The following is a 72,089-nucleotide window of genomic DNA, read 5'->3' as shown; positions in this document are numbered from 1 at the left end:
TTTTGAGGAATTTCATTTACTCAGGGCCTTATCTTGGTTAGGAGGTAAAGCACAAAGCAGTTTTTCATATTGCACACATAGTACCGTTATTATGGGTGCTTAGGGTTTGTGAAAGGTCATGAAAGGCAGATTGGGCATCCTTTTCTGGTCCAAGGTGGCAACACATAGCTACTGGTTCCATATATTTAAGTTTCAACATGGTTACCCGGCATCTTCTGGTGTTACTGAATAAAAATCCCATCACAATCACAGGTCTCCGGTTCTTGCATCAATTGCTAGGGTGTGGGACAGAGAGTGGGGTCACAACCACCGGGGGAGAGAGGGAGCTTCAGGGCTGAGCCTGCACTCTCACCTGTCTCCACCCAGTGGAATGAGGTGGGAGCCAGCGGGCATTGGGCACAGGACAGGGAGGGGCTGCTCTGAGTGTGGACCAGCGAGGAGCTAGTTGCTCAGGCTGGGTGGAAAAGTCACCAGTGCTGGGTCCACATGATAAACATTAAGACCATTAAAACCAAGACCAGGTGTCTGGAGCGTGATATTTGCAGACACTGAACTTTAGCATATCATCTTTTACTTTCCAAAATTTGGAAGGTGTCTGCAATTATTTGTTCTATTTTACTGAGGAGAAAATTGAGGCATCACTTCCCAGCCGTGATTACACATACTCAGCTCGTGCCCTCATGCGTCTCACAGTCTAAAGTGCCAGACAAATCTATCACAATCAACCTATATTTGTGCAAAGTGTTAGTCTTTTTATTTGAATGTGCAGAGATAGAAAATTACAGCTGGATGTAGGTAGCTACCTATTCAGGAATGTCCCCCTGGAGAAGAGAATATTGGTGCCAGGACCTTGAGAAGCATCCTTGGTGTGACCCACGGGGAGAGAATTTCAGGTAAGTGGAATAGCAGGAGCAAAGGCCCTGGGGCAGAGAGCAGCTGATCATGGCGTGGGACAGAGAGAGACACTGAGACTGGGGTGAGATGAGGAGAGGTGGGAAATTAGAGAGTTACATCCCTCGAGGCTGAGAACCTGGAAGGACGATAAGAGTATCTCTGAGCACTTATTGGTATCTGGCCCTGTTCTCAGCACTTTATGTACATTAATCCATTTAATCTTTTCTAAATCCAGTGAGTGACAAAATCAGGACCCCTTCATTTACAACTAGGGGAATTGAGACACACACGGTAAAAGAAGTGGCATGAATTCACCCAGATCACCCTGCCGTTATTAGCCATCAGAGCTGGGATTTGAACCCAGGTGCGTTGAGGACCAGAGTCAGAGCTTGACTACTGCACTCTTCGGTTATCAGTACCTGTCACCATGACAATGGTAAAGCTTGTCTTTGGCATGGACAGCTCTGTGGTACCAACATTTATAACCATTCCATTTCCTCTGGTTCCTCTGGACCCAGTATACCCCTTTGAGAATACTGGCATTCTCAAAGTATTGTTTTTGCCCAGGGAAGAAATTTCTAGCACTCAGTCCCTTTAAACAAACAGCCTCTGAATACAGAATCACCAACCTTTTTCTCATTTTACCTTAAATGCTGCAATTTTCTTCTAAAAGTCATGTAAGAATAATCTCCCCTCCTGCTTCCTGTTACCACAAGACCTGCCATAAATCCTAGGTGAATGAAAATCAATCTTCCCATGACAAATTAAAATAGAAATTTCTAACCCTGCATGTATCAAATAGAAAGAATCCCAAAAAATCAAATACCATTTGTGATTTTAAAATGAAACTATATAAAATATTTTTAAAAATGGAAACATGAAACACAGAGCATTCACAATACCGTAGGAAGAATCAATGAAGAAATGAATGAATGAAAGGCAACTTCCTGGGTTAAAAATGAAGTGAGGAGGTAGAGGATCGTATTTTACCCAGGAAAAGCTACACGCGGTCTGAGTGAATCCCTTGTGAACATGAGGCTGTGAAAGACTCTTTGTACAATGGCTCTGGCAGTGTGTACTGACAAGCACCATTGTCGTCCAAACACTGAACACCTAAAAGGGCAGCCAATAGCGGACACTCCTGACCGGGGAGTGGCATGTCACACTTTGCCTGTCTCCTGACGTCCACGGTCTCTTGAGCTTGCATGACATCTCGTCTGCTTCTCTGCACAGGGAGGGAGGCACGCAGTCAGCACCACGGACAGAGCCCATTTGTCTCGGTGCCTGTGGCATCTCCTTGTGTGAGGATGCAGACAACTAAGAAGTTTCCCATTCTGGGGTACAGAGCACCCCAGAAAATGTCTCAAGAATATGTCCTGGGATGTCAGAGTAGGATATGGGTAAAAGTGTAAATGAATCCTGAAGGAGCTGAAATCAGGGATGTCTGGAGGGACCCACGGCCCGGAAGCCATCACTACACACACCCTGGGTCAGATTTCTGGCGCTGCAGAACCAACTTCCTCTCTCTACATTCAGTGACACGAAACAACCACTCTGTGAACGCTCTTGAGTCCACAGGTCATCTTGGTGATTCTACTGCTCTGAGCCAGACTCGGTTGAAGTTGACCTCGGTGGGGGTTATGCACACGTCTGTGCTCAGCTGCTGAACAGACTCGGTTTTGGATCAACTACGAAGAACCTGTTCGTGAGTCCTCAGTTTCTTGTGTCAATGTAAGAATGTCCAAAACTGAAGAATTTTTATAAGAATTTATTTGAACCAAACTGATAACAATTGCCAGGAAGCAAGATCTCAAATGCTCTGGATAATGACAGTGTGAAGTTCCTTTTAGGCATTTGAAATAAAGGGGGCAACATAAGGAAAATTACATGAAGGTGAGAGAAAACAAAGTGGAGATTGGATTACAGGGTAGTTAAGATGATGTGTTCTCTTGAGGGTGGTTATGCGTCCATCTGAAAAACAGACATTTCAAAGGTGTGTTAACTTGGGTGCACAGAAACAATGGACAGAAACAATTGCTTAAGGCAAAGATAAATGTTTTACTAATAAAGTTATAGGCTTGGGGCATGACTACATACCATGACCTGCCCATTTAGTAATTTTTGGTCAGATCACCTGGTGAATTTTTGGTCAGATCTACTTTCAGTTAGAAAGTAACTAAAAGTCACTTCATCCCCACTGGTGACAGGCTTTTTTGGGGTGTCCTTAGCTGGGACAGCAGGGTTCTCCTCCACATGGTCTCTCACTAGCCAACAGGCTTGTCAGAGAGTATTCACATTATTTTAGTTTCCTGAGGTACAAAGCAGGATCATCAAGCTCTCTTGAGCAAAGTCTACACTTTAGACTGGCCCATGACACTCCACTGTGTTCTCTGGACCACAGGTTAGGAGGACAGCTGAGATTCAAGGGGGTGGAGAAATGGACACCGAATCTTAATGGTAGGAGATGCAAAGTCCACACAAGTGGTGTGAATAAGGAAGGAAATGATCAGTACCACACCTGTAGTCTACCTATCACAGCCCTCTAGTGCCAAGGCTGAGGATATTTATATAACGCTCCCTGCTAATTCCACACACCCTCTCCAACAATCCAAGCAGCCTTACGTTATGCCTCTCTCCGTGCCTACAACACCTGATCCCAAACACGCCAGATCTCCCAAGCCCACTTGGCCCCACTACCCAATAAGTAGTGGCATTGGCGGGACTCTCATGATGCATGACCATTTTTACCTCCAGAGACGGTTTAACTTTGAGGAGACCAGAGAGGCACAAGGCTTACGGAATTCTGGAAAATCATGGATCTGGATTTAAAGACATAAAGAGAATGAAACAAGTCAGAGAGAAAAATCCATAAGTCTGATCTCCTCTGACAAGGGGTGACTATCCAGGAGTCAGCTCTGGTGCCAGGAAAGGTCTGAGAACATTGGGGATGAGTCAGCCTTCAATCCATACCCCAGCTCAGCTCAGGCGCCCAGTATTGCCTCATCCATAACACTGTTTCCCAAATGGGCTGGAATGGAAAGCGGGGGTGAGAGACGTGTTTTTCTAAGGTGTGTCCAGAATGATTCCATTCTAGTCATGTCAGCGACACCTCACTTTTCTTTCCAAGTTTAAAATAAAATTGGTTGAAAAAACAAAACAAAACAACAAGACACCTCACCAAAAAAGATATACAGATGGCGAATAAGCATATGAAAAGATACTCAATAACACATGTCACCAGGGAAATGCAAATTAAAACAACAACGAGATACCACTACACACCATTAGAATGGCCAAAACTCAGAACACGGACAACACCAAATGCTGGCGAGGATGTGGAGCAAGAGGCTCTTTCATTCATTCCTGGTGGGAATGCAAAACAGGGCAGCCACTTTGGAAGAGTTTGGTGGCTTTTGTTTTCTTTAGTTTCAGGCGTACAAAGCAACGTAATAGTTAGACATTTACACTCCTCACAAAGTGATAACCCGTCCACCCCAAGCTACTACCCCTCTGACATCTTATATAGCTGTTACAATACCATTGACTATCTTCCTTATACTATACTCCACATCCTGTGACTATATATATATATTATATATATATGTATATTTACTTAAGTTGACATACAATATTATTCTACTTCAGCTTCAGGTGTACAGCACATTGGTCAGGCGTCTACACAGTCTATGACGTGATCCCCCTGATAAGTCCAGTGCCATCTGGCACCTTACATGATCTTTACAACGTTGTTGATTATATTCCTCACACTGTATTTCATATCCCCATGACTATATTGTGTCTACTAATTTGCACTTTCTAATCCTTCCCCCCTCTTCCCCAACCCTTCCCCCTCCAATCTAGCAACGGACAACTTGTTTTTTCTATATCTCTGAGTCTATTTCTGTTTTGTTTGCTCATTTATTCTGTTCTTTAAATTCCACACATAAGTGAGATCATATGGTATTTGTCTTTCTCAGTCTGACTTATTTCACTTAGCATAATATTCTCAAGGTCCATCCATGTTGTTGCAAATGGTAAGATTTCATTCTTTTTTTGTGGCCCGAGTAATACTCCACTGTATAAATGTACCATAGTTTCTTTATCCAATCGTCTATCGATGGGCATTTCAATTGTTTTTATATCTTGGCTATTGTGAATAGCACTGCAATAAACATAGAGGTGCATATGTTTTTTCAAATTAGTGTTTTGGATTTCTTTGGATAGATACCCAGGAGTGGAATGGCAGCTTCTTAACAAAACCAAACATACTCTTACCATAAAATGCAGCAATCACATGCCTTGCTATTTACCCAAAGGAATTGAAAAGTTGTGTCCACACAAAAACCTGCACACGGAGGTTTATAGCAACTTTATTCATACTTGCCAAAACTTGGCAGCAACCAAAATGTCTTTCTGTAGGTGAACGGATAAAAAACTGTGGTATATCCAGACAATGGAATATTATTCAGCATTGAAAAGAACTATCAAGCCATAAAAAGACAAGAAGGAAACTGAACTTCGTATTACTATTTTTTTAGGGCAGTGAAAATACTCTGTATGGTATAATAATGATGGCTATACGTCATTATACATTTGTACAAATACATTGAATACACAACACCAACAGTGAACCTTAAACTCTGTACTTTGGGTGATTATGATGTGTTAATGAAGGTTCACCTTTGGTAAAAAAAAAAAAAGTACATTCTGGTGAGCAGTGTCCGTCATGAGGTAGGTTATGCGTGTGTGGGGGCAGGCACGGATGGAAAGTCTCCATTCTTCCCTCTCAGGTATGTTGTAAACCTAAAACTTCTCTTTTAAAAACTCTTTAAAAATAAAATTAATAAAGAGAAAGTTATATTCGTTTCTATCGCAATTTTTAAGTGTATAATAAACAGCTGCTCGTTGAAATGTAGTTAAAATATGTTCATGTGAAGCTTTGGGTGAACCAATTACTAATAAAGAAGATAATTTTAAAATTCATTTTTTTCTTGAAATTGAAAATACGGTGGTGAAATACGTAAGATGTTGAGTTACATATAAATTAGGAAGCCACATTTGGTTTCTTGGACAACTCCCTAAGTTATAAGCAATGTCAGATGAAACATTAAAATACCATTGTATGTGTTTCCATTTAATAAATCCAAACTTACGCCAAAATGATTTGTAAAATTAAGTCTTCTTAGAAAAACTGTCCTGAGAGAATCATCAGCTCTAGAACTACTAAAATTTACATTTAGGCGAATTTATCAGGAAGTTACTACCATGTTGTCACAGACTATAAACTGCTCGTAAGAGCCCCCATAACCATTGCATTATCAGAAAGCTAATTCTAAAAATTAAATATTATCACAATTGTTCATGATTTTGCATTTTTATATACATTGAAAATGAAGTTGCTAAAGTATACATTTAATGATGTAATCTTTGCAGAGAAGCAAGCTAGAAAAATCTTATAATCAATCAAGATGTCACATAAATACAAGTGTTTGGTTCTTTAGATAAAATTCTGACTCCATAGTGGAGCAGAGGGGCCTTCTCCTTGGTCTTCTCTAACAGTATACCTGAGGGGGTGTCAGGGTTCCTCACAGGTAGGTGAGGGTGGAAGTCTGGGTTCCCCACTTGACCTCTGCTGGAGGAGTTGGGGTGGGCGTGAGGCCACGGGTTGTGTGTGTGTGTGTGTTTTTGCGTGTGTGCACATGTATGTGTGTTATTTGCCTGGAGGAGAGCAGTTATTGTCTAAAAGTGTATCTCTTTCTAATCTGCCCCTTTCCTGCTTCTTCGTCTAGAGAGAGAAGACTTTTGATGGGAGACTCTCTTGCTCTTCTCTCACTGGTATTTCTGGTTTGGTTGCTCCCTCAGTTGCATCTCTTGGATACATGATGGGAAAAGAAAGCCCAGGGATGTCACCATTGTGCTGTGCCTTCTCGCCTCCACTTTTCAGTCCTTTCATGTTTGTTTTTCATATATAATATTCAGTGTTTTTTAGCTTTACCTAGCAAGAAGAAAAGGGAAAAGTATGTCTACATTTTTCCTGAAGCAAAAGTTCCCCTTATGATGTTTTATAAGTAATAAAATAATTTAAAAGAAAAACACTTTATTTTAGTACTTTTAATAGAACTTTTTCTTGCATTTTAAACTGGGGGCAGCACAGTTTCATTTCACACTGGTCCCTGAAAATTATGCAAATGGCCCTGCACTCTGACCTCCATCCCCACACATTTTGGCAAAATGGTTCTTAGAATAGTTCTTAGTCACTTGATCATGGAGGGAATTTTATTTTCCTGGACCCAAGAGCTTGAGGTCCTTATCACTTCAGAGTGAGAGCCTTGAAAAGCGGTGCATGTCATGTGAGCCCTGTAGCCCAGTGAGGGTGTGGGGAGGGCTGGATCTCTGCCCATCCTGGTCTTCGGCAACATCCGACCCCTAAAAGGGAGCAGCATTTACAACATGCTGTGCCATTTGCTTAGTGGGGCAGAAATTCACTGATGTGGAAAAATTGGGAGCCCACATTTCCCTAAGTATCAGTCGATTGAGGCGGCCGTGCTGGTTGTGTGTGGTTGACCTGCCAGCCGTTAGGTGGGAAGCAGAAGTAAGTGGGAAAGCTCCAGGTGACTTACCTTTTCCAGGCAGATATAGGATAGGTTTTCTAGTGGAACCTGAATCGAAGATTCAGGAATCGAAGATGTAGGCAATTTTCTGCATCTCTCCCCATCGAAATTCCACCCAAGAACCCAGTATCTAGTTACCAATAATCAGACAAGGGACATTTATATGGTAACAACAAAGTAGAGGTACCAGAAAATAAAATAAAAGAATAATTTCGTGTCAATAAAATTATCGAGAACTCTGTGGCTTTAAAATAACCTAGAAATAAGCCAGTACAATTTCAGCAAACATGTGTTTACAGGGAAAAGTATGTTTACTGTATTTTCAGAGGAATTTCAAGGGCATAAAAAGTAATATTTATAGTTAAAAAATGTTTAATACAGGACTGCTGACCAGCAAATATTAGAATCTAGGGTGACCTGTGACTCTGGTCCTCAGATGGTTCAGATGAAGTGAGTTCTGCTTGGGGAGAGAGAGAGATAGAGACAGAGACAGAAAGAGAAAGAGAGAGAGATAGAGACACAGAGAGAGAGAGAATGCATTTGAGTGGGAGAGAATGAGAAGGACCAAGAAGAGCAAGAGACAGAGACCTGGAGAAAGGCAGACACATGTTCACTCGGAGATGGCGTGACGGGGACCTCAGCAGAGACTGCACATCAGGCTGCAACACAAACAACCCAAGTCCATTCCTTGCTCCCCCCTCTCCCAGCCTGGACTAGAACCGCACACTTACCTGGGCACAGATCCTGGTGAGGGGGGCGGACCTGCAGTTGGACTTCGTGCCTGGGACCTTGAACCTCACAACAGTCCGATTCTGAGCGCCCGAGGACTCAAGGCAGCAGTGCTGGAAGCAGGGCCAGAAGGTGCAGTAGGGGCCACAGAGGCGGGTCTGGTTCAGGGGCAGGATGGTCCCCTCATCACAGCACTGTGCCAAGGGGTTGTAGATCTGGTCCCCACACCTGGGCACGGGCTGGTGCAAAATTTAACTCAAATTGGATCCAAATGTAGAATGTACAACTGTAAGTCTTCTAGAAGAAAACAATGTAGAAAATATTTGTGTCCTGAGACATGACATAAAAAATACTTCCATATAAGAAAATATTGATAAATTGCACTGTGTCAAAATTTAAAACATTTTGGGGAAAACATTTGCACATCACCTATCTGACATAGGACTTGCATCCCGAAGATGCAAAACTATGAAAAGTAGATATCAGGATACACAAGAACATGAAAAGCTGTCAAAAGTAGACAATAAGAAAACAACTGAGTAAGGACAGGCAAAAGATGCAAAGAGGATTCCAGATGGCAGATGAGCACACGAAAAGATGCTCAAGTTCATTAGCCATCAGGGAACTGCAAATTAAGACCACAATGAAACGCCTCCTCCCATCTATCAGAATGGTTAAAATTAACAAAACATTGACAATACTAAGCGCTGACAAGGATGCCGAGAAACCGGACCTCTCACACGTTACCGCTGGAAATGCAAAATGGTCCAGCACTCGGGAAAACAGTTTGGCAGTTTCTTATCAAATTAAAGATTCACTTACCGTATGACTCAGCACTCACACTCCTGGGCTTTTATCCCAAGGAAACAAAACCTGATGTTCCCACAAAAAACGTACATAAATGGTCATCACAGTTTTATTTCTAATAGCCTCAAACTGGAAACAACCCAAATGTCCATCAATAGATGAATTGCTAGAGAAATTGTGAAATAGCCGTACGATGGAACACTCCTCAGCAATTCAAGGAGGAAAGTATTGATACATCCAACAACTTGGATCATAAAGGCATTTTCCCTGGTGAAAGAAGCTAGTCTCAAAAAATTATGTGTGGAGTAATTCCATTTATGTAACATTCTGGGAAAGGCAAAATTATAATGATGGAGAATAGACTGGTTGCCAGGGGTTAGGTGTTGGGAGAAGCTGTGACCACAAAGGGACTTCATGAGGGGCTTTCTTGGGGGGCATGAAGGAACTGCTCTGAGGAGAAACGATATCTATAGAGTCTGACAAACCAGAAGGGCTTTGTACACGTGGACTATTGTTATTGCCCGTAGTCGTCACTTTTACCTTCCACCTAGAAACCTCAAATAACCAGTCCATTTATGAAGTTAATGAAATTCTCTCTGACTTTGCAGGGTATTGGTATTCCTCATTATGTAAAGTTATACTGTGAATATATTTGATAGACACACTTGACATTGTAGAGCCGAAAGAAATAACGTGACTGAAACTGTTGTTATGTACAAACGTGTGAGAGTTTTGAGTTGGGCAGGAGTCCACGTAGGAGGGTGATGAGTCCTGTCAGCTGTTCCTCTGACTGGATTCTGTCTTGGGCTTGTCTATACATGTGGCGTATTCTGTCTCACCTTCCCTGCACTTCCCTGAGTGGTTAACCCTGCAAGGATCCCAAGGGTGCATCTGTCCGTACCTGGTGGCACCAACTGCACACTCTAATTTAGATCCAATTTAGAAAATATCTGTAGTAACTTTAATGTGTTTAATTGTATATATTTTATATTACTGCATATGTTTGTTTCTTTGTGAAAGGAAAAAGTAATGTGTTCCCACTATCACACACTGTTGTTCTTACTTTAGGAGCCCATGGCCCATATAGAGCTAAATGTTAACTTCTAAGTACAGTAGTTGTTTTCAATGCTTCATATCATGTGGCAACTCTTGATGGACTGTTACACTTTTAACTTTTTATTTTTTTCATTTTTAATTTTTTATTCTTTTATTTTTATTTATTTATTTATTTTAATTTATTGGGGTGGCCTTTTAAAGAGTAATTTTGGTATCAGATAACTTCAGATTAGAAGAATGTATTAGAGAGTAGCAGGCATATAAAGAACAAATGGTTAGCAAACATATGAAAGTACTCATGTCCATTTATCTATTCAGGTTAAATTGCTAACATAACTCACCATGTATATAGTTATTGCAATTATAGAAAATAAAACACTTTACCTTGAAGAAAAAAAAAAGAGTAATTTTGGTGATATTTGGGATGATTACTTGGGGTTGTTACCGAGTTAATAAAAATAAATCATTATACTTGCCAATTAAAACAATAGAATCCCAGTTCCTGTGTTCTGAAATATTTCAATCCAACAGTTTCCAGAAATGGACTCAATTTGGATCATAAGGAATATGTGTGGAGCCCCCAGTTTCCTTTATGTGTTTACTTTATTGGATACTTATAATCCCAACATGGGAAAATGTTATTTCACTGTGTTTGAAGAGGACACTGAAGGTCTGAGAGGTTAAGTCATTTGACGAAATCCCACAGCTTGTAAAGGGTGGAGTCGGACTCCTAAAATCCTGGAAGAGGATTCTGAGCATATATACTATTTAACAACTATGAAGGTGCTAGAGCCAGAAACTGGTAACAGCATTGGACTCTGAGGAGCGTAAATGGATATGAAGGTCAAAGAAACGGACAGAGACTTTTATTTTTAATTAAAAAAAACGTGCTGGAAGTTTTACCCTATATATGCATTCTTTTGAAAATGTGAAAAGAATCCAGGTTGGGCCAATAACCAGGATAATAAGCACCGACATAATAAGCACAGTGACAGAGGTAAGCAGGAGTGCTCTGGGGACAGATGGAATGGGCCCTTATTCTTTACTTTATTTTTTTAGTTTCAGGTGTACAACGTAATGATTAGATGTTTACACCCCTCACAAAGTGAGAACCCCACCAAGTCTACTACCCACCTGACACCGTACGAAGCTGTTACAATACCATTGACTCTATTCCCTCTGCTGTGCTCTACATCCCGTGGGCTCCTTATTCTTTATCACTGGGTGAAACAGGACCAAGGATGGGAAGGTGGGGAGGAGGAGCTGCCTGAGCTGAGCCCTGAAGAAGAAGTAAGAGTTTTTCAGATGAAGGGCTGGAGGATGCCTGGAAGCAGAGGCCTGCAGGAGCCGCGGCTTGGAAGCCTGTTTGGGGAATGGCAGGGGGGACTCTGCTGGGGTGGATGACGGAGGCCGGTGGTGCTGCAGGAGGAGGTGGGGCGGGGAAGCCGGGCAGATCATGACGGACCTTGCTGGACATGCTGGGGAGTTTGGGTTTCATCCTGGAGGCAGTGGGGTGTCACCCAACGATTTTAAGCCCTGAAAATCCACATTCCTGTGACACTGAGGTGTCGCCCTCACACTCAGGACTGTCACAGTCATCACTGCAGCCAGGCAGTAACGTCCCTGGATCACACAGCCACTCCCTTGTATTATCTGTTATTTACTTGTTTCTTTATTGTAACATTGTTTGTTGGTATTGGTGACGGTTTCCATGGGTCTCTTGCATTTTTGCATGTCTTGCAGTTAGGCATTGAGTGTTTTTTCTTCCGGATTCTTTTCAAGGATGTTAGTGCAGCATAAGGCCTTGGAAGACCGAGGGAGTGTCTCCCTCCAGAGCACAGGATAGATTTGTTTAACGTCCTGTGTAATAGTGACAAGATCTTCCTTCAGGACAAAGGCCAGGCGGCTTATGGCTCATTAGGAAAAATTCAGATTTCCTAACTTTGGGGTTTGTCTTCTGTAATGCAACCCACTGTTTGCAGGCATCACCTGACCCTTCCCTCGCCCTGTGGGAATTGGGGTTCAGGGGACAGGTGCAAATGCTGATACTCTGGTTACTCTCTATTGCTGTGAGGAGGAAACTGTCCTTCGTCTCTGACCCAGAAGACTTGTGTCTTCTGAGAGAAACCATGAAACTGGTAGGATCCAGTTTCTTCCCAGTTCTTGACGGTTTATTTATGTATATTTTTATTTATGCCTTGTCATGTTTGCAAAAGGACTTCTGCATGCACTGTACTGCTATTTGTTGTCACCGGTAAAGAAAGACAAACTTATATAAAAGCAATTTTGCTTTATTAATAAGATTTATACTGACGGCCTTTAAACAACTTTATTGAGATATCACGTTCACGCCATAGGTTTTACTGGTTTAAAGTGCATAATTCACTTTTTTGCAATGGGTTTGCCTTCAGAACAGAGTTATAGTGAAAACCACCTCTAAATCTAACCCAAAACGGGAAAGGAAAAGACACACATCAACATTGTTGTCATTGGACACTTAGATTCCGGCGCGTCTACCACTACTGGGCATCTGAGCTACAAATGTGGTGGGATCGACAAAGAACCATGGAAACATTCGAGAAGGAGGCTGCTGAGATGGGAAAGGACTCCTTCAAGTCTGCCTGGGCCTTGGAGAAACTGAAAGCTGAACGTGAGCGTGGGATCACCACTGATATCTCCATGTGGAAATTCGAGACCAGCAAGTACCATGTGACCATCATGGATGCCCCAGGACACAGAGACTTTCTTAAAAACATGACTGTGCTGTCCTGATTGTTGCTGCCGGTGCTGGTGAATGTGAAGCAGGTGTCTCCAGGAACGGGCAGACCTGTGAGCATGCCCTTCTCGCTTACACACGGGGTGTGAAACAACTGATCGTGGGTGTTAACAGAATGCATTCCACTGAGCCGCCTTACAGCCAGAAGAGATACGAGGAAATCGTTAAAGAAGTCAGCACCTACATTAAGAAAATTGGCTACAACCCTGACACAGTAGCATTTGTGTCAATTTCCGGTTGGAATGGTGACAAGTGCTAACACGCTTTGGCTCAAGGGATGGAAGTTCACCCATAAAGATGGCAGTGCTAGTAGAACCACGCTATTTGAAGCTCTGGATTGCATCCTCCCACCAACTCGTCCAAGTGACAAGCGTTTGCGTCTGCCCCTCCAGGATGTCTACAAAATTGGTGGTATTTGTACTGTCCCTGTGGGCCAAGTGGAGACTGGTGTTCTCAAACCCGGCCTGGACCTTTGCTCCAGTCAGTGTTACAACTGAAGTAAAGTCTGTTGAAATGCACCATGAAGCTTTAGTGAAGCTCTTCCTGGGGACAATGTGGGCTTCAATGTCAAGAATGTGTCTGTCCAATAGTTTAGTGGTTACCAGAGGGTAAGGGGCGTGGGGGGTGGTAGATGAGGGTAAGGGGGATCAAATATATGGTGATGGAAGGAGAACTGACTCCCGGTGGTGAACACACAATGGGATTTATAGCTGATGTAATACAGAATTGTACACCTGAAATCTATGTAATTTTACTAACAATTGTCACTCCACTAAATCAAAAAAAAAGAATGTGTTTGTCAAAGATGTTCGTCGTTGCAATGTGGCTGGTGACAGCAAAAATGATTCACCAATGGATGCAGCTGGCTTCAGGGCTCAGGTGATTATCCTGAACCATCCAGGCCAAATCAGTACCGGATGCGCACCTCTGTTCGGTTGTCACACAGCTCACATTGCTTGCAAATTTGCTGAGCTGCAGGAGAAGAATGATCATCGTTCAGGGAAAAAGCTAGAAGATGGCCCCCAGTTTTTGACAGTTGGTGATGGTGCCATCATTGACACAGTTCTGGCAAAGTCATGTGCGTTGACAGCTTCTCAACTACGCTCCTCTGGGCCGTTTTGCTGTTCGTGACATGACACAGACAGTTGCTGTGGGTGTCATCAAAGCAGTGGACAAGAAGGCAGCTGGGGGGCAGCCGGTTGGCTCAGTGGTTAGAGCGCAGTGCTCATAACACCAAGGTTACCAATTCGAGTCCCACACGGGCCAGTGAGCTGTGCCCCCCACAACTACATTGAAAAATGACTTGAGGTCCTGGAAAAACATGCTGTTCCCTAATAATTCCCCAATTAAAAAAAATTATAAAAAAAAGAGAGAGAAAAAGAATAGACACTTCAAATAAGAGGATATCCACATAGTTAATGGACAGATGAAACCATGCACAACTTCAGAAGTCATCAGAGAAATGCGATCAGATACAACCATTCACCCGTCAGAATGGCACAAAAGTAAAAGCCGGCAGCACCACATGTCAGCAAAGAAGTTTAGCAACTGGGACTCCCTGGGAGTGTAAATTAGAACAATCACTTTGGAAACGTGTTTTACCTATGAAAGTAAACCTGTGGCTGCCCTGGGACCTGGTAAATCCACTCTGACAAGATGTACACGTGGGTTCACCAAAAGACACGTACAAGAATGTTCAGAGAAGCCTTATTTATTCCAGCCCCAAACTGCAAACATCTCAAATATCCATTAGCGGTAGACGGACAAATAAATAGTGGTACATTCAAATAGTGGATTATTACAGAGCAATAAACACGACCTGCTGCTTTACACAGAAACAGCTGAATCTAAGAGACATACTGCAAAGATGAAGGCAGACACTGAAGAGAACATACTGAGCGGTTCCATTTTTCTAAGTTCAAAACAGGCAAAACCAACATGTGACGATCACACTGAGAATATTGTTGAATCTGGATGGAGTCTGACTGGGAATGAGGGAGCATTCCTGAGAGAGGCACATGTTCTCTCCCCTGATCTGAGCAGTGACTATGCACACACATCCACACGTATGTGTAAAAATTCTTCAAGTCGTACATTTAAGATTTGTGCACTTCACCTAAAAAATTAAGAAACAAAAAATTATTTTGTACTTAAAATGTCTTTTATAGAAACTAATGCTCGCATTGCCTGGAAAAAGTTTCCCTCTGTAATCGCAATATTTTTGAGAAACAACATGTTACTTACTCGTAGATGTTATTTACCTTCTTATTGGAAAATTCATGCTTCTAATCTTATGTTATAATTAAATAATAAAAGAACATCTATAGCATTAACATTTTCTTTGGATATATTTTCTACACACCCTTATTTGTGCAATTGAAAAAAACTCATCTGTGTCATAGTACATTTACTTAATTATACAGTTTCTCTATTTCTTAATTGATGATTTTTTTCATATAGTAACACCATTCATGTTTACTTAATTACAGAACCTTAAGGAATTTAAGGCTTTCTTTGCTCTTAATTATTTCTTGCCAAATCATCTCTTGAATATCACGACTTAGATGTTGTTTTGAAGAGAATGTGTCACAGAAAGGACTGGCCAAACTCAAACTGCCTCTGGGACGTGGGGAGGAGCCCAGAAGAGGACAGAGATAAAGCCACGATTTGGAAGGGCAGGAATGGGAGAGGCTGTGCCTGGGGAACGCCCGTGTTCTGCCGCCTCATGTGCGTTGGTGTGGTTTCGGGCACCAGAGAAAACGGCCCTGAGTGGGGCTACCCACACTGGAACCCTGGAAAGAGCCCTATGTATTTTCATTAATGTTCTACTAGTATTTTTTGTATACTGCTCTCCAAGGAAGCCTCTTCCTCCTCCAGCTCCTCCTGGTTTCTCCTCTGCCATGGGAGACCCTTGAAGGAAGTTTCAGTGATTTTCAGACCCTCAGGGTAAAACCTCTGTGCAAGGAACTAGCTTAGGACAGACCCAAGGCCCCCAGTGACTGCAGCCAGTGGCATTAAGTTCAGTCACATTCGTTCATTTGCTCCCATTTATTTCAGCAGAAAATTATTGCAGGTCTCCTCTGTGCTGGGTACTGTCCCTGCTGCTGAAGACACAGCCATGAACCAAACAAAGTCCCTGTCTTTATGGAACATTAGCTCTTGGGCGTAAGCAGAGCTTAAACAAGCCTATACATATACAGTATGACACGGACACAAATACAACAACAAACACGTATCAGGGTGGCAGGAGGGCTGAGGATGGGTGTGGAATGGGGCTATTGCAGACACAGTGGTCAGCACAGACCTCTGCGGAGGTGACATCAGAGCAGAGGTTGGAGTCAAATGGGCAGAGAGGTGAGGAAATCTCTGGAAGAAGGACAGGGTAGAAAGAGTGACAGGGTAGGTAGAAAGGTAGAAATGAGCGGGAGACGGAGGGAACCAGGCCCAGATAGGAGGTCCCTTGAAGCTGCTCCTACTTATCAAGAAGATATGTCATTAAAAGAAGGGTAAAAAAAGTGTGTGTGTGTGTGTGTGTGTGTGTGTGTGTGTGTGTGTGTGTGTGTTGGGGGGGCATCCAGTTATCAGAATGTACATCCTGCTTCTCAGGACCATGCAACTGTCGTCTGCCCCTTTTTAATGAGCTTCTCAAATAAATCACAGGAAATTGAGGGGTTCACACTCGTGCCCTAGGAAACAACCTTGGAAACAAAAAGGGAGGATGGGACACACCAGCAGAGAGAAAGATACTGGAGAGGGTGAGGGGGAGACAACTCTACCCATAGAAATAAAAACCCAGAGCTCCGGTGGCGCAATCGGTTAGCGCGCGGTACTTATACAGAAATAAAAACTCTCACACAATGTAAAGAGGCTGCTTCCCTCTCTTGGGTCAGCCCATCCATGTCTCGGAATGTACCTGCTTTACTAATAAACGTCTTGCTGTCGTGCTTGCACAAACTCTGACTGTTGACTGAATTCTTTCCTTCAAGAACTGAGGTAAAACATTTCTGGTAACAAGAGAAGGTGAGTGAGAAATCCTGAAGAAGGAGGACACGAAGAGGACACAGAGAGGACAGCGAGGTGGAGAGGAGAGGGCTGTAAAGAATGGCAGAGCCGGTGATGAAAAGCTTCCGGGGTTAAGTCACGTGGGGTCATGTAAGCCATGATGAGGATTTGGGATTGACGGGAAGACACCTGGGGTGGGAGATATTTGAAGAGGACAGTGACATACTCGTAAGTGAGTGACACCTCTTTGTTCTGCGGAGCACGAGACCCCATAGGAAACATCGGAACATACTCCTATGTCTGTGGGTACCTGAGCTTATGAGATGTGGGGCCAAAGATGTCACCAGTATTGTAACGGAAATGCCAGAATTCTCTCTCCCAGACCCCTTGCAGCTCAGGTGACCCAAGCTCAGCCAACCAGATGCACCCATTCTGCCGGCTGGGACGGGAGGGCCCTCGCTCTCCTGCTGCAGGCACTGACCTGAAGGTGGCTTCAGGATGGCACCCCAAGGCCAGAAAACGCAGTGCTGCTGGTGGTGGCACCTGCAGTAAGGACCCATGTCACACAGACACCTTGGTGACAGCAGTATCTTCTTTAGTTTCTGATCAATAACTTGGTTTCCAAAAGAGTTAGGACTGCTAACCTGTGTGCCATCTCTCCATCCTCCTAATGGATAGTTGGGCTCCCTAGTATCCCTTCAATAAATCTCTTTTCTGACCAAATCATTCAGAGTGCATTTATCCTGGTTGCAATTTAGACTCCTCACTGATGTAGGGCATATCGGGATGGAATTTAAAATGTTGGGAAGTTATAGCTATGAAAAATTAGTTTTTATTATTTATCAAGCATTCATTGTTCTAAGTGTCTCACAAATTAGACATACCTGTCGTGCTATGTGCTTGTGGACAGAAACAGCAGTAGCACCACGTGTTGTAAGCATAGATAACAGGGTTTACTGAGGTGTGTGAACATACAGGCAAAGCAGTAGCTGAGCAGACAATCCCCTGAACACTCAGTGTCCCTGAAAGTTGTGCCGGGGCCAGCCTGGGATGTGATTGCGTGCACCTCCCAGCCCCTTCCGTCCAGTGAGGAGCTCACGTGAGGTTTCCTCGTGTCCAGCCCGGCTCTCATCAGAGAGACTTGGGAGCTGGGAATTCTCTGCTCTGACCGAGGCCAACCAGAGACCCCCCAGAATCACCTGAGGGTCTTCGAGCTGCAATAAAAGAGCCCTCGTTCCCTGACACTTTTCTACCTGCTCCCCTTGGGGCTGCTGCAAAGCATGGTGACCAGAAGCTGAGTCTTGGTGAGGAGGACCCCAGCCCCAAATCTAGCCCCCGCCCAGTGAACCCCACCCGCCCCTGGCACTCTCCAGACCTCCTCCTCCACCCCAGCCCCTCCCTCCCGTCCTCACAGCCCCGGCAGCACTTCTGTCCCAGCACCACCTTCCACCAACCAGGACGCTCAGTTCCTTCCCTGGACTCCAATGTTGGCTCATCTATGAGTGTCCCTGCATCCTTCACCTTCCTGGGACCCAGAGAGCCCAAGACCAGCTCTGAAACACTGACCCTGACGGACGAGATCCCCAAAGAATCAGCCCCACTCCAACACCGAGCGTTAGCCAGAACCCAAACTAGCCGCAGAGCACGTCCCGGGCAGGAAACATGACTACATGTTGGCCCCAAAGCCACGCCCACAGCTTTCCCACAGGGCTGGGCTGCATCCTCGTCCACCTGGGCTGGACTCAGAGGGCGTTTCAGGTGGGGATACAGAGCGGGGAGGAGGCAATTCGCGGGGTGGTGGTGGTACAGGAAAAGAGGGTCCCTGGCTTCGTGCAGGAAAGAATTCAGGCATGAGCTGGTAAAGAGTTTAAAGTAAAAGTAAGTTTATTTAGCAGAGTAAGTGAGAAAAGAAAGGAAAGACCTCCCCACAGATGGAGTGGGGGTCTCTAATCGCTAGTGGAAGAGAGACGCCCTCCATAGGCCAGGCTAGGGTTTGTATGTGTTTCTTATTTATGGAAAACTTCTCGGCATGGGGAACGTCTGCGAGGTGAAAGAAGAAAAGGGGCAGATTTACCATTAACTTTTGTAAGGTACAGCACGTGGCTATTTTGTCACAGGTTTAATGATGGGAATGGCCATTACAATGGAATCTCTTTGTTCAATAAGCAGTGGATGGTCTGTTCTGTGTGACTAACGTCTGCCTGAGTTCTGTGTCTGGGGGCACACAGGCAACACGCTTGGAATCCAACCTCCTAGTTCCTTCTGTAAAACGAGTCCTCTTCCCCTTCCCTATGTTAGTGGGATGGGTTCATCCATCACCCCAGACTGGGAACCGACCCTATTGCTCCCTGGGACCCACACCTGCTCCACCTCCCAGGATCCCCCTCGGTCTCTGGGCCCTGGCTGTGCCTGCCAGCCAGCTCCCAGGTGCGGGCACTGGTAAACAGAAGCCGTTCACAGCTGACAGCTTTCCTAAAAGAAAGGGCTTATTGAGCCATGTGCTAACCAGAAAAGGACCAGGTCCTGGGGACATGAAGTCTAAACCACCACCAGCAGGGGAAGGGAGAAAATACAAACGTGTCCACTGTCCTGGGGTTGACAGGTGCTTTTAGGTGCTTTTAGGTATGTTTTTGGGGAGGAAGATGTAAGTTGTTTTGAAAGAATTTACACTGGCTAGATAAGGGGGGCAGGGAAAATGTGAAGAGGGGGCAGTCCTATGATAGATACAGTGTGTAAGGAGTGGCTAACAGACATCTGCAGGTGGATTCAAAGCCCCAGCGTACGTTCGGGAATGTGAGCTGTGTTTTGGTAGTCGGCCCACAGCTGTTAACTGGGTAACCGCTCTTGTCTCTTTCTGTCACTCTCCTGCCTGCAGTAATTTAGTTTAGAACATCTCAGAATTATTCCCATACCTACGAGCCCCGGAGAGCTGCTGTGCAAAGAGGCTGTTGGCCCTTTGTCCAGTCGCCCCTGTGGATGCAACTGCATCTGCTGAGCCTGCTTCCAGTGGCGCTGCCTGGAATCTGCCGGTTTCCTGCAGAAAACAGACGACTTAGACGCAAAAGGTGCTGGGCATGTCCCCTGACTGCTCACCTGCTCCTCTTGGAACCACAGAACCAGCTCGAAAAGGTCCTGTCCTGTTTCACAAGATGCTGAGCTGCTTTTCAGAGACAACTGACCAAAACCGCATGTCATGCAGCTGAAGTTTGTGCAGAGGAGAGAACTTTACCTCCAGCTGCACCTGGAACCAAAGGACCAGGATATAACCGGAAGTCGAATGGTGGAACCCTTTCAGAAGCAAAGGGCCTACTGTCCAGAAAGATCCAGTGTTGATGCCCCTTTACCATAAATGGCCAAGTTGCATGGTCCTATTAAAACTTGCCCCATCAGCATGTCTGCATACCTGTTCCCCTAACTGCTTGAAAACCCTTAATCTAGGCCAGGGGTGTCCAAACTGCGGCCGGCAGGCCAACTGCGGCCCACAATCCATTTTTAATTGGCCCGCAGCAAATTCCAAAAATATATTTAATTTACTTAAATAAACCAAGTGAGACAATACATACTTCACCTCGAGTGAGTGGCCCGGCTGTTTGTGTAGTTTACCACATATGCCCCTTGGTGACAAACGTTGAAAAAAGTTTGGACACCCCTGGTCTAGGCCAGCAAGCAGGATGGATTTGAGACTCACTAGGTCTCCCATCTCCTCACTTTGCGCCTTCTCGATCAATAAACCTTTCCTTACTCCAAACTCTGATGTTTGTTACCTTCGGTTCAGTAACACTGTCCTGAAGGAACACCCCAGGGGGCAGCCCCTGCTGTGCTCCAGCTGGAGGAGGGAGTGTGGACGCAGCAGGGGAGGGAGTTGCCATGTCTGCGTCCTCCCAGTAGGGCTGCTGCTCTGTCGGCCTTCTCTCCACCTCATCCCAGATTCTCGTCACCTGCTCTGGGTCTAGGTTTCCCTCAACCCCAGTCTCTCAAAGTCCTTCTCTCGGTCTTTCCAGTTGAAGAGAGACTGCAGACTGACTAGAGCTGATGATTCCTGCAGCAGCTCAGAGAGGATCCTTGGGTGGCCTGGCCCTGGGATTCAGGGTGGGGTGGGGTGCAGGGTGCCCTGATGGCTTTGGAGACCACAGCTCTGCGTGTCCTATCTCATCATGATACAATTCAACAGAAAGCATTACTGAATACAAGCTGAATTTAAAAAATGGTTCTTTCTTGACTTTTTGCTTGTAAATTGTGGGCTAATGTTGCCAGACCTGAACTGCTTCCTTATTTGAACTCCTGCAAGGCCATGATGTGCATTTTGGGGCTGAGGGCTTGAAGCCTGGTAGAGGGGGGATGTGCCCACAGATAGAATCATCTATCTCTGAGTGGCCTCATCTGCTCTTCCTGGCCAGGGAGTCTTGCCCACTGCCTTCCCTCTGAGAAATTGTTGGGAAAGACTCCAGTCAGTCTAGTCTATAGATTGCAGCCTGAGCTACTGTGTGTTGTAAGAATTTCAAATGGCTCCAGCATGTATCACTCCTCAGCCTCAGGGCCCATCCCTGCAGAATTTTGCAAGTCACATTCCCACGGAGGACTGCAACCTACATCTCTTTGTCTAATTGACTTACGTTCCCACTCAAGTCACGTGGGTCTTTATGCCAGGGACAGTTTCACCAGTGCGTAGGATGGAAGAAGATATTTTGCCTCTGTTTTCGGAGTCTGGCTGGAGGGACGGTGTGGAGTCCCAGCTCCAGGTTGTAGGTAGGAAGTGGGAAAGCTGTCCAGTCAGCTCTGCACAGCTCAGCTGGTCAGGGCAAAAGCCTCCCGGAGTGACAAATCCTGTTGCCAGTATGGACTGTCCCCAGACAAGAGGGCGATTGGAGACCTTCTTTCCAGGGCCCATTTAGAGGCAGGCCAGCCACTGCCAATGCCAAACACAAGATCTCTGCCCTTCCCCCAACCTCTCTCCATCTGCATTTCCTGTTGCTGAAGTCCTTTGCTCAGTCTCTTCCCACCCTCTGACTCTTCTCTCCTGTCACTCTCTTTCTATGTCTTTCTCTCAGAGGTAGTGTTTGTTAGGTTTCTTCAGTGTGGTTACTTCTTTTCCCCCATTTCTACACTGTACTCTTTGGAACCAAATCATTACGTGCAGCCCAAAGTTAAGGGGCTTGCATGGTTGTAGTTACATAAACTATTTCGAAACCTTGCATATGGAGATTTGTCTATTCTCCCTCACTTGTTTCTGTAATTATTTATTTATACCAGTATGGACTATGGGTATTTACTGTAAGCTTTGCATTATAATCTAATAGTGAAACCGGAGGCCAACCGAGTCCAGGGCTTGTGCTGCCTTCGCCACTCAGCCAATAGATGGACACAGGAATTGGGTCATAGGATAAGCGTTTATAGTCAGAGCACAGGTGGTCTGAGAAGGCAGCGGGTAGGCACCTCCAAAACCTGTGTTAACGATCTCAGACCAGCCTGGCATATTTAAGGGAAAATCTAAACATTCCTCCAGAGGCTACCATGGTTCCGGGGGTCTTTTTGTTATTGTTTTTGTTTTGTTTTCCTTTGTTTTGCCTCAGTCAGCAGTGCCAAAAGGTAGAAAAGGGGAAACTGGTTATTGCATTTGCCTGATTTCATCTGTGGCAGTTTCTAGGGGTAAACACTCACAGGAAGCTAATCGGGAAAACCCCAGCTGGTGGTGGGGAATGCTTAAGGTTTGAAAATAGCCAGATATTGAACAGGCCAAATTCAAAGGCGAATGAAACACGGAGAGAAAAAAAATGAATGACCTACTTTTATGTAACAAAAGTTATGTAAAACCTGGAGCTCTCAATTGATAGCAGTCCTAAAGCATCAGCTCCGAAAGCTCCGTGGAGCCAGCCTAGCCAGCCCTGTCTTCCGTTGGGGGAACCAGTGCATTTGTGGGTCCCTAGCGTCCCTCTCCTCCCCACACAGCTCCAGGCTCCAGCTTCGTTCCCACCCTCCGCACCGACCCTCTGGCCAGGCCTAGCCACCTGCTGCCCTGTGTTTTCCGATTCCCTCCCTCCGACATGGTTCTTCATATCTCCGAGTGCTTACTGGCCCCTCCTAAACAGGCAGAGCGTGCAGGGTTCACTCCAAGCCAGGCCTATATCTGCATTTCTAAACTTACTTCCTGGACATTTCCATTGAGTCAGAGGATGGAAACATTCATTCGGATAGATCCAACTGTTGTGGCAGATGTTAAAGTCCCAGTTCATCTTCATCAGGCGCCTGGGGGCAGTTCCTGGAGATGGGGGAGGAGAAACACCGAGATTTCACTCCCAGAACCTTCAGCTTCACAACAAACTTCTTGTGGGGTCCAAAGGACTCAGGACAGCAGAGCTCCAGGCAGGGCCAGAAGATACAGTCGGGGCCACAGTGGCGGGTCCGGTTCAGGAGCAGGATGGTATGATGATCACAGCAATACTCCAAGGGGTTGTAGATATGGTCCCCACACCTGGGTGCCGGCTGGCACAGCAAGAGTCCTGAGCCAACGGGAGTGTCTGGGGAGACATAGATGGTGTGGGTCCAAGGAGGAACAGACACACGACTCCCAAGGGCAGACTCCTCCCTCCCATTCTTCCCTATCCTTCTCCTTACCTGTGACTACCTTTGAACACTGGAGAAAGATTATTATGCAGACAGGAGCTATGGGAGAAAGAAAGAGGGGCTGAACACGGGGCTGAGAAAGTGGCCATTGGGTGCTCAGGGAGGGCGGATGAGTGTGCAAGTAGCCCAGATAAGGATGGTTTAAAGGTGTGGATTTTGGCTTGGGGTCATCTCTGCGTGGGAGCTAGTTCAGGCAGACCCTGGGAGGTCCACTGCCTTCCAGGGGAGAGGGATTCCGGGGAGACTCAGAAGTTCTCAGCCTAGGCTCCCAGGCTGACAGAGGGTTTATAGTTTGTTTAAAAAACTGGAGCAGTGTGTCAGAGAAGGTTAGGAGTGAGGAGAAGGCTGGAGAGATAGTGAGGCTTGGTTGCTGCACTGGGGATAGGATGAGTGGATGCTTGGATTTGGGGTCCAAATCTAAGTGCATGGGTAAGTTGGGTAGTTGATACTTACCCCAGATGTAGCTTTGTGGCATCGTCATAGCTGAAGAGGCTGTAGGAGAACTGAAGGAGAGTGATTAAGCTCAAAATATTTGGTGACAAGAAATGCATATATTAGCTCATGGACATCCAATTCCTTGGACAACTTCTGATCACCCCACTCCATTCTACCAATCAAGAATCACCTGAGCAGTTTCTTTAGGAGGGGCCTCTGGTCTCAGTATGAGGAGTAACTGAAAAAACAAGTGTTTCAGGCTACTCCAGTCTTTGGGATGACTACAGCTTGGCCGTACCTCCAAGTCGAGCTTCTGAGAACTTCCCATGGTGGGCACTGATGAGGGGAGAGGGGTCACTTAGGTAAGTTCTAACAACAACAACAACAACAAAATTAAGTTCTAACCAGAGAGAATGCTCTGGCTCCTTCCATGTTGTGTCAAGTGCCCACTTCTCAATATTTACTTCTATGGTTCCCAAGCACTGTGCCTCTGGAAATGTCAAGGAAGACCCTCTATCAAATCACTTTTTTTCTTTCTGGATTCAACAGAATTGTCATGTAGTCTAAGAGATGAGCAAGGGGGCTCTGGAAACTCCACGAAGGTTGGTGGAGGGGAAGGCAGAAAATAGTGATGGTCCAAATGTAGACATGAGCTTGGTTTGAGGGTCCGGAGACTGCCCACATCTCAGTGCCAGGATCAGGGCAAGTTCTAAACACATGCTTATCATAAGAATATTATGCTAGTGGCCAATTATATGTGATGCAGTACTTACCAGTGCAGCCCAGACAGAGGGAAGGACAAGCCAAACTGATGCCTAACAAGAAAGTGCAGACTATGGAAGAACCTGGACAAGCTCAAATAAACCAGAGCTTCGGAAAGGACATCAGCCCTTGGGGATGTGTGACCACCCTATCAGAAAAGGACTGAGACTTGGCCTGGCTCTCCAACCCCACTTGCTGACAGAGCTCAGGGAAGAGCTGCCGATTTGTGCTTACCCAGTCTGTCCAACAGTCCTTGAGATGTCTCTCCTTGTCCCAGCTTCCTTCTCAGCTTCCCAGACATGGGGGAGGAGTCGGGGCGGTGAAGAGTGTGGAGTGGAGTTTGGGTGGATAGGGCCACTTTTTCCTGCCCCAGAGCCTGAGACGACCAACAATGTGGAGAGTTCCAGTGAGCCCAGCCTGTCAGCTTGCTTATCGCCAAATGTTAAGAAAATTTTCAGTATAACTAGGCAATATGCAAAGGAAAAATAATAAGTCCTTTAAGATATAATTGCCATTTTTTCCCAAATAAAACTATGTATGCTTGTAGGAGTTGGGCCGTTAATGTGTATTTCATTTTTCATCTAAGGAGATGGTGTGGGGCAGCTTGCTGGGATAACTATTGATGTATTTTGTGATAGACAATTAGATAGGCAATAGTATAGCCTTATAGTCTTTTTTCATTAACTCCAAGATGCCACTGGAAAGTACATGATTGTTTTATAACTCTAAACTCAGAAGCAATGATCTCATCACTTAGAACTTTTACATTTCTTTTTTTTTAAACTCTTATTTATTTTAAGTGTGTTTTCCCGGTATTCCTTAGCTCCAAGTCAAGTAGTTGTTTCAGTCTGGTTGTAGAGGGCGCAGCTCACAGTGGCCCATGCGGGGATCGAACCAGCAACCTTGTTGTTAAGAGCACTGCGCTCTAACCAACTGAGATGACCAGCACCTCAGAACTTTTATATTTCTTAACAGAGCTTCTTTAAACATTTTAGACATAGACTTTTGGAAGGCAAATATAAAAATGAAAATATATGTGAAATAAGTGGATTAAGGTTTACCTAAAACTTCTCCACTTTCAGAGGATGCTGCCTATGGATCATTTTCACCCCCAAATTGGTGCCTGCGCTTTCTTATACATTTGTTTCACAGAAATATTGTTTTCTGTATCACTAACAGTACTGGTCATGCAACATTTGGTTTTATTCTAAGCTGCTGTCACCCATTCTGCAAGTTATGATCAAACTGTCGCCATCAGTCCTTTATTTGAATTTTCTTTCAGTCCTTCCTAGAGATTTGGGTACACCTTCTGCCTTCCAGTATGTTGTTGGTTTGTACTAGGCACAGCTTTTGCACCTATTTCAGAAACAAAATGTGATATTCTTCATCTACTAAGGGCGTCTTGCTTTCTTATACCTCATGAAGCAGTTGGTTGTTGATTTGCAAGAAAATATACACTTGAATCTATGCCTAAAACAATGACTGTATGTTTCATTACCAATAAATTTACATCACACTTCTCTGTTAATGTGCCATTCTTCACACACAACATACAAGCCAAATCACATTGTAGTGCTTTCTTTTCCACCCTCCCTTCTTCGGCCCCCCTCCTCCCCCACCCCCACTTTGGTTCAAGCCGTTGCTTCTCAGTCTAGTTGTGTCGGACACAGCTCCCTGGCCCATGCTGGTATTATGAGCCTTGCGCTCCCCACAGCTGAGGCAGTCTGTCGCTGGTCCTTGGTCCGCCCACAGCAGCTCATAGGAGCTCACGATGACCTCCGACTGCTCACTGCAGCCCAGTTCCAGGGAGAGCTGTTGTTCACAATTTTAGCTGTATGGGGCGCAGCTCACTGGCCCATGTCGGAATCGAACCGGCTTCCTCAGTGTTAGGAGCACCTGAGCCACTGGGCCGTCCCTGTAGTACTTTCTTATATTTCAAAGGACAATGCACTCAACACATGAGGCACCAGCAGTGCACATGAAGTGACAATAATATGAACCCATGATAACCAAGTTTGTGCATGTACAGGCAATCACAACTATATTATTCTGTCTAGGTGACAGTCATTGTAAAATGCCACTGATGATAGTATGTGTCACAATTTCAAGGCTATGGAAATGTAGTAATAAATGAATCTTAGAGCATAGGAGATTCCAGCCAATTTGCAACTTAGCATATTTCTGAGAGTCAAATGAGGTTACACTTGAAAACCTCTTAGCAGAATACCTGGCACATGGCAAGTGCTTAGTGTTTTCCTCCTCTCAACTGTACTCTCTTAAGAAAGCCACACACACACACACACACACACGATAATAATAATTTAATAATAATTTAAAAAGAAAGCCACCAAACAAATATACACTTTTCTTTCTATAAACAATTAATAATTTAGATTGTAGGAAATTAATCTTAGTCTAAATTTTCCTGAAGGAGCAAATCATTGTCTGTTTGACACTGATTTTCAACATATTTTAGGTCCTGGACAATTTTTGCTGATTTATTAAAAATTATGAGTTGTTTTCCCAGAAACTTGCATGTATTTAGGTATATGGATAGGTAGATAGGTAATAAGATAGATAGGTAGATAGATAAATAGAGACGGGTGGACAGATGGACAGCATGCATGAAATTTCTCAAAAAAATAATGTTTTTTTGAGCCCATTTAAACCAAACACTACAGGGCATAAGCTCTTGCACTAAAAGGAATATAGCTGGTGAAGAAGTACACATTCCTTCAGCAAAGATAACCCTTTTTCGTGATCTCAGGGCAATTACTTCTTGAGAGCTTCAATAAATCTTTCAGTTCTCTCAAGCAAGCATCAGACGATGGGTTAAAAATATATTACATTATTTAAAAACCTCAGTATATTTGCCTGCGTCTCTTGTACTGAGGTTCATGGAAGACACCCTTTTATTACATTTATAAACTGGTTACTTGCAAGTAGTTACTTCCAGGTTAAACTAACTTATACTCTGTCAAAAAGAGGAATTTATTATCTTTGAGTATGTTCCCAACTAAAAAATAAAATAAGAATGAACTAAGGTTAGAAGAAATGTACAAGCATAGATGAAGGTCCCCATTATTTTTTTTAATGTTTGTTGATATTGTGTATTTCCTCCTCTGTAAATTATCATATACTATTCAGAACACTTGTTTTGGGTTGTTTTCTCCTTTCTTTTTAATTTATAAAAGCTCTTTGTATGTCAGGGATACTAATCTTTTGTCTGTTACGTATTTTCCTCACATTTTTTTTCAAGCCTTGTGTCTTTCTTTCAGTAGTGTTGGTAACGTTTTCTGTCTTAGAAATATTTCAAATTTTTGTGCTGCAATCTTTCATGCCCCCCTTCCATTTCTTTCCACTTTTTGGCTTCTACTTATTTAAGGAGGCCACCTCTAATTTAAAGTTATATGAGTAGTTTCTATATTTTTCCTTTTATTTTAATCATTTATTTTGGTTGGCATATTAACGTTATTCTTGCATAAAGTGTGATGCTGGGTCTAGGTTGATTTTCTTGCTAATAAATGGCCCAGTGAATCAATATCATTTGTTGACTAGTTTCATCCTTTTTGTGCTAACACATGATACTATCTTTTTTACATATCAATTTCTCAATAGTAATTTTATCTGTTTCTGGACTCTGCTCTGTTCTACTGACTTATATGTAATTTTCTGGGTAGTGTTATGTTCTTTCATAATGGCTTTATTTAAAAATTTTAGTATCTGGAAAAAAAATCTTGTCTCCCTAAAAATCTTTTCACCCTATTATACTATATCAAGCTCTATCTGACAATATCTGTGCATTTAACTTTCAAGAAGATCTCCAAAATAATTATATACTTTTTGCTCCTAAAAAAGCAGCAAAATTTAGATGAATTTTTTGGGTAAATGTTAATTGACTTTGGAAAGGATGAACATTTTAATGTTTTAATACTTCCTGTCCCATAAGAAAACAAGACCCATACATGTGCTGTTTACAAGAGACCCACTTCAGATCAAAAGACACATAGAGACTGAAAATCAAGGTATGGAAAAAGATATTTCATGCAAATGGAAATGAAAAAAGCAAAAAGCTGGTGGTAGTACTTACATCAGACAAAATAGACTTTAAAACAGACTATGACAAGAAGGACATCACAGGGCTGGCCTGGTGGCTCAGGTAGTTGGAGCGCCATGCTCCTAATGCCGAGGTCGCCTGTTTGATTCCCACATGGGCCAGTGAGCTGCGCCTTCTATAAGATTGTGAACAACAGCTCTCCCTGGAGCTGGGCTGCCGTGAGCAGCCGGAGATTGGCCTGAGCTGCTGTGGGCTACTGTGTGCTGCCGTAGGCTACCATGTGCTGCCATGAGTGGCTGGTGGCCAGTGTTAGCGGCTGGCAGCTGGTGTGAGCTGCCGTGAACGGCTGACCAATGACCGGTGACCGACTGCCTCAGCCGGGGGGAGCGCAAGGCTCATAACACCAGCATGGGCCAGGGAGCTGTGTCCTACACAACTAGGCTGAGAAACAACGGCTTGAACTGGAGTGGGGGGAAGTGGAAAAGGGGAGGAAAAAAAAAGGACGTTACATAATGATAAAGTGATCGATCCAACAAGAGGATATGTAACCCTAGTAAACATCTATGCATTTAACATAGGAGCACCTAAATATAAAGCAAACATTGACTGACATAAAGGGTGAGGTCAACAGTAATACAGTCATAGTAGGGGACTTTAACACCCAATAACGCCAATGAACAGATATTCCACACAGAAAATCAGCAAGGAAGCAGTGGCCTTAAATGATAAGTTAGACCAGATGGATTTAATGGATATTTTCAGAACATTTCACCCTAAACAGCAGAATATACATTCTTTTCAAGTGCACAGGGAACATTTTCCAAGATAAAGAACATGTTAGGCCACAAAACAAGTCTCAATAAATTTAAGAAGATTGAAATCATATCAAGCGTCTTCTCTGACCACAATGGTATGAAACTAGAAATCAATTATAAGAAAAAAACTGAAAACCACACAAACACATGGAGGCTAAATAACATGTTACCAAACAATGAAAGGGTTAGCAATGAGGTCAAGGAAGAAATCAAAAGACACCTTAAGACAAATGAAAATGAAAATACAATGACCCAAAATCTATAGGACATAATAAAAGCAGTCCTAAGAGGGAAATTCATAGCAACACAGGCCTAACTCAAAAAGCAAGAAAAATCTCAGGGAGGGAGGGGTGGCTCAGTTGGTTAGAGCACTAGCTCTAGGCAACGGGGCTGCCGGGATTCCCACATGGGCCTGTGAGCTGCGCCCTCCACAACTAGAATGAAGTCAATGAGCTGCCGCTCAGCTCCTGGATGGCCAGATGGCTCAGTTGGTTTGAGTGCGGACTTTCAACCACAAGGTTGTCAGTTCAACTCCCGCAAGGGATGGTGGGCTCTGCCCCCTGCAACTAACAATGGCAACTGAACCTGGAGCTGAGCTGCACCCTCCACAACTAAGATTGAAAGGACAACAACATGACTTGGAAAAGTCCCAGAAGTACACACTGTTCCCCAATAAAGTCCTTCCTGTTTCCCTTCCCCAATAAAATCTTAAAAAAAAAGAGAAGAAAAATCTCAAATAAACAATCTAACCTTACACTTAAAGGAGCTAGAAAAAGAAGAGCAAACAAAACCCAAAGTGAGTAAAATGGAAGGAAATAATAAAGATCAGAGAGGAAATAAATGCAAGAATCTACAAAAATACAAAAAGATCAATGAAACCAAGAGCTTGTTCTTTGAAAAGATAAACAAAATTGTAAACCTTTAGCCAGAGTCATCAAGAAAAAAAGAGAGAAGGAGGGAAGGCTTTGGGTGCCACAGATCAGAAAGTGAACCCACCTTAGGGAAATATCTGCCGTCCAACCCCAGGCCTGGACGAGAGGAAGTGGAATATCACCAGCCAGAGGCTGAAGGACTCCTGGAATGCCACAAAAGAAGATATTTATATACTAGGAAAGGTGTGGTACAGATAGTGGAGGTGAATGGGATAGTTATCATGTATATTATGGCTTCCTACTTGTCTTGCTGGATTCAGTGTCAGCTTTATCAGCAGCAGAAGCTTTGAGAACCACTATTATTCACCATTTGAGGGCACTGAGCTAGAGCAGGTTCAGAAGCTGGACCAGCAGTACACTGTCCTCCGAGCACATGGCTGTCTCACTGGGGCTGGGAGTCCTCACCATGGTTGTTTTACTCCAAGGAGCCAAGAGTCTAACCAAACTGCCCAGGAAGTGGCTTCTGCTGGAGGCTGCCTTCAGCCTCCTGGCAGCAGTGGGCTACTACATAGGCATTGGCATTTACTTCCACGTAGCCTCACGGATCAATGCCACGGACTCTTGCAAAACACACAAAAGATTAGCAGAGGCTCTATGCCCGCAAATGTCTCACCTGGATGAACTGCCAGCTGGCAGGCACTGATGGAGCAGCAGCCACCTTTGCTGGTCTTCTGGTGATAATGTATAGTGCCAGCATGGTGTTGCCCCTATGGAGCTACCATGAACAGAAAAACCAGAAAGACAGCCAAGAACAGCACAGAAATTACGGTGAGGCACCAGAATCTGTGGAACACTCTGAGACTTTCTTCTGGAAGCTAAGTGTCAACCCACCTGTCTTGTTTCTCTTTAAAAAAAAAAAAAATGGGTCCTTTAAAGTTGCACATTTGCCAACTGGGGTTTTCACATACTTGATATTATAAATGCTCTTCTTTGTTACAGTGCACAGCTAGATGGTCATCTCATTTTTCTATCAATTATTCTTTGTTGGCTGAGAGTTTGAAAAAAATATCTCCACCTTTGCTGCAAATAACATCAGAAGTTTGACTATGAGCTTGTGGTATGACTCTCTTACCAAATGGTAAGGTGATGGTTATGGCTAAGTAGCCACAGAAATTCTAAAAGTTGAGAACTACACTTCAGGGGTAGCAGGTCCAGTGTTATAGTAGAAATCTCTTACCTGTCTTAACTACTTAAAGTCACTAAAAGAAACATGCCATTGCCCCTCATATTTGGCCCCTGGGAACGATGTTAAAGCAGTTATGTGATTGAATTCTAAACAATTACATTTTGACCCTCCTAGAGGGAAACTATTCTGTACTATGACTGCCTGGATCCCAAGGAACTTTCTTCCATTAGAAATGGTGAGGCTAGATTTCTCATACATGAAGAGAGATGCTTTTAGCATGCATGTTCCTCCTCAGGCTGTCTGCATTAGGGCTGAGAGGAAAAAAAAAATTTTGCCAGCATTCCAAGTTAGTTTCTTTGTTGTTGCAAGTCATTCAATTGGAATTCGCTTTCCTAAAATATTTTATGTTTCTTAAATATAAAGCTCCCAAGTACCGAGAAATAAAATTCAGAAACTTCTTAAACATATTATTCAGCTATTTTAAAGATAAAGCATTTTATTTTATTTTACTAGACAATAAAGGCTTATAGGAGGCTTCTGCATTGCTGCATTCTGTGACAGTGCCATATAGAGAAAGCCTTCAAAGGTAGATTGTAATCTCTCATGACCCTGAATGTTTTCATAATGTACCAGATCATTAACACTGAATCTTAGAAACCAAGTTCTTTCAATTAACAAAAAGAGAGAGGGCCGGCCCAGTGGCTCAGGCGGTTAGAGCTCCATGCTCCTAACTCCGAAGGCTGCCGGTTCGATTCCCACATGGGCCAGTGGGCTCTCAACCACAAGGTTGTCAGTTCAATTCCTCGAGTCTGGCAAGGGATGGTGGGCTCCACCCCCTGCAACTAAGATTGAACACGGCACCTTGAGCTGAGCTGCCGCTGAGCTGCCGCTGAGCTGCCGCTGAGCTCCCGGATGGCTCAGTTGGTTGGAGCGCGGCGCTCAACCACAAAGTTGCTGGGTTCGATTCCCACAAGGGATGGTGGGCTGTGCCCCCTGCAACTAGCAACGGCAACTGGACCTGGAGCTGAGCTGCTCCCTCCACAACTAAGACTGAAAGGACAACAACTTGAAGCTGAACGGCACCCTCCACAACTAAGATCGAAAGGATAACAACTTGACTTGGAGAAAAGTCCTGGAAGTACACACTGTTCCCCAATAAAGTCCTGTCCCCCCCCCAAAAAAGAAGTCTTTCCTAGAGAGAGAGAGACAGAGAGAGAGAGAGAGAGAGAGAGAGAGAGAAAGAAAAAAGAAAGAGGACCCAAATAAATAAAATCAGAAATGAAAGAGGAGAAGTGACAATTGACAGGCCAGTTAGCTCAGTTGGTTAGAGTGTGGTGCTAATAACAGCAAGGTTGCCGGTTTGATCCCAACATGGGCCACTGTGAGCTGTGCCCTCCTAAAAAAACAAGGTAGGAAGGAAGGAAGGAAGAAAAACAGAAAGAAAGAAAAAAATACAAAGGATTGTAAGAAAACATTATATTATTGTTGGCATATATATTATATGTCAACAAATTGGACAATCTGGAAAATGGATAAATTCCTAGAAACATACAATCTTCCAAGACTGAGTAAAGAAGAAACAGAAAATCTGAACCAACCAATTACTACTAATGAAATAAAATCAGTAATCAAAAACCTTCCAACAAACAAAAGTCCTGGACCAGATGACTTCACAGGTGAATTTTACCAAACTTTCAAAGAAGAATTAACACCTATCCTTCTCAAACAATTCCAAAAAGTTCAAAAGGAAAGAAGGCTTCCAAGCTCATTGTATGAGGCCACCATTACCCTGATTCCAAAACCAAAGACATTTTTAAAAAATGAAATTATAGGACCAATAAGCCTGATAAACATAGATGCAAAAATTCTCAACAAGATATTAGCAAACTAAACTCAGCAATACGTTAAAAAGATCATACACCGTGATCAAGTGGGATTCATTCCTGGGATGCAAACTTGGTTCAATATTCACAAATCAATTTACATGATATGCCACTTAAAAAACATGAAAAATAAAAATCATATGATCATATCAGTAGATGCAGAAAAAGCATTTGACAAAATCCAGCATCCATTTATGATAAAAACTCTCAGCAGAGTAGGAATAGAGGGAACACATCTCAACATAATAAAGGCCATATATGATAAATCCACAGCTAACATCATACTCAATGGGGAAAAGCTAAAGGCACACCCCTTAAGATCAGGAACAAGACAAGGATGTCCACTTTCACCACTTTTATTCAACATAGTATTGGAAGTCCTAGCCACAGCAATCAGATAAGAAAAATAAATAAAAAGCCTTCAAATTGGAAAGGAAGAAGTAAAACTGTCATTATTTGAAGATAACGTGATACTATACATAGAGAACACCAAAAATTCCACCAGAAAACTATTAGAAATGATAAATGAATTCAGTAAAGTAGCAGTATACAAAAATAATATTCAGAAATTGATTGCATTTTTATACACCAATAATGAACCATCAGAAAGAGAAATTAAGAAAACAATCCCATTTACAATTGCATCAGATAAATAAATAAAATACTTTGGAATAAATTTAACCAAGGAAGTAAAAGACTTGTACTCAGAAAAATATAAGACATTGAAGAGAAAAATTAAAGGAGACACAAATAAATGGAAACATATACCATGCTCATGGGTAGGAAAAATTAATATAGTTAAAATGTCCATAATACCCAAAGCAATATATAGATTCAATGCAATCTCTATCAAAACGCCAATGGCATTTTTCACAGACCTAGAACAAGTAATCCTAAAATTTATATGGAACCATAAAAGACCACAAGAAGCCACAGCAATCCTGAGAAACAAAGCTGGAGGTATCATATTACCTGATATCAAATTATACTACAAGGTCATAGTAATCAAAACAGCATAGTACATAAAAACAGACAGACACATAGATCAATGGAACAGAATAGAGAGCCCAGAAATAAATCCATGCCTATATGGTCCTATAATCTATGACAAAGGAAGCAAGGATTTTTACATTGGGGTAAAGACAGTCTATTCAATAAATGGTGCTGGGAAACTGGACAGATACATGCAAAAAAAATGAAACTGGACCACCTTCTTATGCCATATACAAGAATAAACTCAAAATGGATTAAAGACTTAAATGTAAGACCTGAAACTATAAAACTTTAAGAAGTAAACTCTCAGACATTACCCTTAGCAATAGTTTTACTGATATATCTCCTTGGGCAAGTGAAACAAAAGAAAAAAAATGTGAGACTACATCAAACTAAAAAGTTTTTTCACAGCAAAGGAAATCATCAACAAAACGAAAAGACAGCCTACTGAATGGGATATTCGCCAGTGATACATCTGATAAGGGGTTAATATCTAAAATTTATTTTTAAAAAACCTCATAGAACTCAACACCAAAAAACAAACAAACAAACAAAAAGGGACAGATGACCTGAACAGACATTTTTCCAAAGAGGACATACATGGCCAATAGAAATAAGAAAAGATGCTCAATGTCACTAATCATCAGAGAAATGCAACTAAAGATACTACCTAACTCCTGTCAGAATGGCTATCATCAATAAATCATCAAACAAGTGTTGGCTAGGATATGGAGAAAAGGGAACCCTTGTGAACTGTTGGTGAGATTGCAAACTGGTGCAGCCACTATGGAAAACAGTATGGAGGTTCCTCAAAAAATTAAAACTAGAACTACCTTATGAACCAGCAATTCCACTCCTGAGTATTTATCCAAAGAAATCCAAAACACTAAGTCAAAAAAATCTATGCACCCCTATGTTTACTGCAGCACTATTCACAATAGCCAAGATATGGAAACAACCGAAATGCCCACCAATAAATGATTGGATAAAGAAATTGTGGTACATTTATACAATGGAGTATTACTCTGCCTTAAAAAAAAAAAAAGAAATCGTACCCTTTGCAACAACATGGATGCACCTAAAGAATATTATACTAATTACGGAGTCAGATGGGTAGTAGACTTGTTGGGATTATCACTTTGTGAGGTTTGTAAACATCTAATCATTATGCTGTTTTGTACACCTGAAACAAATAAAAAAACTTTTAAAAGATTATTAATCCCCTTACGTAAGGGGGTTGGGGGTGGGGGATGAGGGTGAGGGGGATCGGATGTATGGTGATGGAAGGGGAGCTGGCTCTGGGTGGTGAACACACGGTGTGATTTATGGATGATGTGATACAGAATTGCACAACTGAAATCTATGTAATTCTGCTGACACTTTTCACCCCAATAAATTAAAAATAAATTTTAAAAAAAATTATTAATCATTTTACCTTAAAATTGGGAGATTATCCAGGTAGGCCTAATCTAATTACACAAGCCCTTTAAAAGCAAAGGAAGAAGACAGAAGAGTCAGAGAGACGGAGAAGAATTGTTGGTCAGAGAGAAACCTATGAAGAGTGAGAAGGAATCGACCTATCATTGCTGGTTTGGAGGCAGAGAAAGGGGCCACGGAAAATCCCCAGTGCCTGTACTAAGGCACACCTTAATAAATCATACTGATACAAAAAACAAAACAAAACAAAAACCAAACAAACAAATCCTAAAATATCTATCACTGGTGTGTAGGAGGCCTGGGGATGCATGAATTTATTCCTAGTGGAATGTTTATTAAAAAAACAGTATAATAGTGGTTGACATTTTTCCTGACCTACAATACAAGTGCTGTGAAAGCCATCTTGAATCAGAAGTCACATATGAAGAAATAAAAATTCACAACACCATTGAATTCTAATTCCAAACAGTTTAAATGAAACTGAAATATTAGGAAAGAGGACTGAACACTAATAAAATATACTAATGGTCTCACGAGTGCAGAAATAACAGGGTGGATAGCAAAGCAGTCTAATTCAACATACACCAATTGCCTGAATAGCCAGATCACCTACAAAATAAAACCTCGTAAAACAAAACTTAGCAGAAATCTTCAAAACTTTAAAAATCACCCAGGGGTGGCCAGATGGCTAAGTTGGTTAGAGCTCGAGTTCTGAACAACAGGGTTGCTGGTTCAATTCCCACATGGGATGGTGGACTGTGCCCCCTGCAACTAAAGATTGAAAATGGCAAGTAGACTTGGAGCTGAGCTGCACCCTCCACAACTAGATTGAAGGACAACGACTTTGAGCTGATAGGCCCTGGAGAAACACACTGTTCCCCAACATTCCCCAATAAAATTAAAAACATTTTTTTTCAATGTCATAAGGAAAAAAAGAAAAAGGTTATTTCCATGAAGAGTATTAATTCCCAATGAGGACAGGGAAAAAGAAAGAGAAAGAAAAAAAAATAACAGAAAACCTAAAATAGCACGGGGTTTTCAGATCTGACTCTAGTAGGAGGTTTGGTAGTAACAGCATTCAGGGCATTCAGGAGCGGGGGGGTTGGCGCACCGGGAGAGTGAGAGCAAATCTGAGCCATGGATCTGGGGCAGGGAGGGGCAGAAACCTGAGGAAACGCTGACTTTCCTCTTCCAGGCTGCATTCTTCAGGCCCACACACTGGGAGGTGCTGTCCCTCCCTGTACAATAATAACTGAGTACGATGTTTAAAAAGACATTGCTACTGGAGTAACATATTTTCCTGGGTTGGAAGAGGGAACTTTGTAAAGAGCATGGGCTTCAAGACAAACAGAATCCAGTACTTCGATAACTTTATTAGGGAGGTTTCTTTCTGTCACTTCTGTTCTCTTCCGTGTAGACTAGAAGTGTAGACTTGCAGTGTAGACTGTATTCAAAAGTGGCTTCCAGGAGTTTTCAAGGTGTCGTGAGCGGGATGTGATTATCAAAGTAGCACTGTCACACACATTTGTGTCCTTCCACAATGTCAGACTTTATTGGAATAAAGCCATGGATCTAGCCCCACTGACTCGGTTTACCACGGGCATTAGCCAAGGCTCCATCCAGCCAGAAGATAGGCTCCCATAGTCTAGGTAGAGCAGTCTCACAAGAGGTTCACACAGGTTTGCAAGCAATAGGGTTAGGCAAGGTCAAAGCGAGTCTTAAGAAGGATGACAGAGAGTCCGGTTCGGCGAGAATCCCTACGGCACTGAGAGTGTAGCAAGGGATGTTAAGGCAGGGCTGGTGAGCGGGATGAGTTGCGGGCGTGGCAGTCAACTTGTCAGTTGAGGCCTGAGCGATAAGCTGTCAGAGAGCTTCTGATTTTATGCTCTGAGACTGGGTGCAGTGCACCTATCTGCCGCCTGTTAAAGCTCATCTATCGATGGACAAAGCCATCCAGATGGTCACACTCCACTGAATCTGGAGTTACCTGGTTAGGGTACGTCTTTCACGTGAGGCTCTGGCATGACTGTCACTGACGTACTATAAGAATTATTGGAGTCCATTTTGTGTTCCTAATTAATGCTCTAGACACAAGGCTACAATCTTTCTCTTCCACATTTATCAGCAAAGAGTGAGACAAACACTACACTGATATCTTACAATAGACTTTCCCCATTTGTCACCTCAGTTTTTATAAATGTGGTGTGGGGATTGCTTGAGCGTAAGCCCTTTAAATACTTTTTTTTTTTTTTTTAAGGAGGGCGCATCTCACAGTGGCCCATGCGGGGATCAGACCAGCAACCTTGGTGCTACCAGCACCATGCTCTAATCAACTGAACTAACTGGCCACCCCAAAACTTTTTAAATCTTGAAATAAATTTAGATTTGGAGGAGAGTTTTCATACATATTTTGCCGAAGTTTCCCTAATATTATGATCTCACATAACCATAGTATAATGATCACAATTAGGAAATTAACATTGCCGTAATACTATTAAGTAAACTACAAACCTTATTCAAATTTCACTAGTTTTCCACTGATATCCTTTTTACATCGCAGGATCCCATCCATTTGTACTTATGCGTTATGTCTCCTTGGTCTCCTTCAACCCGTCATCACCTCAGGCGTCATCTTAGGTGACCTGGACATTTTAAAGAGTACTCTTCAATTCGTTTTGTAGAATGGCTCCCAATTTGGAAGACATAATCGGACTCTGAGGTTCTGAATTTGGGGCAAGGAGATCATAAAAATAGTGTATGTCCTCAGCGCATCATATCAAAGGTTTTATGATGTTGGTATGTCTTATTATTGATGGTGTTAACCTGATCGCCTTTAAAGTGTTACGGTATCGTTCCAGGTTTCTTTCTTTTTTTATTTTTCAATTACAGTTGATGTTCAATATTTTTTTCATTCAAAATGTGTTTTTATTCTTTTTTTTTTATAATACTCACTTTTGGAATTTTTTTTTTTTTATTAGAGAAGGGGAACAGGACTTTATTGGGGAACAGTGTGTACTTCCAGGACTTTTTTCCAAGTCAAGTTGTTGTTCTTTCAGTCTTAGTTGTGGAGGGCGCAGCTCAGCTCCAGGTCCAGTTGCCAGTTACTAGTTGCAGGGAGCACTGCCCACTGTCACTTGCAGGACTCGAGAAATCAAACTGGCAACCTTGTGGTTGAGAACCTACTGGCCCAGGTGGGAATCGAACTGGCAGCCTTCGGAGTTAGGAGCACGGAGCTCCAACCGCATGAGCCACCGGGCCGGCTCCCTGTATTTTTATTATGGGTGTGACATTCAATATTATTTTGTATTAGTTTCAGGTGTACAGCATAGTGGTTAGACATTTATATAATTTACAAAGTGATCCCCCCAATTAGTCTAGTACCCACCTGGCACTATACATAGTTATTACCATATTATTGACTATATTCCCTATGCTGTACTTTACATCCCCATGACTATGTTGTAACTACCCATTTGTACTTCTTAATCCCTTCACCTTCCTTACCCAGCCCCCCACCCCCTCCCATCTGGCAGCCATCAGTTTGTTCTCTGTATCTAGGAATCTGTTTCTGTTTTGTTTGTTTGTTTATTTTGTTCTTTAGATTCCGCATGTAAGTGAGATCATATGATATTTATCTTTCTCGGTCTGACTTATTTCACTTAGCATAATCTAGGTCCATCCATGTTGTCGCATATGGTAAGATTTCATTTTTTATGGCTGAGTAATATTCCATTGCATGTATGTATTACATCTTTCTTACCTTTGTACTTCCCTCTTCTTCCTGTCTGTAATATATACATGATGCCAGGATGTACTGTAACCTCTGTGTCCTTGGGGAAACAAACATGAACATGAAAGCCGATATGCTGAGGGTGACGGAGTAGAAACACAGAAGGAGCCAGAATCCCTGAAGTTATCAATGAACAGCTGGGCCAACTCCAACTGTCTACCTCTGGGCTTCTCATCATAAGGGAACCATGAACATCTACTTTTAAGGTCATTGTTTTTCAGACATTACTGTTTAGATTCAGAATCTTTACCTATACTGAGAATACTTTTAAATCTATGCATATTAGCACATGTCCTAGAATACCAGCTAAGCAGACCAGTAGAGATCAGGTGTCAAACTCGGGGCCAGTCATCATGGCTGGGGAAGTAATGCCCTGAGAGACCTAGGCCAGTGAACTTGGATCTAGGTATGGAATCAGCACTTCCATAACCACATGGACATCCAAATACAAATCAGGGACTTTGGGAAAAGCATTAATGGGAATGTGTTATATCTCACACTGAAACTCTCAGGGTTTGGTGGGGTATTTCTGGACCCACAGAACTACAGAATCATAGATAATAGCATCTCCAGAGTTTCAGTCTCTTAAAATGGGCAATCTGGCATGCAGATTTAGAGTTGGTAAAATTTGTATTGAAATCCAGCTAAGAATAGGTGTTCTCCGGGCCTTATGATAAAGAATTAGTTAATGCCATAGATTAAGGAATTCCCTGGCAGCGGCCAAATGACCTCAGTAGATTCCCTCAGGAAGCAGATCCTGCCACCTTGCAGAAAAAGAAACTGACTCTTCCAGCTGACAGCTATAATATAAGAGCTGAGCTACACTTTGGGGTTTAGGACAACTCCTTCATTTCCGGTGGCATCTGAGAACAAAGACAAAACTCCATCCCTTGTGAAATAGACTATAGAATATGGAACAATTTCAACACAGGAGTTGTATTCCACTGGAACCAGTCAACAGAGATGCAAATCCTAACGGCCCCCTGAGTAAATACTTTGAAATGGGATGCATGGCATGGGACACTTGATCCATGAACTGAAGTGGTGTCGGGTGGGGTGGATGGGAGGAACAGGGGCTCAGCTGTCCTCTCCCCTCTGTCTGAGTCCTGCAAGTTGTGCTCCCTCCCTTCCTCCCTTCCTCTCTTCCTTTTTCCCTTCTTTCCTTCCCTTCCTTCTCTTCCTTTCATCCTTCTTCTTGTAACATCTGAGTCCTGTGGTGCTACTGTTGCAAGCCCTGCTTATTGTTCATCACTTGATGTAAGTTGCTTTCCATGGACCTTGGTTCTCCAGCAGCAAAGCAGGAGAAAAGCTGCTTCCATGACTTTGAAGACAGTCTTGGAAGCTTGTCTCTTTCTGAGTTTTCCTCAAATGTGTCTTTCATCCTTTCCATGTAGACATCGGGTCGCTCTTTATTTTATTTACAATGATCAGTTTGGGTCCATTCAATTTTTCTAGAACAGATTTTTAAAATAATTTTTGCTAAGGAGTCCCAAACTTTAATTCAGCTCAAAGGCTGTCTAGCTATTCAGCTACTTCTATATACCACTCTCTATTCTAAGAAGGCAAACTCACATGTAATATTTTATTAATATCTGCCCAAATAGTACCATAGCTGGTTATGTAGTTTGTATGTAAGGAAATACAGAAAAAAGTTTGTATGGGAAATTTTAACTCTACTGAATGTTCCTGTTTAAATTTTATAGATTTTGCTTATGTCAGGAACTCTTTTGCTAATTTTATGAGGTTCTTAGAAATCCAAAGCTGTGAATGTTTGCTATATACTCTAGGTCCTTCTTCTAGTTAGGAAGCTGTTTTAAAGGAATCAGTACAGTTTAAATTCCCCAGGTGCTAATGGGCAATTGAAGCTGTCGTAGGCTGGCTACACTTGAATTTAAGAATTTATCATTTGACACCTGGCCAAATTAAGATAAAGATAATTTCCCATACAGTAAAGCAGTCGTGTGCCCCAGGAAAGCTATTTCCACTTCAGCAGAGAACAATGAGGAACTACTGACATTTGATAATATTTAGGTAGCATTAGAAGGTGATGGCTGGCAGCCAATGAAATCAAGGACACCTTTGATTTTTTTTAAAAAGATTTTTATTAAAAATATAGCTAACGTACACTATTATATTAGTTTCAGGGGGTACACCACAGTTATTCAACATTTATGTACCTAAAGAAGTGATCACCATAAGTCCAGCAACCATCTGACACTGTACCACGCTATCAAAATATTATTGATCTTTTCCCCCCTTTTTAACTTTTTCAATTAGAGTTGACATTCGATATTATTTTATATTAGTTTCGGGTGTACAGCATGGTGGTTAGACATTTATATAATTTAGGAAGTGACCCCCCTGACTAGTACCCACCTGGCACTATACATAGTCATTAACATATTATTGATTATATCCCCTGTACTTTACACCCCCATGACTATTTTGTAACTACTAATTTGTATTTCTTAATCCCCTTACCTTTTTCACCCTGTCCCCAACCCCCCTCCCATCTATCACCCTGACAGATCTAGTACCCATCTGACACCATACATAGTTATTACAATATTATTGACTATTCCTTATGCTTTACCCTACATCCCCATAACTACTACGTAACAACCAATTTGTACTTCTTAATCCCTTCCCCTTTTCATACAACCATCTGGCAATCATCAAAATGTTCTTTGTATTTATGAGATTGTTTCTGCTTCATTTGTTTGTTTATTTTGTTCTTTAGATTCCATTTGTAAGTGAAATCATACAACACCTGTCTTTCGCTGTCTGACATATTACACTCAGCACAGTACCCTCTATGTCCATCCATGTTGTTGCAAATGGCAACATTTCCTTCTTTTTTACGGCTGAGTAATAGTCCACTCTATGTATGTACCACCTCTTTGTTATTGATTCATCCATTCAGGGACACCCAGGTTGCCTTCATATCTTGCCTTATATAAATAATGCTGCAATGAATATATGGATGAGCATGTCCCCTCAAAGTAACATTTTGAGTTTGTTCAAATAAATACCCAGAAGTGGGATCACTAGGTCCTTCTTTCTTTCTTGTTATAGTCTTTGTTTTAAAGTCTATTTTGTCTGGTATAAGTATTGCTACTCCAGCTTTTTGTTTGCTTATTTGTTTGTTTCCATTTTCATGAAATATCTTTTTCCATCCCTTTATTTTCATTCTGTGTGTGTCTTTCAATCTGAAGTGCATCTCTTGTAGGCAGCATATGTAGGGGTCTTGTTTTCTTATCCATTCAGCCCCCCCCATCTTTTGATTGGAGCATTTAATCCATTTATATTGAAAGTAACTGCTGATAGGTGTGTAGTTATTACCATTTTATTATTCATATATATATATATATTTTTTCATCTTAAAGCAGTTCCTTTAAGTTGCCTTGCAAAACTTGTTTGGTGGTGACGAACTCTTTTAGCTTTATTGTAGAGGGTCTTAGCCAGAGCACCCAGTTGGACTACTCCAGAAAGCTTGCATCTGGGTTAGGGGTTCTAGAATCTTATCCTCCGTGCCCCATTTTTCTTTTCTTTCTTTTTCTTTTTTTTATATTGGGGAAGGGAAACAGGAGTTTATTGGGGAACAGTGTGTACTTCCAGGATTTTTTTCCAAGTCAACTTGCTGTCATTTCAATCTTAGTTGTGGAGGGCGCAGCTCAGCTCCAGGTAAAGTTCCCGTTGTTAGTTACAGGGGGCGCAGCCCACCATCCCGAGCAGGAGTCAAACCGACAACCTTGTGGTTGAGAGCCCACTGGCCCATGTGGGAATTGAACCAGCAGCCTTCTGCGTTAGGAGCACAGAGCTCAAACCACCTGAGCTACCGGGCCGGAGCTCCATTTTTCAATTTACTCAACTTATAACACTTGAGAAAAGAGAGAAAATCTAATCAAACAATGGAAGAATCTTACCGCATTCACAGGCAAGCTGGTGACTTTTAAGGAGGCCCTCCTCTGGGGCATACTTCCCTTCTCCTGAGTCTTAGTCCTTAGTTTGGCTTAGTCTGGATATAGATTTTAAAAGTTAGACAACTCCTATGTGAGGCGTACAGACCAAGGCTGTTTCTCCCTGTATCTCTATTTTGTTATATACTCACTTTGTAGTACTTGGTCTTATAAAAATGTGGGAAGGTAGGTCTCAGCACTCAAATCTTCCTGCTGGCACTGAAAGCTTTCTTTCCATCTTGATGTAGCTTATTTGTATATTTCTGTAGGATTTCTCTATTTCTTTTAAGGGAAAGTAAGAAATAGACACTCAGAACCAACGTCAGGTTGCTCAGAGGCCAATAGGACCCCACCTTGTCCTTCCTGGTGTTCTTTCACCTTCTCACCAAGGGAGGCATTGTGTCCCTAAGGAAAGTCACTTCCTCCACCTTCCCTGAGTTGAGCCTTTCCAGGTTCTCTCTTAGTTCACTCCAGTGTGTGAAACACCCTGTAGCCATTTGGGCCTCATTTCCATGAAGGGAAAGAAACACTCTAACTGAAAAATGAACCTAGACAGACCTGTTTCTGGAGAAGAGAGCTTATAGTTCTCCTCCACCCCTGATGATGGTGTTAATGATAGATTTAATTGACATATAATTGACATAACATTGTGTGAGTTTAAGATGTTCAGTGTGTTGATTGGATATATTTATACATGGCAATACGATTGCCACTGTCACATTAGCTAACACCTCTATTATGTCACATAGTTAGTTCCTTTTGTGGTGGGAATAATTAATATCTAGTCTTTTAGCAACTTTGATGTTTATAATACTACAAATACAGTATTATAAATACAAGGATTACAAATCAATAACATAAATTACAAATTAATAATACAAATTACAAATAAATAACACCACAGTGGCAATCATATTGTAATACATAAGTATCAAATAAACACAATGTACATCTTAAACTTACAAAACGTTATGTCAATTATATCTCAGTTTAAAAAAGAGAATTCCATGTTACGCTATTTTAACCTTCATGTTAATAAAACATAGACTCAGATTCCTGGGCTGCAAGACAATAGGAAAAACACCAGTCTATATAACATTTTCTTTCACAGTTTCTCTCAGATTTGTTCAGCAAAATGCCTCCTCAAGTAGTGGTATTTCAAGCGGAATTAAGACAGATCCAAAAGACAGCCCTCTGCTGGGCCTCCCGGTAACTTGCCCCTTCTCCAGATGTCTTTCAGGGGCTATCCCAGGAACAGACTTCTGTCCTCACGCCTGTCAAGGAAAAGAACCTGAATCCCTGAAAATATTGGTAAGACATTTATTTGGGGGGGGGGGTCTTTGCATCTTGGTTAGGGGTTCTAGAATCATATCCCCTCACAGACATTTATTTGTGAGAGAGCAGAGTCAAGAAGCCTTGAAACAGTGCTGTAACTAAGGAAAAGTGGGAGGTGCTTATACAGGCAGAGGAGTAAATAAAACAGTACTTATGGTGCATTTGAAATGTCAATTAGGGTACATACGGGTCAATGATGAACATTTTTACATCAAATGGAAGAAATGTATAGAAACGCAAAGTTGAGTCGCAGTGCCCCCTGGTGTCAGGAAGTTTTAATTAGCGTCCAGAAACAAATTCCTTCAAAACTCTGAGGTGGTTTTTAATCAATACGTAGAAAGAACGGGCCCTGTAGAAAGAACAATTACTGATCTTTAGTGTTGAAATATAGCACTAAATAGCATATATATGTGACTACCCCCTAGATTTGTGCTTTCGTAAGAAAATTTAGGAAAGCTCATTATTCTCTCTTGGTTACTGACTAAGTCAGAGAAGCTGAAGCACCATTTCCTTCGTCATTTCCCTCTTTTGGTCATAAATCAATCCAGAGGATGCATTGATGATTGTTTTGATCATCATCTGGTTAACAAAGCTGGAAAGGCTCATTCCTAGGAAGTCCATTGCAATTATGTTAAATGTTACTGGGCATTTTTCTTTTGACCAATGAGGAGGAAGAGGATTTTATTAGATAACTTGGAATGTGAGCATGGGCCAAACTGTTGTTCTTTTAAGACTGGCTTCCCCGTGGTGTTTAGTCAGGTATAGATCTGAAAGCTAATGAGGAAAAATGCTCTGAATCATTTCTAATCTGTGGGCTATCACGATCTGAGTTCTATTATTTCTGTTGTGGGTCCTTCTGCATCTATTATAACATTTATATAATAAAAAGAGAGACAATAACAATAATCCAATAGCAAATATTTGGCTTACAGTATGTGACTAAAAGTTATGCTAATAGTGGGAAAAGCCAGTGGGTAGCGAGTAAAGAATCAGTGTTATCATAATAATGAATGATTAGAATGTTGTTTGTTAATAAATAAGAAAGACTAGCCAGCTCCTAAACTAACTTGTCTATCTTTATTCAGGGGGTCGGGGGGCGGTGTCTAGGAAGGCATATGAGGTGTGATCACAAAATACAGTGAATGTTTAAGTGAAAAAAATTATTACAGTAAAAGACATATTGCCATTAATCCCCCTAAAAATACTCCCCCTCGCTTCAAACACACTTATCCCATCGTTCTTGCCACTTTCTGAAGCAGTTCTGGAAGTCCTCTTTCATGAGTGTCTTTAGTTGTGCTGTCGTGACTGCCTCATGTCCTGAATCATATTGACTTTGGAGAAGAGCCAGAAGTCTCACGGTGCCAGATTGGTGAATAAGGTGGATGAGCACACAACATAATGTTTTATTTGACAGAAATTGACATATACGAAGCGATGTGTGACACGGAGAATTAACATGATGAAGAATGATTTATGGCACACTTTAAAACACAACTTCTCTCAACAGTAGCTCACTCCCCATTGACTGCACCAAACAAGTTGAAACTTGTCACAAACTGTTACTCAAGTTTGACGCGCCACTTCCCATACAGTAGCATTCATTGCATTTTGTGGTCACAACGGAAAGGCTCCGTGTCACACATCACTTCTGGTATACGGCAATTTCTGTCAAATAAAATCATTACGGAATGTCCTCATCCATCTTATTCACTGGATTTGGCAAGTGCAACTTCTGGCTCTTCCCCAAAGTCAAAATGACCACAAAAGGTAAATGTTTTGAATCAATTCAGGACATCGAGGCAGCCACAACAGCCCAAATAAAAACACTCATGAAAGAGGACTTCCAGAACTACTTCAGAAAGTGGCAAGAACGATAGAATAAATGTGTTCGAAGCAAGGGGGAGTATTTCGAGGGAGATAAATGGCAATGTGTCTTTTACTATAATAAATTTTTAAAATTTAAACATTCACTGTATTTTTTTAATCACTGTTCGTGTATATGTACCTCCTCCTCTTTATTCATTCTTCCATCTATGGACACCAAGGCTGCCTTCACACCTTGGCCATTGTAAACAATATTGCAATGAACAAATGCATGCATACATCCCCTGTCATGCAGGGAGTCACATGGGGGACCCTGCTCTCTCCGCCATTTGTCGTGCGAGGCGGCCTGTGGGGTCTCTGGTCCCGCTCCCTACATAAGAACGCAGGACATGGTGAGGCCAAAAAGGAACATCCATGGAGCCATAGATAGGGGAATCATACCACTATATTTTCGCTGGAGGCTGGGTTGGAGACACAGGAGGCAGGAGCCACACTATCTGCAATCCGCCATCCACTTGTCTCTGCCAACCAACCTCATTTGCTAGTGAGGTTCTGCTTCTCTGCAATCTGCAATCCACACTCAGCCGCTTGCTAGCTCAGCCACCATCTTCTTGTTAGCCCCCATTTGCTGCTAGCGTAGCCACAGCAGTTATATTAGTGGCCAGTAGCTCTCTGGCTACAGCTGACGGCCAACTAGCCACAGCTGAAGGCCATCCAATCACAGTTGATGGCCATTTACTACCTGAGCCAGCACCTTTCCACGTGAGGCCGAAAGCCTGGAAACTGCACTCCTGGCTCTGTCCCCACATCCCCTCAAAGTAGTATTTGGAATTTTTTGGATAAATACCCTGAGATGGGGTTACTGGGTCCTTCATTGTCTCTTCTATAAGCCTGTTTTTTTTTTTTTAAGTCTATTTTGTCTGCTACCCCAGCTTTTTGTTTTTTTTTCCACTTTCATGGAATATCTTTTCCATCCATTTACTTTCTATCTGTGTGTGTCTGTCAATCTGAAGTGAGTCTCTTAAAGGCAGCGTATGTAAGGGGTTTTGCTTTCTTATCCATTCATCCCTCCTGTGTCTTTTGATTGGAGCATTTGATCCATTTACATTTAAAGTAATTGTTGATAGATTTGTAGCTATTGCCATTTTATTATTCATGTTTTTTATCTTTTCTCCTTTTTTTTTTTTCCATCTTATAGAAATCCCTTTAAGATTCCTTGTAATACTTGTTTGCTAGTAATGAACTCTTTTACCTTTTCTCATCTGGGAAGCTCTTTATCTGTCCTTTGTTTTTCAATGATAGCCTTGCTGGGTAGAGTGCTCTTCATTGTATGTCCTTGCTTTTTTTTTTTTTTTTTTTTGGTATTACATAATAGATTTATTTTTTTTTTATTTTATTTTTTTTTATTATTTATTTTTTAATTTATTGGGGTGACAATTGTTAGTAGAATTACATAGATTTCAGTTGTGCAATTCTGTATCACATCATCCATAAATCACACTGTGTGTTCACCACCCAGAATCAGCTCCCCTTCCATCACCGTACATTTGATCCCCCTCACCTTCATCCCCCACCCCCCAACCCCCTTACGCTCTGGTAACCACCAAATTACGTTCCCCAGATTAATATTCAAACCCCGTGGCCATCCTGTGGTCACCGACTGCCCTCCAATCCCCTCACCCTCCCCCCCACCCCCCACTCCCCCCGCCCATCTAGCAACCCTCAGTTTTTCCTCATTGTCTCCCAAACAGTTTCTGATTAGTTCATTCACTTATTCTTTTCTTTAGAATCCGCAAATAAGTGAGATCATATGGAACTTATCTTTCTCTGTCTGACTTATTTCACTTAACATAATGTTCTCTAGATCCATCCATGTTGTTGCAAATGGTAAGATTTCTTTCTTCCTTATGGCTGCATAATACTCCATTGTATAAATGTACCACAGTTTCTTAATCCAGTCATCTACCGATGGGCATTTTGGTTGTTTCCATGTCTTAGCTATTGTGTATAGTGCTGCAATAAACATAGGAGTGCATAGAGATTTTTGAATTGAAGTTCTGGATTTCTCCGGATAGATACCTAGGAGTGGAATTACTGGATCATAAGGTAGTTCCATTTTCAGAATTTTGAGATACCTCCATACTGTTTTCCATAGCGGCTGCACCAGTCTGCAATCCCACCAACAGTGCACAAGCGTTCCCTTTTCTCCACATCCGCGCCAGCACTTGTTGTTTGTTGATTTATTGATGATAGCCATTCTGACTGGGGTGAGGTGGTATCTCATTGTGGTTTTTATTTGCATTTCTCTGATGGTTAGCGAGGTTGAGCATTTCTTCATATGTCTGTTTGCCATCTGTATGTCCTTTTCAGAAAAATGTCTCTTCAAGTCCTCTGCCCATTTTTTAATTGGATCGTTTGTTTTTTTGGAGTTGGGTTGAGTAAGTTTTCCATAGATTTGTGATATTAATCCCTTATCAGATATATCACTGGCAAATATCTTTTCCCATTCAGTAGGATCCCTTCTTGTTTTATTGATGGTTTCCTTTGCTGTGAAAAAACTTTTTAGTTTGATATAATCCCACATGTTTATTCTTTCTCTTAGTTCCCTCGCGCGAGGGTGTATATCAGTAAAAATCTTACTCCGGGTAATGTCTGAGAAGTTTCTTCCTATATTTTCTTCTAGGTATTTTATGGTTTCAGACCTTACATTTAAGTCTTTAAGCCATTTTGAATTTATTTTTGTATATGGTGTAAGGAGGTGGTCCAACTTCATTTTTTTGCATGTGTCTGTCCAGGTTTCCCAGCACCATTTATTGAATAGACTGTCATTACTCCATCGTACATTCTTGCTTCCATTGTCGTAGATTAAATGGCCATATAGGCATGGATTTATTTCTGGACTCTCTATTCTGTTCCATTGATCTATGTGTCTGTTTTTATGCCAGTACCATGCTGTTTTGATTACTGTAGCCTTGTAGTATAATTTGAAGTCAGGTATTGTTATACCTCCCACTTTGTTCTTATTTCTCAAGATTGCCTTTGCTATTCGGGGTCTTTTATGGTCCCATATAAATTTTAGGATTATATGTTCTATTTCTGTGAAAAACGACGTTGGCAGTTTGATAGGAATTGCATTGAATATGTATATTGCCTTAGGTAGTATGGACATTTTAACTATATTAATTCTTCCTATCCATGAACATGATATGTGTTTCCATCTATTTATATCTTCCTTCATTCCTTTCATCAGTGTCTTATAATTTTCTGAGTATAGATCTTTTACTTCTTTGGTTAAATTTATTCCCAGGTATTTTATAGTCTTTGGAGCGATCGTAAATGGGATTGTTTTTTTAATTTCTTCTTCTGATGTTTTATTATTGGTATATACAAATGCAACTGATTTCTGAATATTAATTTTGTATCCTGCCACTTTACTAAATTCATCTATCAGCTCTAATAGCTTCTTGGTGGAGTCTTTAGGGTTCTCTATATATAGTATCATATCATCTGCATACAATGATAACTTTACTTCCTCCTTACCAATCTGGATGCCTTTTATTTCTTTTTCTTGTCTGATTGCTGTGGCAAGAACTTCCAGAACTATGTTGAATAGAAGCGGAGATAATGGGCATCCTTGCCTTGTTCCTGATCTTAGGGGGAATGGTTTTAGCTTTTCCCCATTGAGTATGATGTTAGCTGTGGGTTTGTCATATATGGCCTTTATTATGTTGAGATAAGATCCCTCTATTCCCACTTTCTTAAGGGTTTTTATCATAAATGGCTGTTGGATTTTATCAAATGCTTTTTCTGCATCTATTGATATGATCATGTGATTTTTATTTTTCATTTTGTTAATGTGGTGTATCACATTAATAGATTTGCGGATGTTGAACCACCCCTGCATACCAGGGATGAATCCCACTTGATCGTGGTGAATGATCTTTTTAATGTATTGCTGAATTCTGTTTGCTAATATTTTGTTGAGGATTTTTGCATCTATGTTCATTAAAGATATCGGCCTGTAGTTTTCTTTTTTTGTGGTGTCTTTGTCTAATTTTGAGATCAGGGTGATAGTGGCTTCGTAAAAAGTGTTTGGGAGTCTTCCCTCCTTCTGGATTTTTTGGAAGAGCTTGAGGAGAATTGGTGATAATTCTTTTTTGAACGCTTTGTAAAATTCACCTGTAAAGCCATCTGGTCCAGGGCTTTTGTTTGTTGGGAGACTGTTGATTACTGATTCAATTTCCGTGGTGGTAATCAGTCTATTCAGGTTTTCTGTTTCTTCTTGAGTTAGCCTTGGAAGGTTGTACGCCTCTAGAAAATTGTCCATTTCTTCCAAATTGTCAAATTTGTTGGCATATAGTTGCTCATAGTAACTTCTTAAAACTCTTTGTATTTCTGCAGTGTCCGTTGTCACTTCTCCTCTTTCGTTTCTGATTTTATTAATTTGGGTCCTCTCTCTCTTTTTTTTAATGAGTCTGGCTAAAGGTTTGTCGATTTTGTTTATCTTCTCTAAGAACCAACTCTTGGATTCATTGATCTTTTGTATTGTTTTTCTGGTTTCTATTTCATTTATTTCTGCTCTGATCTTTATTATCTCCTTCCTTGTGTTCCCTTTGGGCTTATTTTGCTGTTCTTTTTCCAGATCCCTTAAATGTGAAGATAAACTGTTGATTAGTGATGTTTCTTGTTTCTTTAGGTAGGCCTGCAAAGCTATGAATTTCCCTCTTAGGACAGCTTTCGCGGCATCCCATAGATTTTGGGTCGTCGTGTTTTCATTTTCATTTATCTCGAAATATCTTTTGATTTCTTCCTTGATCTCCTGCTTGACCCATTCATTATTTAGTAATAAGTTATTCAGCCTCCATGAATTGGTGTGTCTTCCCGTTTTTTTCCTGTAGTTCATTTCTAATTTCATAGCATTGTGATCAGAGAAGACAATTGGTATGATTTCAATTTTCTTAAATTTATCAAGACTTGTTTTGTGGCCTAACATATGATCTATCTTGGAAAATGTTCCATGTGCGCTTGAGAAGAAGGTGTATTTTGCAGCATTGGGGTGAAATGTTCTGAAAATATCGATTAAATCCAAGTGGTCCAATGTATCATTTAAGGCTGTTGTTTCCATATTGATTTTCTGTCTGGAAGACCTGTCCCTTGTGGTCAGAGGTGTGTTGAAGTCCCCGACTATAATAGTGTTACTGTTGATCTCTGCCTTTATGTCAGTCAGTACCTGTTTTATATATTTAGGTGCTCCTATGTTGGGTGCATAGATGTTTACTAGGGTTATGTCCTCTTGTCGGATCGATCCCTTTATTATTATATAGTGCCCATCTTTATCTTTTAGTATGTTCTTCATTTTAAAGTCTATTTTGTCAGAAATAAGTATTGCAACTCCAGCTTTTTTCTCGTTTCCATTTGCATGAAATATCTTACTCCAACCCTTCACTTTCAGCCTGTGTGTGTCTTTTGTTCTGAGGTGAGTCTCTTGTATACAGCATATACAAGGGTCTTGCTGTCTTATCCAGTCAGCCACCCTATGTCTTTTGATTGGAGCATTTAATCCGTTTACATTTAAAGTGATTATTGATAGGTACATAGATATTGCCATTTTTAAATTTGTAGTTAGGTTGTTTTGATCTTTCTTCTATTTACAGAAGACCTTTTAGTATTTCTTGCAATGCTGGCTTGGTGGTAATAAATTCCTTTAGCTTATTTTTTTCTGGAAAGCTCTTTATCTCTCCATCAACTTTAAATGATAGCCTTGCTGGATAAAGCAATCTAGGTTGTAGGCCTTTGTTTTCCATCACTTTAAGTATCTCCTGCCACTCCCTCCTGGCCTTCAATGTTTCTGTAGAAAAATCATTTGATAGTCTTATGGGAGTTCCCTTGTATGTAACCCTCCGTCTTTCTCTTGCTGCTTTTAGGATTCTCTCTTTGTCTTTAAGCTTTGCCATTTTAACTATAATGTGTCTTGGTGTGGACCTGTTTGGGTTAATCCTGGTTGGAACTCTCTGCACTTCCTGGACTTGTATGTTGGTTTCCTTCATCAGGTTGGGGAAGTTTTCAGACATTATTACTTCAAATATGTTCTCAATCCCTTGCTTGCTCTCTTCACCTTCTGGTATTCCTATGATGCGCATGTTGTTGCGCTTGATGTTATCCCAGAGGTCTCTTAGGCCATCTTCATTGTTTTTTATTCTTTTTTCTTTTTGTTGTTCCGTTTGGGTGATCTCTGCTACCTTGTCTTCTAAGTCGCTGATTCGATCCTCTGCTTCATCTAGCCTGCTGGTAATTCCTTCAAGTGAGTTCTTAATTTCGGTAATTGTGTTCTTTAGTTCCAACTGGTTTTTCGTTATGATTTCTACATCCTTCTTTATGTTTTCTCTAAGCTCGTTTGTTATGATTTCTACATCCTTCTTTATGTCTTCTCTAAGCTCCTTAAACATTCTTATCACCAGTGTTCTGAACTCTGTCTCTGAGAGGTTGGTTACGTCTGCTTCATTTGGTTCCAGTTGTGGAAGCTTCTTCTGTTCTTTTATTTGGGACGTGTATCTTTGTTTCCCCATTCTGGCTGACTGTGTTTATTTTGATATATTAGGTAGATCCCCTAGAGTTCTTAGTTCTTGCTAGGTTATCTTATGTAGTATGTGTCCTTTATATTTGACTCGCACCACGTCTTCCTCCTCTGCGTGTGCTCCAAAGGTGAGTCCCGTGCTGTGTACACCGTCCCGCTCAAGAAGATCCTTAATTGCTTCCCGCTAATGAGCAGGTGGGGTCAACTCCTGGGCTGACCTGCCGTGAGACTTGGCTCTGCCCCCCGCAGGGCACTCTGCTGCGTGAGGGTTGACCACCCCAATGTGATTTGGCCTCTATGGGCTCCAGAGCCTGCCGAGAACCCCCTCTAGGTGTGTGACCTGCAGGTCAAACCCGGCTGCACTCCGATTTGGTCTGGAGTTGGCCCCCGGATATGCCGAGTCCCGTGCCACCCAAGCTGGGCCCCGGCAGGGAAGTCCCAGAACAAGGCAAATCACCAAGCACAGCAGCAACGACAACAGCAAAGAGGAAAAAAAAAAAAAAAAAAAAAAAAAAAAAAAAAAAACAAACAGCCGATAACCCCCGCTCGACACAGGCAAAGATATCAAAGATACAAGACAAAGCAAAACAAAACCAAGCAAAGCAAAACAGAGCAAAACAAAAAGCAGCGACCGTCTCGGCCTGAGCCCACCAAGCAATGACCAGGTTGTCCTCTGCTGTACCAAAGAGCCCCCTGCTTATTGCGCAGGCAGAGCCGGTCACCTGGTGCTCAGAGAGACTTTGGGACTGCAGACTTAAAAGCGTGGGCCTGAGGGGTCTGGATGATAGTCTCCACAAAGTCAGTGCAGCTTCTGCCCTTGTCCGCACGTATGCACGCCGAGAGGAGCACCACCAGTCCTTTGTCCAGAGCTCGTGAGTCCTAGGGCACTCCTTCAGTGTGTGTGTATGGGTGCGGGCGGGAGATTTCTGATCTGCTGACCGTGCCTCACAAGCTGGGCCCCGGCAGGGCAGTTTCAGAACAAAGCAAATCACCAAGCACAACAACAACAACAACAACAAAGAAAAATATCAAATACGTTCACATGCAAAACAACCTGATAACCCCACTCGACAGAGGCAAAGATATCAAAGATATAAAGACAAAGCAAAACAAGACAAAACAAAGCAATACAAAAAGCAGCGACAGTCTCGGCCTAAGCCCACCAAGCAATGTCCAGGTTGTTCTCTGCTGTACCAAGGAGCCCCCTGCTTATTGCGCAGGCAGAGCCGGTCACCTGGTGCCCAGAGAGACTTTGGGATTGCAGACTTAAAAGCGTGGGCCTGAGGGGTCTGGATGATAGTTTTTACAATATCAGCGCAGTTTCTGCCCTTGCCTGCACAAATGCACACTGAGAGTGGCACCACCAGATACGTGACCAAAACTCTTGAGTCTTAAGGCACCTCCTCAGTGTGTGTGTGTGAGTGCGGGCAGGAGATTTCTGATCTGCTGAAAGCCCAGAGCTGCGCCTGCCTCACTGCTGATCTCCGGGTGTGTCTCGGCAGCTGCACCCACCCCACCCTAGGCAAGCCAGGAAGGGTGGGGGCTGGAGATGGAGGGGTCTTCACTCTCCCAGCCCAGCCGTGCGTCGCCCTCTTCCCGCAGGCCAGAAAAGGTGGTGGCTGGGGGTGGAGGCGTCTCTTCTCTCCTAGCGCAGCCAAAATCACGCACACTGCCCAGTCTGCCTGGGTCAGGGCTGCCCGTCAGGCTTCCCACAGCGTGAGCCTTAGATACCACTTCTCGGTTCAGGGGCCGGTTTAAGTCTCTGGAAGGGCGGGGTAAGATTGGAAGAGCGGGGCGGGGGAGGGGCCTAGGTATGGAGACTGCGCCCCCCCCCCGTCCGCCTCAGGGCGCGCCGCCTTCCCGGCTGGAGAAATCAGCCGCAGGACGCAGGGAAATAGCCTACCCCCGGTCTCTGCGCTCTCCGCTCCCCTGCGTGCCTGGCACAGCGGGGCTGCACCGCGGTTTCCAGTCCCAGTCTCTGGAAGGGCGGGGTAGGATTGGGAGAGCAGGGCGGGGGGGAGGGGCCCAGGTATGGAGACTGCGCCCCCCGTCCGCCGCAGGGCGCGCCGCCTTCCTGGCGGGAGAAATCAGCCGTGGGAGCAGGGAAATAGCCTACCCCCGGTCTCTGCGCTCTCCGCTCCCCTGCGTGCCTGGCACAGCGGGGCTGCACCGCGGTTTCCAGTCCCAGTCTCTGGAAGGGCGGGGTAGGATTGGGAGAGCAGGGCAGGGGGGGGCCAGGTATGGAGACTGCGCCCCCCGTCCGCCGCAGGGCGCGCCGCCTTCCCGGCGGGAGAAATCAGCCGTGGGAGCAGGGAAATAGCCTACCCCCGGTCTCTGCGCTCTCCGCTCCGCCTGGGATCCCGTGCGTGCCCGGCTCCGTGGTTTTCGGTTTTCGCCCCCGCCAGCTGAGGCTCCGCTGGGGGCTGGGCTCTCCCGCCGCTGCCGGTCGAGCGCTCCCACGCCGCCCCTCCTCCTCCTCTCCTTGCTCTGTCCAGTTAGCTTACCCCCAAGAATTTCTTAGCTTCAAGCAATCCACGAATCTTCCCACTATATTGTGTGGTGAGCGAAAATTTCCTCGATGGGTTATAGTTCCCCTTTGCAACAAGATCCGGAGGAGAACTCAGAAAGTGCGCCCTGCTGCCGCCATTCCTATGACGTCACCCCTGTCCTTGCTTTTCATCATGTTGAATATTTTGTTCCCATCCCTTCTGGCCTGCAAAGTTTCTGTTGAAAAATCAGCAGACAGTCTTCTAGTACCTCTCTCACAAGTTACTAATTGTCTTTCTCTTATTGTTTTCAGGATTCTCTCTTTGTCTTTAACCTTTGCCATTTTAATTACAATGTGTCTTGGTGTGAGACTGTTTGGGTTCATCCTGTTGGGACTCTCAGCACTTCCTGGACTTGTATGTCTACTTCCTTCATTAGGTTAGGAAAGTTTTCAGTCATTATTTGTTTAAATAAGTTCTTGATCCCTTGCCTTCTATCTTCTCCTTCTGGTACCCCTACGATGCAAATGTTACACTTGATGTTATTCCGGAGGTCTCTTAAATTATCCTCATTTTTTAAGATTTTTTTTTTCTGTTTCGATTGGGTGTCTTCTGCTACCTTGTCTTCCAAATCACTGATTCAATCCTTTACTTCATTTAGTCTGCTGGTGATTCCTTCTAGTACATTCTGTATTCAGTTATTGTGTACTTCACTTCTAACTGGTTCTTTTTTATGGCTTCTATGTCCTTTTTTATGCTTGCTATCTCTTTGTTGAAGTTCTCACTAAGTTCCTTGAGCATCTTTATAACCAGTGTTTTGAACTCTGTCTCTGATAGGTCCTTGCCTCATCTCATTTAGTTCTTTTTCTGGAGTTTTCTCCTGTTTCTTCTTTTGGAACACATTTCTTTGTTTCCTCATTTTGGCTGCCTCTTTATGTTTGTTTCTGGAAACAAAAAAATGTGTTCCAAATGAAGGAACAGGAGAAAACTCCAGAAAAAGAACTAAATGAGATGGAGGCAAGGACCTATCAGAGACAGAGTTCAAAACACTGGTTATAAAGATGCTCAAGGAACTTAGTGAGAACTTCAACAAAGAGATAGCAAGCATAAAAAAGGACATTGAAACCATAAAATGGTTTCTATTAGGTAGATCTGCTATGTCTTCCCGTCTTGGCCAGGTGGCCTTATATAGTAGGTGCCCTGTGGGGCCCAGTGGCACAGTCTCCCGGGTCACCTGCTCCAAGTCCTCCAAGAGTGTCCCTTGTGTGGGTTGTATGTGCCCTCCTCTTATACTTGAGCCTTGATTGTTATTGGCACATCAGTGGGTGGGATTGTCCCGCAGGCTGACTGGCTGTGGGGTTTGGCCACATCCACAGCTAACGGCTTACCCCACTGAGTGGGATTCACCCCAGTAGGCTCTGGTGCCTGCTGAGACTGCCCTTTTTGTATGCTACTTGTGTGGCTGATTGGACAGTTCTTTGCTGTGGTCTGAAGCCAACGTCCAAGTATGTTGGTTCTGGGGCCTCTTGAGGGGAGCTCCGGTGCAGGCCCAGGTCACCTACTGCCTGTGACCAGCCAGGGGCTACCTGGTAGGAGCTACAAAGCAATCTACAGTTGTTTTCTTCCTGTGCTAAATAGTGTGGGAGAGGCCACACTATAAACTGACGATATCTGCCACCAGTACTGGGCCTGGCGTAGTTCCACAATAAGCCAGGACACCCTGAGGCCTCCTGCCACCTGCCAGCTCCCTTAGTTCAGTCACTGATAAGCCTCAAGTGGAATGAAAGTTGGCTAAGGTCGGGTCCCAGAGTCACTAGCTTGGGAAGAGTTCTTATCACCAGGTTAATGTAGATTCTGGTTTGTTGCCAGTGCTGAGCCTGGAACTACTCAGCAAAACTCTCAGAGCAGACCAAAACCAGCCGCTGCCTGCCTGGGGCCCATGGACCCTGATAGTTTTCCAAGCAACAGTGCAGTGAGGTCGGGTCTGGCTCCTCACCAAGGAAGTGCCTCTGGTAGGTCAGGCTCCCAGGGAGTAAGCAGGGTGGAGCAGTGGAGCTCACCAAACTAGTTCAGATTCAGATTAGGTCCATGCTCATGGGAGCAGGGCTCAGCGTAGGAAAGATGGTGCTCGCCTGCTGGCTGCATGGAAGGAGGGCCCCCCACGGGGAAAATGGTGACTGTTTCTCCTGTCATCGCCCTGAAGCCACACAACTCAGTCCCTCTCCATATGTCTCCAATGCCCCCTGAGTCACTCTCCCTCCTTTGGACCCCAGGGTGAGTTTCTGCAAGTGAGTGAGTCTGTGTGTGGGCCCTCTGGGTTTCCTGCAGCCTTCCATGCCACTTGGACGCTGGGAATCCCCACTGTTTTTTACAGCCAGATGTTGTGGGGGCTCCTCTTCCTGGCACCAGTATACTGAACTGGGGAGCCCAGCGTGGGGCTAGAGTCCCTCGCTCCTCCAGGGGGAACCTCCATGGTCAAGATATCCCTCTCGGTTCTCAACTGCCACATAGAGATTTGGGGCCTGCCCGGTCCACATTTCTGCCCCTCTTCTGTGTTTCCCCGAAAATAAGACCTAACTGGAAAATGAGCCCTAGCATGATTTTTAATAAGACATCCCCTGAAAATAAGCCCTAATGCATATTTTGGAGCAAAACTTAATATAAGACCCGGTCTTATTTTTGGGGAAACACAGTACCAGTCTTGAGCTGGCTTCTTTATAGTCTTAGTTATAAAACTTCTGTTCAGCTGGACTTCAGATGGTTCTCCAGATTGATTGTTCTATAATTATTTGTAATTTTAATGTGTTTATGGTAGGAGGAAGACATGATACTATCTTGGCTGTCTCTCTGGCCATGTTTCTTATAATAAAAACAGACTCCTCTGTTTGCTGTGGGTATGGGTTTCCTTATTGGCCTAATTTGATTACTTAATTGTTGTAGTTGTAAATTCATAATTTTTGTGACTTTATCTTTTTCCTTGTTCTGAATGGTTTTAGATAGTTGATCGGCTAAATCTCCTAATTCATTATATGTATTGTGGCCCAGCCTAAATCACACCATTCTATAAAAAGTGAAAAGTTCTACATCTAGCCCATTTTAAAATGTTGAATTGATAGAGTCCATTTGGTGACTCTGAACACTAGCAGGTACCATTCTCAAATATTGTTTAAAGGTCTTTTCAAACTTCTCAAAGAAATCTAGTACAGTTTCAACTGGCTGCTTTTTGCATTGCTGGATCCTAGCCCAATCAACAGTTTTAGGAAATATTTCAGGAATGGGATTATGTAAGCAGTTAGCAATTTCACAGCTTTTGTCTCAATCAACTTAACATGCTTTGCAAAATCCTCTAAGGGGTTTTTCCAATCTGCCTTAGCTAACCATTCTGTTCCTTTGCTGTCAGAGACCAGCATGTGCATTAATTGATATAAATTAATTGGTACAAACCAGAATATCCTGATTCATAAGCCTTTATTGTTAAATCAAAGTCTCTTGCAAATCCAATAGGATGTTAAAAGGGATCTGGGAAAATTTTGGTTAATTTTTTTAGTTCTATTCTTGTCCAAGGGACATAGGTAAGTACGCGCTCCCTTTTTCCTATGACTGGCTTTTCTTTGAAAGGTGCTATTATAATTTCCTCCTCGATAGGCTCTTTAAGTTCTACAATTTTTTAGATGCTTCCTCTAATTTGGAGGCAGTTGGAGGGAGAGGAGGAGGAAGAGGAGGGGGAAAGATTGGAAAAAGGGAGTTGTTAGGGGGAGGATAGAGTGGAGCAGGGGAGTGAGAAGGATAAGAGATTTGGTGGTTGTTGGCTTTGGAAGCCTTTTTACCTTCCAGGACAGTCTCTGGTATTTTCTTGTTTACTTCCTGTATTGAGGCAAAATTTTCATTTTGAAGGTTTGAGAGACCAACTAAAATATGCTTCCCATTCCTTCTGCCTGAGTTTATAGCCAGCTTTTTCTAGTTGAGTGTGCAGATATACTGACGTTGGTACCTCAAATATTCCCCATTTGGGCCAGTTTGCTCCATTTACATAAAAACTTGCAAGTAGAAGCTCTGTATGTATTATACGTGAACGCTGCCAGAGTTTCAGTGGGAGCCTGCCCTTCTTGGGGTTTGTCAGCTTTTAAAGCTCAATTTTCCATATTTCTTTTTAGTTCCTTTATTAAGGTCTGTGCAGTCAGAGCAATTTCTAAGGATTTTTATGTAGTGGGTCAAGTGTGCTGCTTGTGAGCTTATTTCTTCAAAGTGTCACCCTTGAGCTTTCTCAGCTCTTATGTGGCTGCGTTTCTCCCTCCAGGGTCTAAAAACTACCATGGGTGCTCAGAACACTTGGATGAATATGCCTTATGTGTTTCCCAGACACGCCTTCCTTTAATTCAAATGGCCTTCAGGGGATTACCTATGGGACTGAGTCACATCATGGGAGAGACTCCCTGACACTTGCCCTGAGTCCCCAGTCTTCTGTGATGCCTGAAGTCTCCCATTGTCATAGGCATTGTTCAGATGCACAATTTTAATTTTCAGACCCAATAATCAGGCAGCCTGCCCCTTCACTCCCCATTCCTCCCTGGCTTCCTTCCCAAGGAGACACTTTTAGTTCTCATTCTAGGATTGCCTAACAACCCAAATAAAAATCAAGACCTACAACCAAATCAGGAGGTCCAGATCCGGACGACTCACCCAGTATACCCAAAGGAAGACTTGGAACCGGAGGGACACATCGCACCTGTGTTGGTACCCTGCGCCAAGTCCAGTCAAATATCAGGCGGTCCAGGTAGGCTCACACAAGATTCTGCCAACTACACCAAGTAAATGTCAATGAAAAGAATGTGAATCCTTGACACTATTGGAAAGATTTTTTATTTGGGGGTCTTGCTGAGAACTATTAGCCCAAGAGCAGAGCTTCGAGAAGTTGAAACATTTCTCTCACTTTGGAAAATGGGGTATGCTTATACAAGCAGAGGAATAAGTAGGAAGCACTTCTGGTGCATTTGGAGTTTCAATGAGGGCACATGCAGTTCAAAAATTAGCAGTTTTACATCAAATGGAAGAAATACATGGAGAAGATAAGGTCTAGTTGCATTGCCCCCTGAAGTCAGGAAGTTTTTTGTTTTTTTTTTTAGAAAGTTTTTTTTTTTTTTTAGAAAGTTTTAATTAGGGTCTGCAAACAATTAAATTACTTCGAAACTCTTTAAGATGATTTTTATCAAGATGTAGAAAGAACAAGCACTGTTTCTATAATCATTGATCTTTAGTGTTGAAACCATAGCAGATAAATGTGTCTACCCCTATGACCATGTCTTAATAAGAAAATTTCAGAATTCTTATTGGTCTTTTTTGATTACTGAGTCAAACAAACTAAAACACCCTTTGGTGTCTCAGCCTCAGACAGATCTGTTTAGTCAACTCATTACTACACCATTTATAAATTAGATGAAGCAAGTTCCAAATATTTTTGGTACTTAAGAACGCAAATTTTATTTTTATCATCAATTACAAAGTGATACGCTATTAAAATAAGAAAACTAAACAGACAAATTTTGAAACAGGACATGGCAACGATTTCTAAATTCTTGGAATATATACAGGATCACTTTGTTAAAATAATACACCAGAGATGGGATAGAATATATTGTTAACAAAGAAGATTTTTTTTCTTTTTAAAGATTTTTTGGGGAAGGGGAACAGGATTTTATTGGGGAACAGTGTGTACTTCCAGGACTTGTTCCAAGTCAAATTGTTGTCCTTTCAATCTTAGTTGTGGAGGGCACAGCTCAGCTCCAGGTCCAGTTGCCATTGTTAGTTGCAGGGGGCGCAGCCCACCATCCCTGCGGGAGTTGGGGAATCAAAGCCTTCTGCGTTGGGAGTACGGAGCTCCAACTGGCTGAGCCACTGGGCCAGCCCAGAAGATAATCTTTTAACACATATGAGGATGCAAGAAATCTACATTTTTCACAAGACAAAAGTGATATTCTTATGACATGCTTATTTTCACCTTATCAAAACAGAGTCTTTGAATAAGTTTTATATTGCAGAATTATGTCTTTTTCCATGGTTGCATCTTCTTTACTGCCTCTTTAAAATCTTTTTAAAATTATGAAGACTGGGCCTTTAAGACTCCGTTCGAGAATTTAACTAGGTGGCTTTAAAGTGCAAAAAATAGACAAATAGAGATCAGTTTTATTGGTAGAAATGGAAAAAAGTAGAATTTTACCTCATTACAGTGAAAAAGGAGATTACTCACTTTTTCTTCTACTCACCTCGTTCAACCTGAAAACACAGACAAGAATTAAGAATTCTATAGCAGGGTAATTGCTTTTCCCTCAAAAATTGCACTGCCTTGCTACTTCCCATTGTTTCTCCAATTTTTCAACAATAGATTTGTTTCTAAGTAGTCTCAAAATTTCTTTCCCTTTCACGAACTTTCACAAATTTGTGCTGTTCTACCAGCTTATGTGGTTTCCCCCTATTGAAGATGTTCTGTTGCCTGCTTCTAGTTGATAACTTATTCAAATACCTCCTTACACAGATGTGCCAAATATTTTGAGCCAACCTAAACCAACCAGGTCATGCACCTCTTTGTTCATTCTGTCAATCATAGTAAACATCAAAAAACTTTACTATATGGCTATCTTCCACTAGGGCACTATCAAGATAAAATAATAGCAATATCAGACCATAACCTACCACACAAACAGTTATACTGAATACACTTTTTAAAAATTAATAGACTTTTTAAAAAATAGACATTTTAGGTTTATAAAAAAACTGAACAGAAAATAGAGTCCCACTCTGTGTTCTTTCAGGTGATTGTTCTAGCCACCTCTCCCCACAAGAGGTGTCACATTTGAGGCAAATGTTCCAGATGCAAGCTTCTCTTACTCTTACTGTTGACTTAAGGCAACAAGAAACCTTCTTTCCCAATGGCTGGACACAGGACAATTTAGGAATCTCTCTTAGGCATCATCTCTAAGGGTGAAAACTGTGAGCCTTACTAGACCTTTATACTCTGTTCTTGAGAAGTGGGGACCATTTCCCACATGTCCTTAGTGACTTGAAGCATAATGAACTCAGCAACTAGGAGCTGCCCAACAAGGCCTGTTGGCATCTTTCATATCTCTTAAATTAGGACACCATAGAGAAGTATATCATAAGCAATTCTAATACATGCTGGAAAATCTTCTCTGGATGTTCGATTCTGAAGAATATATATTATTTTAGCAACAAAATTCCATCAATATTTAACAATATAAGATTCCATGGAACAGGAGAAGAATCAATCAATCATGATACAGGGTACCTCCCTGAGATAATTGAGTAAAACTTATCAGCCAGGGTGGTAAATGAGGATGGGGTGACACAAAGCTAAGGGAGAAATGACTAAGAGAATGGGAGACTGTAAAATGAAGCAGGTTGGGAAAATTAGCTGGCAAATCAGATTAGGTTCCTCAAAGGTGTTAATCCCAGGCTTCTTTATCTATACACAGATTCTGAGGCCTGCCTTTTTTGCACCGATCTCACCTGACCCATAACTAGTGTTGTGACTGGACAAGCCCTGGTGGTTCTTACTATGATATTACAAGATGCGCTTCAGCAATAACCACCAAGGAACTTTCAAAAGATACAGGCTTATTACTTACAAAACCTGGAAAATACACAGCACACCTGGGACGGGGGGCAGAGATGGGGGAGAAAGACGAGAGAGAGGGAGAGAGAGAGAAAGGTTGGGGGCCTAGGGTGTTGACGGGTCAATCCTTATTGGTGAATTTAAACATGAGAGCAGGAATTTAAAGTGAGGCAAGAAAAAAAACAAGTGGCCCAAATTGTCAGTTAACACAATCGCCCAAGGTGTCTACATAAAACAAAGGGGGTGTGTGTGTGGCTGGTGTTGTGTTTATTCCAGACAGCCTTCTTTGAAGTAGATGCCTTAGCAATAAAAACTTAAGTCAGGCACTCACATTACAAAAAGAAAAGCCAACTGTCAGGCCTTACACTGCACTGCCCCAGCCTCTGTTGCCAAGCTGCCTTACTGAAAGTTGATTTTCTTTGATATCTTTCTTCAATTTCTTCCATGTTTTCTCTGGGGGAAACATCTTTCTGCTGCAAGGAAAAACCAGGAAATTATGAAACAGGCAAGGGGATAACAGGATTTGAATAACGGCTAGAGAGTAGACTACAGGGATTCCTCAAAAGGAGTGGCCTAGACATCAAGATTCCCCTTCTCATTTCTATGTCACCTTCCCCACCTCCACTCCACAGCCAGGGGCAGGGTACTTACTTGGCATAGGCCCAGGTAAGGATGCAGTTAAGTGACCTGCCCAGCGTAACTTTCCAGGGGGCAGACCAGGTGCACAGCAGGGAACACAACTCTCCAGCTGGTGCCTGATGCCCAGTGAGGCTCCAGACCAAATGAAGCCATCAAGAAGGATCCAGAGCCATGCAAGGGGCTGCCCCAGCCACAAACTCAGCTGCATTCCAAGTGGTGGGGGGCCCAACAATGTCAATATCCACTGAACAGTGATACCAACATGGCCACTGGAACAGAAACTTTTGGGCCTTTAGATTTAACCAGAGCTTAAAATAAATATCCTTGAGAACACACTGGTATGAATAAACAGTTGGGCAAGAAGAGAGAAATTTTCAATGGAAAAGAATTCCAAATAACTTTTGTAGATACAGTTCCCTCAAGAAGACAGCGTAACTTTCTACTCCTTAAGTGTGGGCTGCACATGATGACTCAGCTCCAAAGAGTACTGTATGGAAACAGGGGGAAAGGAGTAACTTCAAACTAGAGAATCTTGAAAACACTACCACAGCCAGGTGATCAACGTCATAGTCATCAGTGGTAAATCATATTGATAGTATGTGTCTTTGATACAATGAGATAGAATTGCACTTTACCTCCGTGGTTCCTCCCCAAACCAGTAACCCTAGTCTAATCATGGAAGACACATCACACAGATTTCAATAGAGGGGCATTCTACAAAACACCAGGACTACATAGAGCCATCAAGGTCATCAAAATGTTGCAAAGACAGTAAAGAGTTTCCATCTTTCACCCAGTTTCCCCTACTGTTGACATCTTTCATAAATCTAATACAATTATTGAAACCAGGAAACTAACATTGACATGATACTAGTAACTAATTTACAGACCTTATTTTAATTTTGCCAACTGGCCCCTAATGTCCACTTTCTGCTCAGGGTCCAATTCCAGAATCCCACAGTTCATTTGATCAATGTGACTCCTTTGTGCCCTTCCATCTGATGGAATAGTGTTCTGGGTTTTTTTTTGTAGTCTGTACTTATCTACTTAGGACCCACTAATTACAGGACCAAACTAATGGCCAAAGTTGTTTGTATCTCCCTTGTGATCCAGTGTCCATGCTATGACCCTCTGTCTTCTTTCTCTCTATGCACCAAGCCAATATTTCTCCTGCCTGGAGGAAATCAATCAGAGCCAGAACCAGATAGCACTAGAGATCACCCCTAAAGCCCAGAGCCCACCAACATTATTCAAACTAGTCAATCCTAAGTTGTTCCCCCCTCTCCTAGCCTTGCCTTTCCTAGGGAACACAAATAAAGGTTCTGGCCTATAATTTTCTCTCCCTCCTGCTTTTGCCTCTTGACCAAACCTGATGCTTCCTTATGTGGCATGCCTCTCTTTACTAGGGAAACTGTGAGTAACATCAAATTCCTTTCAATGGCATAGGCCTCTTTGTATCATCACTCAGTAGCCTCCATAGATTAAAACTCCATGAGCACAAATGAGCCAGCTGGTTCTTCCTTAAACCTTACCTCTCTGATCAGCTTTGGGAGGTCTTACCTGTTTACGCGCAGCCTGACCCTCAGCCTGGACCTTGGAGCAGACCCCACATGGACTTCTGAGGCTCACTCTGCACACTGTTTCCCTGATGCCCACTAAGAGATTCCAGCTCCATCCAGTGTCTTGAGCAACCTCAGTTCTAAAGGACTGTCGTGCTCTACTCAGATCCCTGCTCCTTGGACTCAACTGGGAAACTGTCCCCAGCAGAAACTCAATTATCCAGGTGCTCATGTTATAACTTTCTTTTCTTTCAGAGTTCGAGGTCTTACACTGCCTTTATCCACTGCCTGAAAGCAGTGGCTTCAGTTTTACAGTTGTTAGTATCAGGAAAACTAGTCTGGTTTCAGTTAGCGCCCTTATGACGGTAGGTGTGAGAATCTTCACATTCATTTTAACAGGCTATTTCAGCAGGGTATACAATTAGATTGGCTGTTTTCTTATACATCTTCAAAAGTGTTCTACTTCTTTAATTCAACAGGAAACTTCCAATTAGTTGTGTTTATATCCTTCATTAATAGACCAGACTTGACCTTTCAAGATTCTTGATTTCACACCGTTTTCTCTTCTACTTCTCTACCCCAAACTCGATGAAGATTATTTCTTTATTTATTTGTATGTTTCTTTATTTGCTGTGAAACTCCCTTGGATCCCTAGTTGGAAAAGAACCTGAACCACCTAGACAGATAAAAGGGAACTGGAAACCAGAATGGAGGTAGTTTTGGAGGGAAGGATATTGTTTTTCTACAGAAGCTGTAACTTCTCTTCATTCCTACATGGTAGAAGGGAGAGGTGAATGTGACCAGTATCATAGGTCAATCGTACTGAACCCCTGAACTTGATGACTTGCTCATGTGCCACTGGAATGAAGGAAAGCACATTGGGGAGAAATGCTGGACTGGTAGAGACAGGCAGAGCAAAAAACAAGATTGTGTCCTTGAGTTCCTTGTTCCCAAGAGTCATGGGGCTGGATCCTACATATGCCAACAGGCCCCCAGAGTTGGGACTGGAAGGAGTAGACTGCATGGAGGTCTGCAGGCTTGTTGGGAGCTACTCTTTGTTGGGCAAATGTCACAGGCTTCAGGGGAGTACAATGTAACACCATCACCTGGGGGTCGCCTGGAAGATTTAGGCAATTTAACCCATCGAGGAAGACTTGTTTCTCCCCAAGATACAAAAACATGAAGGAAAAAAGAACACTTCGACACAAAGCACACACTTAAAATAAATCAAACCCAGCTGCCCTAATAGGAGTGCTTTAGGTTCACCCATGTAAGAGAGGGAACAGGTGCAGGGATTTCTAGTTCTCTGAACTGATAACTATGCCTCCATTTTTGAGAGGAGCTTTATTTTCATAAAAATGTAGGCAAGCTGGTGAGCCCATGGATGTGACTGTCTGTCCAATGTCATGAGTTAGTGAGGGCACTTCTCCATGACATGCTCTGTTTAGTAAAGTCTTTCCCCCAAAAGGGACTGGACCTGGGTGTGAGATAGTTGAGTCAGAACTGGACCTGAACAGTTGCACAACAGTGGCGAACATCTCCAGGAATAAAATCTCTGATAAACATGACTCCCTCTTGTTTGGAGGATTTGGAGTCAGTGCAAAGTTTATTATAGCCATCCAAAATGTTTTCACTCTTGGAACTAAAATCCTGGATCTGATCTAGTTCATACTTTTGTTATGTTAGACAATCAATTTGTATATAGTTTGTTTCTATTTTGTTTTCCACTTACATATGACTCAGGGTTTCCTACACAAATTGTTTCAGAATTTCCCTTCTAGTACTGCTATTTATTGATGAAACACTCTAATATATGCACAAAACCTAATTTGCAAGAATATTTATTGCAGCATATTTAGGATAAGACTGAAAAATTGGGAACAAGTTAAGTGACTTTCAAAAACAGACAAATGAAATAAATTACAATTTATTTATAAAATGGAAATCCAGGCAACCATAAGAAATATCTGTGTGCTTTTAGGGCTTTGTCATGCAGGGTGTCAGTCGGGGTCTCAACTCCTGCTCCCCACATAAGAACACAGGATATGGTGAGGCCAAAAAGGAACACCCACGGAGCCATAGATAGGGGAGCCATACCACTATAGTCTCACTGGCGGCTGGGTTGGAGACACAGGAAGCAGGAGCCACACGATTCGCAACCTGCCGTCTACTTCTCTGCCTACTAACCAACCCCTTGCTAACTACAATCTGCCATATTAACTGCAATCTGTGCTTACCAGCCACCATCTTCTTGCTAGCCCCCATTTGCTGCTAGTGTAGCCACTGCAGTTATATTAGTGGCCAATGACTCACTAGTTATAGGTGACAGCCAACTAGCCACAGCTGATAGCCATCCAATCACAGTTGATGGCCATTTGCTACCCGAGTGAGCACCTTTCCACGTGAGGCCAAGAGACTGGAAACTGCACTCCTGGGTCTGTCCCCACACTCCACCCCTACAGGGTCTCACCTCACAATCTATGTGACAAGTGTCTTCTGCAAGGGGCCCTGTGTGAAGAGCCTTGAAGTTAATGCAATATCCTGGACACAGCCAGGCTGTCTGGGCACAGCCAGGGTTTCTCAGGGCACCACCAGTCCTTCTGGGCATAGCCAGTCTCCCTGGGCACAGCCAGGGCCTCTAAGGGCACTGCCACTCTCTCTGGGCACAGCCAGACTTCCTGGACACAGCCAGGGTTAGGGTTAGGGTTAGGGTTAGGGTTAGGGTTAGGGTTTAGGGTTAGGGTTAGAGTTAGGGTTAGGGTTAGGGTTAGGGTTAGGGTTAGGGTTAGGCACTACCACCCTCTCTGAGCCGCTCAGCGTACCATGCTGAAACAATAGCAGCTCACAATCAAGGTGCTTACATATTCTCGATGGTGGCCAGTCAAGACACAGAAAGCAAACATCCACCGATTCCACTACATGGTGGTACGTCCCCAAGCAAACAGTCAAGCGATCCATCAAATCAGGGATGGAAGGCAATTCCCCATAGTCCACAGTTATTCCCAGGGCTGCGCATTGGCCTCACAATGTGTGCCGTCTCCGCAGGGCGAGGGCTCCAAGTCCTCCCCAACCTGGGGGTGAGGGCCTCAGCAAGCACTTCCCAGCCCACAGGGCTGCAACGACCTTTGCTTTCTCCAGCCAATGCTGGTCGGAGAACCGGAGAACCATCCACATCTTCCCACCCCTCCACCGGGGTCCAGCTCTTCGGCAGCTGCTCCTCCTGGTCTTCCTGAGACTGAGTGTTCATACGCTCAAACTGCTCCACTGCTCTTCGGAGAGCTTTGGCCGGCACCGTACCCTGCTCGCTGTGCCATGTGTCATGCAGGGTGTCATGCAGGGTCTCAGCTCCCGCTCCCCACATAAGAATGTAGGATATGGTGAAGACAAAAAGGAACCATAGATAGGGGAGTCATACCACTATATTCTGGCTGGCAGCTGGGTTGGAGACACAGGAAGCAGGAGACACATGATCCGCAACCTGCCGTTTGCTTCTCTGCCAACCATCCAACCCCTTGCTAACTGCAACCTGCACTTGCCAGCCACCATCTTCTTGCTAGCCCCCACTTGCTGCTATCATAGCCTCGGCAGTTATATTAGTGGCCGATGGCTCACTGGTTACAGCTGATGGCCAACTAGCCACAGTTGATGGCCATCCAATCACAGTTGATGGCCATTTACTACCTGAGCCAGCACCTTTCCACGTGAGGCCGAGAGCCTGGACACTGCACTCCTGGCTCTGTCCCCACAGTTGGCTAGGTAGGTTTGAGAGCTGAGATCCTTCCTGGGGTCTGGTATGTTTGAAGACAATCTCCAGACTCCAGACTCGGACTCGGCCATAACAGCCTGGGACTATGTGTCCCCAGTAAAAACTGCAAGAAGTTGTAAATTGGATTCCAATGTGCAGGCACCTGAGAATTAAGAAATTGCTCTTTTCAGGTTAGGATGGTGTTAATTAACGAGGTGTGGGTTTACTTGAGAAAGGAAACAGACAGAGTTCTTCAGTTAATCAGTGAGGGGAGAAACAAAGAGAAAACAAATGAATATCAGGATGGATCAAACTGCAAACAAACTAATTACAGGTGGCTAGAGAGCGAGCTATGCATTGAGTTAAACTGCAAACTAGCTAAGTCTAACTGCGTTATTGATTCCCTGAATTTCACCCTTACATTTATATGTATATAAATACATAAAATTTATGGAAAAACAAACAGCATGTTGTAAACTCAGTAATCACTGGGGAGAGGAAGAGGTGTAATGAATATGTCAACTCTTATTGTATAATCTCTAGTTCTCAACAGCTGGAACAGTTTTCAATAAAATATATTTCTGTTGTATGTATTTGTATTTTAAGCAATAGCTGAAGATTGGGAAGGAGAGACCAAGAAAGAAAGAGTGACAGGAGAGAAGAGTCACAGACTGGATAGAGACAGAGCATAGGACTTCAGCAACAGAAAATGCAGATGGAGAGAGGTTGGGGGAAGGGCAGAGATCTTGTGTTTGGCATTGGCAGTGGCTGGCCTGCCTCTAAATGGGCCCTGGAAAGAAGGTCTCCAATCGCCCTCTTGTCTGGGGACAGTCCATACTGGCAACAGGATTTCTCAGTCCAGGAGGCTTTTTCCCCTGACCAGCTGAGCTGTGCAGAGCTGACTGGACAGCTTTCCCACTTCCTACCTACAATTTGGAGCTGGGACTCCACATTCATGCCAGAATCCGAAAGAGAAGCAAAATATCTTCTTCCATCCTAAGCTCTGGTGATACTGTCCCTGGCATGAAGACCCACGTGACTTGAGTGGAACATAAGTCAATTAGACAAAGAGATGTAGGTCGCAGTCCTCCGTGGGAATATGCCTTGCAAAGTCCTGCAGAGATGGGCCCTGAGGCTGAGGAGTGATAGATGGAGGAGCCATTTGAAATTCTTACGACACAGACTACCTCAGGCTGCAATCAACAACTAGACTGACTAGAGTCTTTCCCAACAATTTCTCAGAGTACAGGAGGTGGGCAAGACTCCCTGGCCAGGAAGGGCAGATGAGGCCACTCAGAGATAGATGATTCTATCTGTGGGCACATCACCCTCCTACCAGGCTTCAAACCCTCAGCCCCAAAATGCACATCACGGCCTTGCAGGAGTTCAAATAAGGGAGCAGTTCAGGTCTGGCAACATTAGCCAACAATTTGGGACAAGTTTTAATGGGAGGACCTTGGAATTTGGCCATTTATGGTAAAGGGGCTTCAACACGGGATCTTCCAGGACAACAGGCTCTTTACTTGTGAAAGACTTCCGGTGTTCGACTTCCGATTATATCCTGGTCCTTTGGTTCCAGGTGCAGCTGGAGGTAAAGTTCTCTCCTCTGCACAAGCTTCGACTGCGTGACATGCGGTTTTGGTCGGTTGTCTCTGAAAAGCAGCTCAGCATCTTGTGAAACAGGACAGGACCTTTTCGAGCTGGTTCTGTGGTTCCAAGAGGAGCAGGTGAGCAGTCAGAGGACATGCGCAGAACCTTTTGCGTCTAAGTCGTTTGTTTTCTGCAGGAAACCTGCAGATTCCAGGCAGCGCCACTGGAAGCAGGCTCAGCAGATGCAGTTGCATCCACAGGGGCGACTGGACAAAGGGCCGACGGCCTCTTCGACACAGCAGCTCTCTGGGGCTCGTAGATATGGTTCTGACGAGGGAATAATTCTGAGATGTTCTAAACTAAATTACTGCAGGCAGGAGAGTGACAGAAAGAGACAAGAGCGGTTACCCAGTTAATAGCTGTGGGCCGACTACCAAAACATGGCTCACATTCCCGAACGTACGCTGGGGTTTTGAATCCACCTGCAGATGTCTGTTAGCCACTCCTTACACACTGTATCTATCATAGGACTGCCCCCTCTTCACATTTTCCCTGCCCCCCTTATCTGTAGCCATTGTAAATTCTTTCAAAACAACTTACATCTTCCTCCCCAAAAACATACCTAAAATTGCCTAAAAGCACCTATCAACCCCAGGACAGTGGACACGTTTGTATTTTCTACCTTCCCCTGCTGGTGGTGGTTCAGAATTCATGTCCCCAGGACCTGGTCCTTTTCTGGCTAGCACATGGCTCAATAAGCCCTTTTTTTTAGGAAAACTGTCAGCTGTGAACGGTTTCTGTTTACCAGTGCCCGCACCTGAGAGCTGGCTGGCAGGCACAGCCAGGGCCCAGAGACCGAGGGGGATCCTGGGAGGTGGAGCAGGTGTGGGTCCCAGGGAGCAATAGACTCGGTTCCCAGTCTGGGGTGATGGATGAGCCCATCCCACTAACATAGGGAAGGGGATGAGGACTCGTTTTACAGAAGGAACTAGGAGGTTGGATTCCAAGCGTGTTGCCTGTGTGCC

General features: G+C 43.0%; 1 protein-coding gene and 1 pseudogene across 1 annotated transcript; one reads left to right on the top strand and one right to left on the bottom strand.

The window, feature by feature from the left end:
• Nucleotides 1–22,977: 22,977 nt before the first annotated feature.
• LOC117035048 (insulin growth factor-like family member 3) lies at nt 22,978–24,004 on the bottom strand. Its single transcript, XM_033128651.1, has 3 exons — nt 23,950–24,004; nt 23,488–23,535; nt 22,978–23,390 (listed from the first exon to the last, which is right to left on the bottom strand). The coding sequence occupies exons 1-3, from the start codon at nt 23,975–23,977 to the stop codon at nt 23,089–23,091; spliced, it is 378 nt and encodes a 125-aa protein (XP_032984542.1). The 5' UTR covers nt 23,978–24,004; the 3' UTR covers nt 22,978–23,088.
• Nucleotides 24,005–24,501: 497 nt separating this feature from the next.
• LOC117035388 (MARVEL domain-containing protein 3-like) lies at nt 24,502–71,152 on the top strand (annotated as a pseudogene).
• The last annotated feature ends 937 nt before the right edge of the window (nt 71,153–72,089 follow it).

Source organism: Rhinolophus ferrumequinum, chromosome 15, assembly GCF_004115265.2.
Source record: "Rhinolophus ferrumequinum isolate MPI-CBG mRhiFer1 chromosome 15, mRhiFer1_v1.p, whole genome shotgun sequence".
NCBI lineage: Eukaryota > Metazoa > Chordata > Mammalia > Chiroptera > Rhinolophidae > Rhinolophus > Rhinolophus ferrumequinum.
Note: the sequence above shows the minus strand (reverse complement) of the source record. Positions and strands in the feature narration are given on the sequence as shown.

Coding starts and splice junctions, on each gene's coding strand:
- LOC117035048 (XM_033128651.1), bottom strand. CDS start 23,977: ATGACGATGCCACAAAGCTACATCTGGG. Junction 23,536..23,949: donor GCCACAAAGCTACATCTGGG/GTAAGTATCAAC, acceptor TTTCTCCCATAG/CTCCTGTCTGCATAATAATC. Junction 23,391..23,487: donor GTGTTCAAAGGTAGTCACAG/GTAAGGAGAAGG, acceptor ATGTCTCCCCAG/ACACTCCCGTTGGCTCAGGA.